The 72,089-nt window shown below is 46.5% G+C and overlaps 1 protein-coding gene across 1 annotated transcript; it reads left to right on the top strand.

The window, feature by feature from the left end:
- Positions 1-51,916: 51,916 nt before the first annotated feature.
- Positions 51,917-53,533, top strand: LOC123160168 (myricetin 3-O-rhamnoside 1,2-glucosyltransferase UGT709G2-like). The gene has a single exon (XM_044577978.1). The coding sequence runs from the start codon at positions 51,930-51,932 to the stop codon at positions 53,352-53,354; it is 1,425 nt and encodes a 474-aa protein (XP_044433913.1). The 5' UTR covers positions 51,917-51,929; the 3' UTR covers positions 53,355-53,533.
- The last annotated feature ends 18,556 nt before the right edge of the window (positions 53,534-72,089 follow it).

Genomic DNA, 72,089 nt, shown 5'->3' with positions numbered 1-72,089 from the left:
CACAAGGGCGCGCCTGGGCTCCCTGGCACGCCCAGGTGGGTTGTGCCCACCTGGTGAGGCCCCTCTGTTAGTTATTTCCTCTAGTAATTCTTATGTATTCCTTCAAAAATCTCCGTGAAGTTTCAGCTCATTTGGAGTTGTGCAGAATAGGTGGCCTGACGTAGCTTTTTTAGGTCCAGAATTCCAGCTGTCGGTATTCTCCCTCTTTGTGTGAACCTTGCATATTATGAGAGAAAAGGCATTAGAATTACTCGAAAAAGCATTATTATGCATAAAAACATTATGAATAACAGTAGGAAAACATGATACAAAATGGACGTATCAACTCCCCCTAGCTTAGACCTCGCTTGTCCTCAAGTGAAAACTGAAATCAAAAAACATGTCCACATGTTTAGAGAGGGAGAGGTGTCGATAAAAACAAAATACGTACATAGAAGCATCATGTATATTATTATAGGGTGCTGCTATGCATCGGCAGGCATATCTTTTTAAAAGATCCTATGCCTCGCAAGTGGTCGGTTGTGAGAAAATTAAGTGGCTAAACTAATTCCTCTTCTTTGCCACAAAGCTCTTGTTGCAGAAACATTTGTAACAAAGATTCTCTTGTGGATTTTTTTGCAGCACAAGTTGTGTTGCATGATCTTTTTGCAACATAGGTTGTTGCAGATTTTTTTCTCTTCATCTTTTTCCAATAGAGGTATTGTTGCAAAACTTTTTTGCAACTGAGGTGATGTTGCAGAATTATCTCTCTTTGTTTTCACCTCTATATGGTGTTACGGAAGAAACTTTTGCAACATGACTGATGTTGCAGGAAAATTTCTTGCAATAGATTGAATGTTGCAAAATAAAACACCACCATCATTCATTGCGAGCCCATTGGATGGTGGTTACGGAGGAGCGGCGCCCGGCGAGCATCGGACCTCCGACCAGGTCACGTCACGCGAAGGCGCACGACTCAACGGGAGCTCGGGGCAGTCGGAATAGTGCATGAAGGCGGCGACTCGACGGGAGCTCAAGTGATACGTCTCCAACGTATCTACTTTTTCTCACGCTTTTCCCCTTGTTTTGGACTCTAATTTGCATGATTTGAATGAAACTAACCCCGGACTGACGCTGTTTTCAGCAGAACTACCATGGTGTTGTTTTTGTGCAGAAATAGAAGTTCTCGGAATGGAACGAAACTTTGCAAGGATTTTTTATATCAATAATAAGAATTTCTGGAGTCAAGACCTACTGGAGAGGGGCACCTGGGTGGGCACAACCAACCAGGGTGCGCCCCCGTCTCCTGGCGTGCCCAGGTGGGTTGTACCCACCTAGTGGCCGTGCTGACGACCCCCTGATACTACAAAATCACATATTTCCAGAAAAAATCAGGGAGAAAGAATTATTACGATCCACGAGACGGAGCCGACGCCAAGCCTTGTTCTTCCTCGGGAGGGGAGATCTAGAGTCCGTTTGGGGCTCCCGAGAGGGGGTTCTTCATTCTTCGTCATCACCAACCCATCTCCATCACCAATTCCATGATGCTCCCCACTGGGAGTGAGTAATTCCTTCACAGGCTCGCTGGTCAGTGAGGAGTTGGATGAGATTCATCATGTAATTGAGTTAGTTTTGTTAGGGCCTGATCCCTAGTATCCACTATGTTCTTAGATTGATTTTGCTATGACTTCGCTATGCTTAATGCTTGTCACTTTGGGCCTGGGTGCCATGAACTTAGATCTGAACCGTTTATGAATTCATCATTATATCCATGTTTTAGATCCGATCCTGCAAGTTATAGTCACCTACTACGGTTATGATCCGACAACCCCGGAGTGACAACAATCGGGCCCACTCTCGATGATGACCGTAGTTTGAGGAGTTCATGTATTCACTATGTGTTAATGCATTGTTCCGATTCTCTATTAAAAGGAGGCCTTAATATCCCTTAGTTTCCAATATGGACCCCGCTGCCACAGGAGGGTAGGACAAAAGATGGCATGCAAGTTCGTTTAATAAAGCACGTATGACTATTTACGGAATACATGCCTACATTATATCGAGGAACTGGAGCTAGTGCCGTATCGCCCTAGGTTATAACTATCACATGATGAATATCATCCAACAGGTCACCGATCCAATGCCTACGCATTTATCTCATATTGTTCCTGCTAAGTTACAACTGTTGCTACTGCTATCGTTACTGCTACAAATCACGCTACCACTATTACTGTTACCGTTAGTACCGCTGCTATCATCAAAACTATCATACTAATGTGCTACTAATCACTTTGCTGTAGATAATTAATCTCCAGGTGTGGTTGAATTCACTCAGTTGTTAATACCTTCAAATATTCTTTGGCTCCCCTTGTGCCGAATCTATAAATTTGGGTTAAATACTTACCCTCGAAAACTATTGCGATCCCCTATACTTGTGGGTTATCATCGGGGCAGTCGGAGCAGCGCGGGGAGGCGGCGACTCAACGGGAGCTCGGGAGGAGCACAAGTGGCGACTTCGCTCAAGATCCAGATCCTGCAACAAAGTCATTGTTGCGATGAGAGAGATTGCAACAATGGGCTAGTTGTAAAAACTAGTGGTGATGGCCATGGGGCACGTGGTGTGTAGACAAGGTGACAGATGCGAGGCTATGATCCGCCGGATGATCTATAGAGTTTCCCATTATTATAATAGTAACAAACTTTATTATAGAACTTTTATCACAAAACTTTTATCATAAACTTCTCATGAACAAGTAACAATTTATCACAACATTGAAGTATAAATCATAAACTCTATTGAAAATCAACAAACTATGTTCTCAGTCAACTTTGCAACTACAATTCATCATCTTTTCAGGAAGGGTCACGTATCGGAGCCTTTTTTGGCAAGTCCACATACTCAACCATCATATAGTCTTCTATGATCGCTAACACTCACCGCATACACATGAGCAAAAAGTTTCAACCGGACACATAGAAAGATAGGGGCCTATAGTTTCGCCTCCCAATGTATTCACCTCAAGGGTGATGTCAACAATAATAACTCATGCCCACCCATATCCAACTGGATATATGTTCCTAGATCTTTCTTCACCACATGGAGCTTGCCAAAAGAGAAAATAAAAAGGAATAGAGAGATACTTTGACTCTTGCATAAAAGTAAAATATAGGCCCTTTGCAGAGGGAAGCAGAGGTTGCCATGCGCTTTTTTGGTTGTATGCTTAATCTCTTAGTGCAAAATAACGTCACGTTATATGGCCCCTTATGATAGCAACCTTTGTTATGCATATCACAAGTTCGTACAACGCTCAATTTTCTCTTACACTAAATGATCTAACACATTTAGAAGCAATTTTTATTGCCTTATTGCACCGATGACAACTTACTTGAAGGATCTTACTCAATCCATAGGTAGGTATAGTGGACTCTTAAAACAAGCTTTGGGTTTAAGGGTTTTGGATGCACAAGTAGTATCTCTACTTAGTGTGGAATTTTTGGCTATCAAAGATGGGAGCAAGCACCACATGTTAAAGGATCTATGACAATATAACTTCTATGTGAATATGAACAAACATAAATCATTACATTGTCTTCCTTGTCCAACTTAAACAATTTTGGCATATAATATTTTGATGGGGACTCCCAATCATAAAAGATGTCTAAGATAGTGTATTTGCATGTGAATCTTCTCTTCCCTTATTAATTCTTTCATGAATTGCATCATTGACCAATGTTATGTTTGTAAATCTCCAATAAAATTTTCTACTCATACTCTTCCTTATGTGATGTCATTACTTACCATAAGATTAGCATATGATATTTTTCATTTATTTCCTTTATTTTTATTGAACATGAAAGTAAATAAAACAAAAGTCAAACTAAACTTTATTATATATCTCGCACACGATTACAGGGATAGATCACTAAGCAAGCACTTGAAAAGAAAGAATCAAACTAAACTTTTATTCAACTAAATCGAAAGATAACTAAGGATCGAACTAAGATAAGTAAAGGAAAAAGATAATGGAGGTGATACGATACCGGGGCACCTCCCCCAGCAAGCTTGGCACAAGCAAAGGGGAGAGCCTATACCCGATACGCAAGTCTCCTTTGGTGATGCAGAAGGAGGTGGTGATGATGAGGTAGTAGCAATCTTATCATTTAGGCTCAAAAGGTACTCCAATCAATGGATGGCGCTCCGGAGGGCGATGATGTTCTCTTGCAATAGAATATTTTCACGACTAAGATATTTATTTTGCACACGAACCGTTTCGATGATCCGGAAAGCTTCAATCTCAGTGGGGGTATGATGATCATAGTAAGGTTTAAGGATATCTTCTTCTTCTTCCTCAGCAGGAAAGGCTTGCTCGACCAGCGCTTGATCTCCATGAGCTTCCTTGCTCTTGTACCCCTTGAATACTTCTTTGTGTTCTTCTCTCTTCAATTCAATCTTCATCAACCAAGCATCTTCTTCTACGTTGTTGGAGGAGGGAGAAGACATGATGCCTGGCTTAACAGATCTGATAGAAAACAACAATAAAGAAGAACAGAAGATTTCTCCATGATATGGTGGTCAATAGTTTAAGGTGTATATAAAGATTTTTTATCTTGGGAAACAAGCAAATGAGAGAAAAGCGGAGTCCGGAAGGTACCCGAGGTGGGCACAACCCACCTAGACGCGCCAGGCTGCCAGGCGCGCCCTGGTGTCTTGTGCCCACCAGGGGTATCTTCCTGGTTGTTTCTTATTTTCCTAATTTTTAATATATTCCAAAACTGACAGAAAATATTTTTCCGGATTTTTGGAGTCTGTTTACTTACGTATCACATACCTACTTTTTTTCACGATTCTGGAGTGTTCCGAAAGGTTTCATTTATGTGTTCTTCTAGTGTCATAGTTTGGATAATATTGCTTTCAACACTAATGGGCGTATTTGATATATATGTTTTATTCTTTGCATGTTGACAATCTTCGGGTTAGTGCCTTTGGCATTATTTATTTTTGTAGCTCCAGATCGATAAACCTCCTCGATAACATGAGGTCCTTCCCATTTGGAGAGAAGTTTTCCTACAAAAAATCTGAAGCGAGAGTTGTACAAAAGAACATATTCTCCAAATTTGAAGTCACGCTTTTGGATTCTTTTATCAAGTCATCTTTTGACTTTTTATTTAAGTAACTTGCCATTTTCATAAGCTTGGGTTCTCCATTCATCTAGTGAGCTAATATCAAATAACCTCTTTTCACCATCAAGTTTGAAATCATAATTGAGTTCTTTAATTGCCCATTATGCTTTATGCTCTAACTCAAGAGGCAAATGATAAGCTTTTCCATAAACCATTTTGTAAGGAGACATACCCATGGGATTTTTATATGTTGTTCGGTAAGCCCAAAGTGCATCATCTAATTTCTTAGACCAATTTTTTCGGGACCTATTGACAGTTTTTTGTAAAATTAATTTTATTTCTCTATTTCTAAGTTCAATTTGACCACTAGACTAAGGATGATAGGGGCATGCAATTCTATGGTTAACATCATACTTAGCAAGCATTTTACGGAAAAGCACCATGAATAAAATGTGGACCACCATCAGTCATTAAATATCTAGGGACTCCAAACCTTGGGAAAACAACTTCCTTAAGAATTTTAATAGAGGTGTTGTGATCAGCACTACTAGTTAGAATAGCTTCTACCCACTTAGTAACATAATCAACAACAACCAAAATATGTGTATACCCATTAGAGGATGGAAAAGGTCCCATGTAATCAAAACCCCAAACATCAAATGGTTCAACAACAAGAGAATAATTCATAGGCATTTCCCGACGCTTACCAATATCACCAATTCTTTGACATTCATCACAAGATAAAACAAACTTATGGGCATCCTTGAAGAGAGTAGGCCAATAAAAACCAGATTGCAATACCTTGTGAGCAATTATGTCTCCCGCATGATGCCTTCTGTAAGCTTCGGAGTGACATTTTCGTTGGATTTGTCCCTGTTCATGCTCAGGTACACAACGTCTAATAATACGATCTACTCCTTCTTTGTAAAGATGGGTCATCCCAAAAGTAACATCTTAAATCACAGAAGAATTTTTTCTTTTGTTGGTAAGTGATACATCTCCAACGTATCTATAATTTTGGATTGTTCCATGCTATTATATTATCTGTTTTGGATGTTTTATATGCATTAATATGCTATTTTATATTATTTTGGGGACTAACCTATTAACCTAGAGCCTAGTGACAGTTTCTGTTTTTCCTTGTTTTTGAGCTTCGTAGAAAAGGAATACTAAACGGAGTCCAAACAGAATAAAACTTCACAATGATTTTTCTTGGACCAGAAGACGCCCAGGAGACTTAGAGTGCAAGTCAGAAGAGCCACGAGGCAGCGACAAGGGTGGAGGGCGCGCCCAGGGGGGTAGGGAATGCCCCCTACCTTGTTGGCCCCTCGATGATCCCCTGACCTATATCTTCCTCCTATATATTCACATATATTCCCAAATCACCAGAAGCATCCACGAAAACACTTCTCCACCGCCGCAACCTTCTATTGCCGTGAGATCCCATCTTGGGGCCTTTTCCGGCATCCTGTCGGAGGGGGATTCAATCACGGAGGGCATCTACATCAACTCTATTGCCCTTCCGACGAAGCGTGAGTAGTCCACTACAAACCTACGGGTCCATAGCTAGTAGCTAGATGTCTTCTTCTCTCTCTTTGACAATCCAATATTTTACTTTCCTATTTCTCAATTAATAATTCATATAGCCTCTGGTTAGATGTGTTTTTGTGTTTTAATAGTGTTTGTGCCAGGTAATACCTTTGGGATGGCTTACGGTGATAGTTGATTTGATCTTGCTGAAAAACAGAAACTTTTGCGCCTAGAAAAATAATTTTCATAATTCATGGAAGCGTGCTTTTGATCTGAATTTTTTACACAAGATTGATATATAAATTTCCCAGGTTGTCCTAGTTTTTCAGAATTTTTAAAGTTACAGAGGTTTTCGAAGTTCTCTGATTGCTCCAGACTATTCTATTTTTGACAGATTCTGTTTTCTTTCTGTTGTTTGCTTATTTTGATGAATCTATGGGTAGTATCAGGGGGTATGAACCATGAAAAAGTTGGAATACAGTAGATATTACACCAATATATAAATAATGAGTTCACAACAGTACCATAAAGTGGTGATTTATTTTCTTATACTAATGGTCTCATAAGATTTTCTGTTGAGTTTTGTGTTGTGAAGTTTTCAAGTTTTGGGTAAGGCTTTGATGGATTATGGAATAACGAGTGGCAAGAGCCCAAGCATGGGGATGCCCAAGGCACCCCAAGGTAATATTCAAGGAAAACCAAGAGCCTAAGCTTGAAGATTCCCCAGAAGGCATCCCCACTTTCGTCTTCGTCTATCGGTATTTTTACTCACCACATGATATGTGTTTTGCTTGGAGCGTCTAGTATGATTTGAGCCTTTGATTTTTACTTTGCCACAATCATCCTGGCTGTACACACCTTTTAATAGGGACACACATGAATTGTGATTTATTGGAATACTCTATGTTCTTCACTTATATCTTTTGAGCTAGGCAATTTTGCTCTAGTACTTCACTTATATCTTTTTAGGGCACGGCGGTGGTTTTATTTTATATAAATTGCCGAACTCTCATGCTTCACTTATATTATTTTGAGAGTCTCTCTAAACAGCATGGTAACTTGCTTACGTTATGAATTTAGTCCTAATATGATGGGCATCCAAGAGGGATATAATAAAAACTTTCATATAAAGTGCATTGAATACTATGAGAAGTTTGATTCCTTATGATTGTTTTGAGCTATGAGGATGGTAATATTAGAGTCATGCTAGTGAGTTATTGTGGATTATAGAAATACTTGTGTTGAAGTTTGTGATTCCTGTAGCATGCACGTACGGTGAACCGTTATGTGATGAAGTTGGAGCATGATTAATTTATTGATTGTCTTCCTTATGAGTGGCGGTCGGGGATGTCGGGGAAACTGATCCACCAACACCTATGGGGACCGGGCCCCTTTCGACTCGGAGGGGGGCGGAGGCCGCGCAAAGAGCGGATCGAGGCAGTACACGCGAGTAGTTTTACCCAGCTTCGGGTCGCACGGATGCATAAAACCCTACTGCTGCTTGTTTGTGTGTATTGAATTCTTGCTCAGGAGCGATGGACGCTGCCAGACCGAGCGTGAGAGTGTTCCTGATGTTTCGAATGAGCCGAACCCCCTCTACGTTGCGCTTGGGCCTCCTTTTATACTTTCAAGGGGTCACCGACAGGTGGCAACGTAGACTAGAAGGGTAAAAATGGAAAAGGATGCGGTAGGTGCAGCTACCGCTACTGTGGACACAGTGCACCCTACCTAACTCTGACGGCAGGGGACAAGGTCATTGAATGCCCATCTGAGTTGCCTAAACAGTGCAAAAAGTGACCGTTAGGAGCGCCATCGTTTGCCACGATGGCCTTCTCTTCATCTCTGCTTGCCACCGCGTACCCCTGGCTGCACAGGCTCCCGCCATGCGCCCTTGAGGAAGCCTCATGGCGACGCGCGGGTGGGTGCACTGGAGCATGGGTACAGAGTGGCAGCGGGCCCCCGGCGAGTACCTTGTCGGGGTCGTCGTCTTGTCGAGTCCAGAAGCTTGTCGATCACCGGACCTTGCCGGGACGTGCGGTGCATCGCGGCAAGTTTCTTCAAGTGCCGTGGTTGGCCTTCCCGGCAAGCTCCTCTTGTCGGGGCCTTGTCTCATCTCGGCAAGATCCTCTTGCCGGGGCCTTGTCTCTTCATCTTTAATGCTTTGTTCTTGAATGGCTCCAAAGGAACCCACAGAGGACTCTGGCGGTTGTCCGGCAAGCCTTGCCGTGCGGCGCTGCAACTGCCCGTGCACAAGTTCGGGATACTAGGGTACCCCTACTCTAGTACACCGATAGGAGCCCCGGGCCTGGGCCACACACGGTGCCGAGCGCTATTGGGCCAGGCCCAAAACAGGGCACGGGCACGCGTGGAGCCTGGGTTATGCCGAATCTAACTCCGTATCCACCGCGCCCCCCGTAACGGCACGCGTCAATCGCGGAGTCGTGGGAGAGATCGTGGGAGAGATCGTGGATTTTGGAAGGCCGAAATGTCCGCCCCGTCCCTCTTTATAAGCAGGGGAAACAGGGGCATTTCCCCCACCTTCGCCCTTCGCTGCTGCAATCTCAGAAATCTCTGCCGCCCTCCTCCGCTTGCAGAGTTGAAAGAGGGCAGCGCTCCGCCCCCGTCACTGCCGCCACCACCAGCGCCGTCGATCTCCCCCACCGCCTCCGCCATGCCTCCGAAGCCCGGGAAGGGGAAGGCCACGAAGGCCGCGTCCGTGAAAGCTGTGAAGTCGACCGAAGCGCAGCGGCTTGAGGCGCTGCGGAAGGAGCAGGCCACTCCCCCCCCCTCGAGCTCTCCGTGAAGGAGCTGAGGGAGTGGTACTATCTCTTCTAGTCGACGGAGACGCGGGCGCATCCGCGCATGAAGGTACTCTCCGCCGTCGCCTCGCAAGCAGCTCCAGTTGGCGGATATCCTTTCTTCGCCGTGTTCTTCTACTGCGGGCTCTGCCCGCCATTCTCTGATTTCTTTTGCGATGTCATGAACACCTATGGACTCCACCTCCTTGACTTCACCCCCAACACTGTTCTGACCATGGCAGTTTTCGCCCATCTATGCGAAAACTTTGTCGGAGTCCACCCCAACGTAGCTCTCTTCCGCCATTTCTTTATGCCTCGTGTCGAGAGAGGGGAACCTCTTGCCGGCGGGATCGCCTGGATCTCGCGGGCCGGCAAGAAGGAGACCTATCTGGAGGGGGAGCTCCGCAGCAAGTGGGACGAGTGGAGAGCAAATTGGTGTTGGGTTGTAGAAGAGAGCCCATAGCCGTTCACCGCCCTGCGCCAAGCCCCAGCAGTGCGTGGCAATGACTGGAGCGCTCTGTCCGTGGACGACGACAAGCTGAAGATCGCCACCACTCGGATCTTGCGTCTCAGGCTTGCCGGGCTGACTGTAGGAGCTATCGGCGCAGATTTCCTTCGCCGGCGCATCGCCCCTCTGCAGGCGAGGGGGAGACCCGCCTGGGAATTTGGAGGCCCGGCAAATATCATGAGGTTGCGCCCAGGCCTCAACTTCAATTTCACCGTCATAGAGTTGGACGGGATACTCAAGGAGATATTCAAGCATGACCCACAGCATCCCGAGTGGTTCAGGTTGCCGGCAGGCGTCGTTCCTCTGTGCAACAACTCCTCGCGCGACCGCATCTGCGCCATGATGCCGTTGTGTGATTCGCACGGGATCGCTCCAACTTGGCAAGAGCCTGCCGGAGACGTTGTGCAGCAGTTCTTCGACATCCTAGTGGAAGTAGCGGTCAATGCTGATGACAAGAAGCTCCTCACCCGCGACACCACCGATCAAGAGATGGAACGCATCGCCACCAGGGCGGAAGAGGTGGCGGCAGCCGCAGCCGCGGGTGAATTTGGGTTCACGGTGGAGGAAGCGGATGCGGCATCAGCGATGAGTCTTGCTGAGCGGGAGTGGCCCGAAGACGAAGAAGAGCTTGCCGCGCCCGACGCCGAGTTGAGCGAGCCCACCGAGGGTACGAGCGGCCCGCCATCTCCGGGGAGCTTGCCGGGAACAGGGCCCGGAACGCAGCCCCCAGTGCAGCCAAGAAGGCGCCTCCGCAGGATCGGGGACGCAGCAGGGCGACAAGCTGGTCAACAGCCGCAGCGCCGCGCGACGCGCTCCGCCGCGGCAAGTACGGTTTCCGCGGGTGCGCCTACCGCCGCAGTGGCAACTGGGGCGGGGTCATCTCAGGCTGGCGCCGCAGTCCCCACCAAGCGGCCAAGGGATCCCACCCCTCCACCTCGTCGCGCCGGAGGTGGGCCGAACTTCGACCTCTCCGCGCTCAGCTCCGACGAGGAAGAGAAAGAAGAGTAAGATTCCCTTGTTGTTCTTGTAGTTCTTCAACTTGCCATTCCTGTCTTGCATCTGATCTAACCCACCCTGGACTCTCCCTTTTCAGGACTCTGGCCCAGAGGGCGGCAAAGAGGGCCAAGGCTCAGGTGTGATCATCGAGGACGAGCCCACTGCGACGATAGGAGGCGCGCCCGAGACCACCTTGCCGGATTCGGCCATCACTTCGCAGAGCAGCCCCCAACGCAGCCCCCAGCGTAAGCATATGGTTTACTTTCTGCTTCTGGGTGCGCGTGGTTGCTCTTTTCCTTTGTTGACATCTGATCACTGGTTTGTTTGTGCAGGAGCAGAACAGCTTCATCAGGAGGGCGTGGTGATCACCTCTGACTCGTCGTCTGCTTCGACTACGCCGCCAAGGGCGGACTCCCTGGCAAGGGAGCGTTCTCCGGTAAGGGAGGAGCCTCCGGCAAGGGAGGAGTCTCCGGCAAGGGACAACGCTAACGATCCGCCGGTGGTGGAGCTTATGACAGCGGATCCCAGCACAGGTAATCCTTCCTGCCCGAAACTTTCTTTGTATTCTTCTGCTGATTTTTCTTCTTGAGTGCTTATTTGACTTCTCATTCTTCTTCGGTCGTTAGGTCCACCCTCTGTGGATCCGATGGAGACCGAGGCGGTCGGCGGAGAAGACGCGCGCGGCAACACTGATGATGCCGCGGCCTCCGAAGACGGAGCTGGTGCCGATGTGCCTGCCGGTGAAGAGGCCGCCAGGGCTGCCGCCAAGGAAGCCGGCGGGGGATCTGGCGATCGCACTGACGGCCCTGAGGCCGCAGGAGCGTCAGGCGCTGCACCGACCGCCGATTCCTCCGCCGCTGCCGCAGCGTCAGGCTCCGAGGAGCCCCAGCCCGGCGCCTATCTGAAGGCTGGCGAGGGCATCTTTATCAAGCTACCTTGGGCGTCAAGCTCCAAGGCGCCGGTGGAAGGAGAAGTTTTGGATGGGGAGGTGCTCGCCTCCGCCGGGTTGTCGATCATTGACGTGCCGGGAAGCAGCAGTGACGAGCCCGAGGAGGAGCGGCTGCTGCGGAGGCTGCTGGCGCTCTATCGCGCCCGTCAAGTCAAGTTGGAGTCCCGGGAAGCGCTCGTCGCGAAAGCGAGCGTGGATATAGAGAAGCGCGCGGAGGAGCTCCGGGGTTTGCGCCAGGAAGCTCTCCGGGCCTTGGCGGAGGAGCGGGAGCAGCTTGCTGAAGAGCGGAAGGCCTTCCTCCTCGAGAAGGCCGAAGCTGAAGAGCAGCAGCGGCTCACCGGCGAGAAGCTGTACGCGCGAGAAAGCGAGCTGGCTCAGCGGAAAGTGTACCTCGACAGCCACGAGGAGGAGCTTGTCGCGCGCGAACGGGCACTTGGCGGGTTGCTCCAAGAGGCAAAGGATGCGGCTGCGGCTGCCTAGACCGCCAAGAAGGAATTGGAAGTAAAGGTGGCGCAGCTGGAGGCTGATCTGAAGGTGGGTGGCGAAGAGCTTGCAGCGCTCAAGCTGGAGCGCGAGAAGGACGCCCTTGCCCACGGTGAGCTGCAGGGACAACTCTCCGAGAAGGGCACAGAGCTGCGCGCCACCAAGAATTCCAATGCTGATCTGGAGCTGAAGCTGGCCACCCTGACGGAGACATTGGACGGCGCCAACAAACAGGAGGCGGACTTGAAGAAGGACATCAAGGCCAACGAGGCGCTGCTAGCGAGGGCCGCCGAAACCCAGAATCTTCTCAGAGATACTGTGGCGCTCTGGACGGAGGGCCTCGTGAACATTGCTGCAGTCATCGAAGAGGAGCTGGTGCAATTGGGGGTGGAAGGCTTCGGGTACTCCTCCGACGAGAACCTCCAACCCAGCGCCAAGCTCACTCTGTTCTTCAAAGGCGTGGCGGCGGCGCTCCAGCAACTCCGGGAACGGATCCCAAAGCAGTTGGCCGACGAGTCACGCTCGATTTGTGCCGGAGTTCTGGAGAAGGTGCTGGTGAAGGTGGCCTTCCGCAATCCGGGCCTCAACCTCACCAACGTCCTCAAGAGGCTGCCGGCGGACGCTGATCTTGACGCACTTAAGGCCCTCGTCGCACCCATTGTGGACAGGGTGAACGAGGTTAAAAGGGTTGACGGCGGTCACGTAGATTAGGCCGTCCGTTTTCTTCTTTTCTTGTCGCTGCCAGTCATGTCATGGGAACACTTTATTAGAGGCGCGACAAGTTATTTTTGTAATATAACTCTATCTTAAGCAAAAAATTGCTGTGTTACTTCCTTTACTCGACTCTTGGCTTTGTACGGTTCTGCCCTACGCTTTCTAGGGAAACTTGCTGGTGCAGGCACCCTTGCCGCGAGCGCCGAGTGCGGACCTTCAGCAGCCTGCTGGCGGGGTCGCTACCGACAAGCAACCTTGTCGCAACTAGTTGCATCTCACTTAAGTTGTTGAGCGGACTCGAGACAAAGTAAGGGCGCAGCTAGCTACGAGTTGGTTCCTCCGCGCACAGGTTTTCCATACAAAGCACGGTCGTTCAAGGAAAATAACTCAAAAACTTAAAAACCTGATTGCTCAAACTTTAGCAACTTAGCTTTTCTGTCGTCTGCTTCCCGGCAAGGAGAAACTTTCTTGAATGGCCTGGTCCACATGCCTACTGGCGGGGTCGCTACCGACAAGCAACCTTGTCGCAACTAGTTGCAGCTCACTTAAGTTGTTGAGCGGACTCGAAACAAAGTAAGGGCGCAGCTAGCTACGAGTTGGTTCCTCCGCACACAGGTTTTCCATACAAAGCACGGTCGTTCAAGGAAAATAACTCAAAAACTTAAAAAACTGATTGCTCAAACTTTAGCAACTTAGCTTTTCTGTCATCTGCTTCCCGGCAAGGAGAAACTTTCTTGAACGGCCTGGTCCACACCATTATCTTCTCCTCCCCCCCCCGGGTAAACCTTGTGGGCGAGGGAACCTTCCTTCTTTTGAGAAAGAAACAGAGAAATAAAGTAATGATATGGAGCCTTGGGCTCGTTATCGCTTACCGGGGTCTGGTGCTACACAAAGTGTCAGATAACATATGCGAAAAAGGATTATAGCATAAAAAAAACTGACAAGATGTGCGGGGCACATGAACTTTACTGGTGCACGGGGTCTGCGCCCGGCTTTGTACAAAGGATTACATGCAACAGCGGCAAGACTTGTACAAAAGGTGGTTGCCGGAAAAGCTTCCGGCAACCGCGCCCTACGGGTAAAACTTACGAAGATGTTCAATGTTCCAGGAATTGCTCACCGGAATGCCATCTTCGGTCTCAAGGCGGACAACGCCGGGCCTAGTGACTCGTTTCACCCAATAAGGGCCTTCCCTCTTCGGCGTCAACTTGTTGGAATTCTTGGCGGACTGAACACGCCGAAGAACAAGGTCACCTTCCTCAAAGCTCCTGGCTTTAACTTTGCGGCTATGGTAGCGATGCAAAGCTTGCTGGTAGCGAGCGACTCGCACAGCAGCCTGAAGACGGTCTTCCTAAAGGAGCAGCGCGTCATCTTGGCGCAACTGCTCTTGCTCGAGCTCATCATAAGCGAGCACTCGAGGTGACCCGTAAACAAGTTCCGTGGGGAGAACTGCCTCTGCTCTGTAGACTAGAGCGAAGGGTGTCTGGCCAGTGGCTCGATTTGGCGTCGTCCTGATCGACCAAAGAACCACCGGCAGCTCCTCGATCCAGTTTCTTCCGCACTTGTGCAGCCTGTCGAAAGTTCTGGTCTTGAGGCCTCGCAGCACTTCAGCATTTTCCCTCTCCGCTTGACCGTTGCTTCTCGGATGAGCAACAGAAGCGAAGCAGACCTTGGCGCCAAGATCTTGGACGTACTGCATGAAGGTGTGGCTCGTAAATTGCGTGCCGTTGTCGGTGATGATCCTGTTAGGGATCCCGAAACGGCAAACAATCGACCTGAAGAACTTGGCTGCTGACTATGCTGTCACCTTCCTCACTGGTTCCACTTCCGACCTTTTTGTGAACTTGTCGATGGCGACGTACAAGAACTCAAAGCCCCCGACAGCTCGGGGAAAGGGGCCGAGGATATCGAGCCCCCAGACCGAAAATGGCCAGGATAAAGGGATCGTCTGGAGAGCTTGAGCTGGCTGGTGTATCTGTTTGGAATGGAACTGGCACGCTTCACACTTGGTTACTTGTGCAGTTGCATCCTGGAGGGCTGTCGGCCAGAAGAAACCTTGTCGGAATGCTTTGCCGGCAAGTGCTCTTGCGCCAATGTGGTGACCACATATGCCTCCATGTATCTCTGCCAACAGCTGTTGTCCATCTTCCCGGCGAATGCACTTCAATTTCACACCGTTGAGTCTTATTCTGTACAGTGTATTGTCGACAAACTTGTACATACTTGACTGCCGGGCTACTCTTTCCGCTTCTTCTTGCTCTTCGGGAAGCTCTCCTGTCTGAAGGAAACGGACGATCTGCTGCGCCCATGCTGGAGCTTGCGGCTCGACAACAAGGGCTAAAGGCATATCTGTTGCTGTGGGAACATCCGCTTCTACGGCAAGAACCTGCGGTTCGGCCGGAGCGTGATATTCCCCGGCAAGCTTGCCGGAGCAAAACTTGTCGGGAGCATCTGCTTCAACGGAACAAACCAAGAGGTTCACCGGAGCAGACTGCTCCTCAGCACTCTTGGCGTCGATCTTGGGGACCTTCTTGGCGGCGGGTTCGGGGAGCTCTGCCGGAAAGTAGTCACCAGAAACCAACTTCCTCTTCTTTCTCTGTCCAGTCGACGGTGTTACGGATGGTTGAGTCAGCTTGAGCACAAAAATCCCTGGTTCCACAGGTAACTTTAGTGCTGCGCACTTTGACAGGCCGTCAGCAATATCGTTCTGAGCTCGTGGAACGTGTTCCATTTGCAGGCCGTCAAAGTGTGCTTCTAGCTTCCTTACTTCATCAACATATGCTTCCATCAACGGACTCTGATAGCTTTTGTTTACTTGGCGGACGACCAACTGCGAGTCACCCCTGACAATGAGCTTGTTGATCCCAAGGTCTGCCGCGATTCTGAGTCCAGCAAGCAAACCTTCATACTCTGCGGTATTGTTCGTTGCTTGCTCCTTGGGAAAATGCATCTGAACTACGTACTTGAGGTGCTCTCCGGTGGGTGCGATAAGCAGCACGCCTGCGCCGGCGCCTTGCAGCGAGAAGGCACCATCAAAGTACATCAGCCACTCTTTGCTTGCCTCTTTGACGGGGATGCTTGTTTCTGGAGTTTCTTCGTCTGGTGTAGGCGTCCATTCCGCTATGAATTCTGCCAATGCTCTGCTCTGTATAGTGGAAGTACTCTCAAACTTGAGGCCAAAGCTTGACAGTTCCAGTGCCCACTCGACAATCCTGCCGGTTGCTTCTGGATTTTGCAGTATCCTCTTCAACGGAAAGCGAGTGACAACTGTTATCTCATGTGCCTGGAAGTAATGGCGCAGCTTTCTCGAGGCCATGAGAAGGCCGAAAAGCAATTTCTGTACGCCAGAATACCTTGATCTAGCCCCCTGTAGAAGGGAACTGACAAAGTAAACTGGGCGCTGCACCATTTTCCTCTGCACCTCCTTGCATGCCTGCGCAGACTCAACTTTGTCGGGGCCAGAGCTTGTCGGAGAAGCCCCCTGCTTGTCACTGGATTCACTTGCCGCGGTTGCTGGCTCATCGTCCGCCTCCCTCTCCGCTACTAACGCAGCACTAACCACTTGATTGGTTGCTGCCAGATATAGCAGCAACTTCTCTTGTGGCTTAGGTGCGACAAGTATTGGAGTGGAGGACAGGTACCTCTTCAAGTCCTGTAGCGCGGCCTCTGCTTCTGGAGTCCATTTCATCGGACCTGCCTTTTTCAATATTTTGAAAAACGGCAAGGCGCGCTCTGCGGACTTAGAGATAAATCTACTGAGAGCAGCCACGCAACCGGCAAGCTTTCGTACATCCTTGACGCGCTTTGGTGCTTCAATCTGCTCGATGGCTTTGATCTTGTCGGGATTGGCTTCAATCCCCCGCTGTGACACAAAGAACCCGAGAAGCTTGCCGGAAGGGACTCCGAACACTCACTTCTCGGGATTGAGCTTGAGGTTGATCCTGCGCAGATTTGCAAAAGTTTCATCTAGATCTTGAATCAGAGTAGCCTTGTTTTTGCTCTTGACCACTATATCATCCATGTAGGCTTCCACATTTCTGTGCATTTGCGGCTCAAAAGCATGGTGGACTACCCTTGCGAATGTTGATCCAGCATTCTTCAAACCGAAAGGCATCCGTACGAAGCAATACGTGCCACATGGGGTGATAAATGCGGTTTTCTCTTCATCCTCTTCTGCCATGAAGATCTGATGGTATCCTGAGTATGCATCAAGAAATGAAAGCAAATCACATCCGGCTGTGGAGTCAACAATCTGGTCAATACACGGCAAGGGAAATGGGTCTTTGGGACAAGCTTTATTAACATCAGTGAAGTCAATACAAAGTCTCCATTTTCCGTTAGCCTTGCGCACAACAACAGGATTGGCCAACCACGTGCGATGGAGCACTCCTCTGACAAGGCCTGCTGCTTCCAACTTCTTGATTTCTTCTGCGATGAATTCTTGGCGCTCCACTGCCTGCTTCCTGACTCTCTGCTTGACAGGCCGTGCATTAGGACAGACGGCAAGGTGGTGCTCGATTACTTTCCTGGGAACACTGGGGATATCATATGGTTGCCATGCAAACACGTCGACATTCACCCGCAGGAAAGCAACGAGCGCGCTTTCCTATTTGGGGTCAAGAGTGGCGCTGATGGTGAAGGTACCACCAGTGCCATCCTCCTTGGCGGACACCTTCTTAGTCTCAGGTGGAGCTGCCATTGCCTTCTTACACTTGCCGGTGGAGCTCGATGGTGCGTCCTCGACGGTAGCGCAGCACTCCGAAGAGGTGCGCTTGCCGGAGTAGGCATCAGAGCTCTTGCCGGACTTGGTCTTCTTCTTCCCTCCGGAAGCTTCAGCGGCAAGTGTCTTGCGCTCTGCTGTGGCTGCCGCTTCCCGGTAGATCTTGTTGGCACAGATAAGAGCATCCTTCTTGTCGCCAGGGACAGAGATGACACTTATTGGGCCTGGCATTTTCAGTATGTTGTATGCATAGTGAGATGCTGCCATGAACTTGGCGAGTGCCGGACGGCCAAGGATTCCATTATAAGGTAATGGAAAGTCGGCAACGTCAAACATGACCCTCTCAGTCCTGAAGTTCAGCTCGCTGCCAAATGTGACCGGCTGCGTGATCTTTCCCTGCGGCTTGCTTCTTCCCGGGCTGATTCCTTGGAATGTGCCGGTCTCCTCGAGCTCGCTGTCAGGGATCTGAAGTTTCTGGAGGACCGCGGAGGATATCAGGTTCAGGCCAGCCCCGCCGTCAACTAGCATCTTCGTGACCTTGAGATTGCGCATAGTTGGAGAAACCAACATCGGCAAACACCCGACCGCAGTTACGCGATCAGGGTGGTCCTCAATGTCGAAGATGATAGGTGCGCTGGACCATTTCAGGGGTTTGCGTGACTCTATGGATGGCTCTGCTGCATTCACTTCTCGCATCCACTGCTTGAGTTGGCGGTGCGAAGTATGCAGAGAGGCACCACCATCAACGCACAGGACCTCTGTGGCTTTATGAAATTCCTGCTCGTCGGCCTCGTCATCATCCATGTCTTCGTCGTCGTCGTCATCTTCATCCTTGTCGCGGCCGCGGGGAGGTCTGTCTCCTTGCCGCTGCTTGGCCTTGCTGCGGCGTCCTCCTCGGCCGGGACGTTTCTTACCGGATCCACCAGTTCCTTCCTGGGCCTTCTCCTTGTCGCGCCGCTCGTACTCAGCTTTCTTTTGCTCAACAAGCTGTTCGACTTTCTTGCAGTTCTGGAGATCGTGACCCTTGGCGCGGTGAATCTTACAATACTGCTTGCCGGAGCTGTCCTGCTTGTCGGCGGCCGCCACAGGCTGGGCCTCCTTGTCGGAGCCACCAGCTTTAGCTTCCTTGGCGCCACCTCCGTTGCCGGTCTGCTCGACAGCTAGCACTTCCTTGCCCTTTTTCTTTCTGTTGTTTCGCCGCCGGCCTTTCCTTGTCAGGGCGGCATCCTCACTGTCGGATCCTCCTGCTCCTGTACTCTCTCCGGGAAGCCTCCTCCCCTCTTCAGCGCGTGCACACTTGTCGGCCAGGGCGTAAAGCTCGCTGACGTCTTTGATCTTACACATTGCCATCTCCTCCCTCATCCTTCGGTTTCGCACGTTCTGATGGAACGCGCTGATGATCGCGGCGGGGTGGACGTCTGGGATGTTGTGATGTACACGGCTGAATCTCTGAATGTACTTGCGCAGTGGCTCTCCTTCCTTCTGGGTGAGCAGACGAAGATCGCTCTCTTGGCCATGTGGCTTGTGGCCGCCTGTAAAGGCGCCGACAAACTGATGGCATAAATCTGCCCAAGAGGAGATGGAATTGTCTGGCAAGCGCATGAGCCAGGACCTGACGTTGGGCTTGAGTACCAGCGGGAAGTAGTTGGCAAGCATCTTGTCGTCCCATCCCCCGGCAGCCTGCACTGCGATGGTGTAGATGCTGAGAAACTCCGACGGATGCGTCTTGCCGTCGTACTTCTCTGGTACGTCTGGTTTGAAATTCTTTGTGCTGGGCCACTGGACTTGCCGCAGCTCACGGGTGAACGCAGAACAACCTACCGCGTACGGCAGATCGCCTGGTTCCCCTGGCGCATGCATGTCAACAGAGGGCCCAGCGCGCTTGTCGGATTGACGTCGCGCTTCTCTTCGGCGCTCGATGCGGGTTCGAGTGTCTTCTTGTTGTCGTTCATGGAGAACTTGGCGCTGGTCGCGACGAGCTCGTGGGTCCGACGACGCGGTGGAGCCGCTGTCGGGGTGGACCCGGCGAGTCGGCGATTTTGGCCTTCGTAGTGGAGAGTGCATGGAAGTCGCACCTCCCCCGGTCTTGTTGCCATCGGCTCGCGTCCGGCTGTCCTGCCGCGGCAGCGAGGTGCTTGGTTGCCGCGCAGTGTCGCCGTTGGCGAAGCCGATGAGGCTCTGGATAGTGGCCCTCCATTCGTCGGTCTTGTCCGCCGTCGGAGGATAGTCTAGGAGCAGTTGAGCTCGCGCCAAGGCTTCTGCTGGAGTGGTGGGCGGCGCAGGTGAACGGTGCGAGGAGTGGGGCGTGCTCGGACTCCTAACCACGTTAGAAGGAGCAGTGCCCCGTCCAGGCGACCGTACTTCGCTCGAGCCAGCATGTTGACGTGCATGTTGGTCTTGAGCGCCACGAGAATCACCAGCTTGATCTTGGCCCAGCGGACGTATGGCGCTGCGAACGCCATGATGCTGCTGGTCCCGCGCCTCCTGAGAGGGGCGCGGTGCGCGCATGGACGCCGAGGTCTGTGCCGCCTTGTCCTTGGACTTGGCCGCACTGAGAGCTCCCTCGTCGACGCCCACTCTTCCGCCGGCGTCCACTCCACCAATCATTTGCTCCGGAGGCGGTGAAAGCGACACAGACGGAACAGCTGCCTCCGAATCCTTCTTCTTCGGTGGCATGTCGATGAAGACGATGAAGATTTAGCTCGCGTGCATGCCGGATCAGGTTCGCACAATCTCGACGCCCCCTACCTGGCGCACCAAAGATGTCGGGGAAACTGATCCACCAACACCTATGGGGACCGGGCCCCTTTCGATTCGGAGGAGGGCGGAGGCCGCGCAAAGAGCGGATCGAGGCAGTACACGCGAGCAGTTTTACCTAGCTTCGGGCCGCACGGATTCGTAAAATCCTACTGCTGCTTGTTTGTGTGTATTGAATTCTTCCTCAGGAGCGATGGACGCTGCCAGACCGAGCGTGAGAGTGTTCCTGATGTTTCGAATGAGCCGAACCCCCTCTATCTTGCGCTTGAGCCTCCTTTTATACTTTCAAGGGGTCACCGACAGGTGGCAACGTAGACTAGAAGGGTAAAAATGGAAAAGGATGCGGTAGGTGCAGCTACCGCTACTGTGGACACAGTGCACCCTACCTAACTCTGATGGCAGGGGACAAGGTCATTGAATGCCCGTATGAGTTGCCTAAACAGTGCAAAAAGTGACAGTTAGGAGCGCCACCGTTTGCCACGATGGCCTTCTCTTCATCTCCGCTTGCCACCGCGTACCCCTGGCTGCACAGGCTCCCGCCACGCGCCCCTGAGGATGCCTCATGGCGACGCGCGGGTGGGTGCGTTGGAGCGTGGGTACAGAGTGGCAGTGGTCCCCCGGCGAGTACCTTGTCGGGGTCATCATCTTGTCGAGTCCAGAAGCTTGTCGCTCACCGGACCTTGCCGGGACGTGCGGTGCATCGCGGCAAGTTTCTTGAAGTGCCGTGGTTGGCCTTCCCGGCAAGCTCCTCTTGCCGGGGCCTTGTCTCTTCTCGGCAAGATCCTCTTGTCGGGGCCTTGTCTCTTCATCTTGAATGCTTTGTTCTTGAATGGCTCCAAAGGAACCCACGGAGGACTCTGGCGGTCGTCCGGCAAGCCTTGCCGCGCGGCACTGCAACTGCCCGTGCACAAGTTCGGGATACTAGGGTACCCCTACTCTAGTGCACCGACAGGGGATGAGTGATGGTCTTTTCCTACCAGTCTATCCCCTTATGAGCATGCACATAGTACTTTGTTTTGATGACTAATAGATTTTTTCAACAAGTATGTGAGTTCTTTATGACTAATGTTAAGTCCATGGATTATACACTCTCTCGCACTTCCACCATTGCTAGCCTCTCTAGTATGACGCAACATTCACTGGTACCATACACCCACCATATACCTTCCCCAAAACAGCCACCATACCTACCTATTATGGCATTTCCATAGCCATTATGAGATATATTACCATGCAACTTTCCACCATTCCGTTTATTATGACACGATTCATCATTGTCATATTGCTTTGCATGATCATGTAGTTGACATAGTATTTGTGGCAAATCCACCATTCATAATTTTCATACATGTCACTCCTGAGTCATTGGACATCCCGGTACACTGCCGGAGGCATTCATATATAGTCATATTTTGTTCTAAGTATCAAGTTGTAATTCTTGAGTTGTAAGTAAATAAAAGTGTGATGATCATCACTATTAGAGCATTGTCCCATGTGAGGAAAGGATGATGGAGACTATGATTCCCCCACAAGTCGGGATGAGACTCCGGACGAAAAAGAAAAAAAAAGAAAAAAAGAGGCCAAAGAAGCCACACAAAAAAATGAGAGAAAAAGAGAGATGGGGCAATATTACTATCTTTTTTCCACACTTGTGCTTCAAAGTAGCACCATGATCTTCATGATAGAGAGTCTCCTATTTTTTCACTTTCATATACTAGTGGGAATTTTTCATTATAGAACTAGGCTTGTATATTCCAATGATGGGCTTCCTCAAAATGCCATAGGTCTTCGTGAGCAAGCGAGTTGGATGCACACCCACTTAGTTTCTTTTCGAGCTTTCATAAACTTATAGCTCTACTGCATTCGTTGCATGGAAATCCCTACTCACTCACATTGATATCTATTGATGGGCATCTCCATAGCCTATTGATACGCCTAGTTGATGTGAGACTATCTCCTTCTTTTTTTCTTCTCCACAACCACCATATTCTATTCCACCTATAGTGTTATGTCCATGGCTCACGCTCTTGTATTGCGTGAAAGTTGAAAAAGTTTGAGAACACCAAAAGTATGAAACAACTGCTTGGCTTGTCATCGGGGTTGTGCATGATTTGTATATTTTGTGTGATGAAGATGGTACATAGCCAGACTATATGATTTTGTAGGGATAGCTTTCTTTGGCCATGTTATTTTGAGAAGACATGATTGCTTTATTAGTATGCTTGAAGCATTACCGTTTTTATGTCAATATTAAACTTTTGTTTTGAATCTTATTGATCTGAACATTCATGACACAATGAAGAAAATTACGTGGATAAATATATTACGTAGCATTCAACATAAAAAATACTATTTTTATCATTTACCTACTCGGGGCCGAGCAGGAATTAAGCTTGGAGATGCTTGATACATCTCCAACGTATCTATAATTTTTGGTTGTTCCATGCTATTGTATTATCTGTTTTGGATGTTTATATGCATTAATATGCTATTTCATACTCCCTCCGTTCCATAATGTAGTGCCTATAGATTTTTACAAAAGTCAAACATTACAAACTTTGACCATGTTTGTAGAGAAAAGTAGGTACATCTAAAATATCAAATGTACATCTTTGAATACATCGTGAATTATATTTTCAGAATGTACATGTTTGGTATTGTAGATGTAGACAATTTTTTCTATACACTTGGTCAAAGTTGGCAAAGTTTGACTTTCATAAGAATCTATAGGCACTACATTGTGGAATGGAGGGAGTATTATTTTTGGGACTAACCTATTAACCTAGAGCCCAGTGCCAGTTTCTGTTTTTTTCTTAATTTTTGAGCTTCGCAGAAAAGGAATACTAAACGGAGTCCAAACGGAATAAAACTTCATGATCATTTTTCTTGGACCAAAAGAAACCCAAGAGACTTGGAGTGCAATTCAGAAGAGCCACGAGGCAGTGACAAGGGTGGGTGGCACGCCCAGGGGTAGGGCGCGCCCCTACATTATGGGCCCCTTAGTGACCCCCTGACCTAGATCTTCCTCCTATATATTCACATATATTCCCAAACCACCAGAAGCATCCATGAAAACACTTTTCCACCGCCGCAACCTTCTGTTCCCGTGAGATCCCATCTTGGGGCCTTTTTCGGCATCCTGTTGGAGGGGGATTCGATCATGGAGGGCATCTACATCAACTCTATTCCCCTTCCGATGAAGCGTGAGTAGTCCACTACAGACCTACAGGTCCATAGCTAGTGGCTAGATGGCTTCTTCTCTCTCTTTGATTCTCAATACCATGTTATCCTCGATGTTCTTGGAGATCTATCCGATGTAATCTTCTTTTGCGGTGTGTTTCTTGAGATCCGATGAATTGTGGATTTATGATCAGTTTATCTATGAATATTATTTGAATCTCCTCTGAATTCTTATATGTATGATTTGGTATCTTTGTATTTCTCTTCGAATTATCGGTTTGGCTTGGCCAACTAGATTGATTTTTCTTGCAATGGGAGAGGTGCTTAGCTTTGGGTTCAATCTTGTGATGTCCTCACCAAGTGACAAAGTAGGGGTAGCGAGGCATGTATTGTATTTTTTCCATCGAGGATAAAAAGATGGGGTTTACATCATATTGCTTGAGTTTATTCCTCTACATCATGTCATCTTACTTAACGCGTTAGTCTGTTCTTTATGAACTTAATACTCTAGATGCAGGTAGGATTTGGTCAATGTGTGGAGTAATAGTAGTAGATGCAGCCAGGAGTCAGTCTACTTGATACGGACGTGATGCCTATATTGCATAATCATTGCCTTGGATATCGTCATAACTTTGCGCTTTTCTATCAATTGCTCGACAGTAATTTGTTCATCCACCGTATTATTTGCCTTCATGAGAGAAGCCTCTAGTGAAACCTATGGCCCCCGAGTCTATTTTCCATCATATTAGTTTCCGATCTACTATTTTGCAATCTTTTACTTTCAGATCTATAAACCAAAAAACCCAAAAATATTTTATCTTTTGTCTATCTATCTCTATCATATCTCACTTTTGCAAGTGACCATGAAGGGATTGGCAACCCCTTTATCGCGTTGGGTACAAGTGTTTGATTGTTTGTGCAGGTATTGGTGATTTGTGCGTTCTTCTCCTACTGGATTGATACCCTGGTTCTCAAACTGAGGGAAATACTTATCTCTACTTTGCTGCATCACCCTTTCCTCTTCAAGGGAAAAACCGACACAAGCTGAAGAAGTAGCAGTAAGTGAAGCTAGGTGGTATAGATTTAGCAACAATATAATTAGCATAGTCAGCATACCAAGGAGTGTTATGAGAGACATTTATTCCAGCTAATTGCTCATCAAGAAAACTATCATTAATAGGTTGTGGGAGATCAAGAATATTTTCTAACCTAGACAAGTTATCTGCTACGGGATTCTCCGCTCCTTTTCTATTAGTGATATGCAAGTAAAATTCTTGTAGCAAGAGAACCCACCTAATGAGTCTAGGTTTAGCATCTTTCTTTTCCATAAGATGTTTAATAGCAGCATGATCAGTGTGAACAATCACTTTAGAATCAACAATGTAAGATCTAAATTTATCACAAGCAAACACAACTGCTAAAATTTCCTTTTCAATAGTAGCATAATTACGTTGGGCACTGTCTAGAGTTTTACTAGCATAATGAATAACATTTAATTTCTTATCAACTCTTTGTCCTAGAACAACACCAACAGCAAAATCACTAACATCACACATAATTTCAAAAGGCAAGTTCCAATCAGGTGGTTGAACAATAGGTGCAGAAATTAAGGCTTTCTTAAGTGTTTCAAAGGCTTCTACACAATCATCATCAAAAAATGGAACATCCTTTTGTAAAAGATTTGTGAGAGGACTAGAAATTTTAGAGAAGTCTTTAATAAATCTCCTATAAAAACCAGCATGATCGAGGAAACTACGAATACCTTTGATATCTTTAGGACATGACATTTTCTCAATTGCGTCAACTTTAGCTTTATCCACCTCAATACCTCGTTCAGAAATTTTATGTCCCAAGATAATACCTTCATTAACCATAAAGTGGCACTTCTCCCAACTCAAGAAAATATTAGTTTGCTCGCATCTCTGCAAAACTCGATCAAGGTTGCTTAAGCAATCATCAAAGGAAGTTCTATAAACGGAAAAATCATCCATGAAAACCTCAACAATCTTTTCACAAAAATCAAAGAATATAGTAGTCATACATCTTTGAAAGGTAGCAGGTGCATTGCATAAACCAAAAGGCATACATCTATAAGCATAAGTTCCAAAAGGACAAGTCAAGGTGGTTTTCTCTTGATTAGGTTGTGAAATAGGTATTTGAGAAAAACCGGAATATCCATCGAGAAAAGAAAGTGTGTGTGCTTAGATACTCTTTCTAGCATTTGATCAATAAAAGGAAGAGGGTAATGATCTTTTATAGTTTTTTTATTTAATTTTTTAAAATCAATTACCATTCTATAGCTAGTGACAATTCTTTGTGAAATAAGTTCATTTTTATCAATAGGAACAATAGTAATACCTCCCTTCTTAGGGGCACAATGAACAAGACTTACCCATCTACTATCAGCTATGGGATAAATTATACCTGCTTCCAGAAGCTTCAGTATTTCAGTTCTTACCACTTCTTTCATTTTAGGATTTAAACGTCGTTGGTGATCAACAACGGGTTTAGCATCAGGTTCCATATTAATCTTCTGCTCACAGAGAGTGGGACTAATGCCCTTAAGATCATCAATAGTACATCCAATAGCAGCTCGGTGGTTCTTTAGAATTTTCAATAATCTTTCTTCTTCATGTTCTAAAAGGTTAGCACTAATAATAACAGGATATATCTTTTTCTCATCAAGATAAGCATATTTCAAAGTGTCTGTCAATTGTTTTAGTTCAAACACAAGATCACCTTTAGGTGGAGGAGGACCTCCTAGAGTTTCAATAGGCAAATTGTGTTTAAGGAGCGGTCGTTGTTCAAAGAAAATTTTATCTATCTCATTTCTTTCATGGATATTCATATCATTTTCATGGTCTAGGAAATATTGTTCTAGTGGATCAATAGGAGGCATGATAATAGAAGCAATACCAACTATTTCATCTTACTAAGCAATTCTTTCTTATGATGTTTTCTACTAAACTTAGAAAAATTAAACTCATGAGACACATCACCAAAACTAACACCGACGGTTTGTTTCTCACAATCTATTTTAGCATTAAGAAAGGTCTACCAAAGATAATGGGACAAAAGTCATCTTTTGGGGAACCAAGAACAAGAAAATTAGTAGGGTATTTTATTTTCCCACACAAGACTTCAACATCTCTAGCAATCCCAAGCGGTGTGATGGTGTCTCTATTAGCAAGCTTAATAGTAACATCTATGTCTTCTATATTAGCGGGTGCTATATCATTCATAATTTCTTGATATAAGGTAAAAGGAATAGCACTCACGCTAGCACCTAAGTCACATAAACCATGATAACAATGATCTCCTATTTCGATTGAGACAACAGGCATGCCAACAATAGGTCTATGTTTATCCTTTTAATCAGGTTTAGCAATTCTAGCAGCTTCATCACAAAAGTAAATAACATGCCCATCTATATTTTCTACCAAGAGATCTTTAACCATAGCAACACTAGGTTCTACCTTGATTTGTCTGCAGGTTTAGGTGCTCTAATATAGCTTTTATTGACCATGGTTGAGACCATAGCACATTCCTTTATCCTAATAGGGAAATGTGGTTTTTCAATGTAAGCGGTAGGAACAACAGGGTTAACATTATAAATGATAGTTTCATATTTAACCACAAGTGGTTCTTTAATTTCTTCTTTAATAGGTGGGTGATATTTAAACCACTTCTCTTTAGGGAGATCAACATGAGTAGCAAATGATTCACAAAAAGAGGCTAATATCTCAGAGTCAAGTCCATATTTAGTGCTAAACTTTTGAAAAGCATCGGTATTCATAAAAGATTTAACATGATCAAACTTAAGCTTAATACCTGACTCTTTACCTTCGTCGAGTTCCCAATCTTCAGAGTTGCATTTAATTCTTTCTAAAAGATCCTACCTGAATTCAATAATCTTCTTCATAAAAGAACCAGTACAAGAAGTATCGAGCATGGATTGATCATCACGAGAAAGCCGAGCATAAAAATTCTGAATAATAATTTCTCTTGAGAGATCATTAGTGGCGCGTGAATATAGCATTGACTTAAGCCTCCCCCGAGCTAGAGCGATACTTTCTCCTTCACGAGGCCAAAATTATATATATAATTCCGATCACGATGAACAAGATGCATAGGATAAGTTTTTTTGGTGAAATTCCAATTTCAATCGATTCCAATTCCAAGATCCAATATCATTGCATAGCCTATACCATGCCAATGATTTTACCTTCAAAGATAAAGGGAAAACCTTCTTCTTAGCTTCATCTCCGGGTAAATCTGCAAGCTTAAATGATCAACAAATTTCATCCACATATATCAAGTGCATACCAGGATGTTCGGTTACATCTCCTGCATAAGGATTAGCTAGAATTTGTTCTATCATACACGAAGGAATTATGTAACCAATAGTTTAAGTTGGTGCAGTAGATTAAGGGGCAACTAATTGTGGTTCCGGTCGAGGTGAAGATACCCCAAACAAACCCCTCAAAGGATTGTTCTCCATAGTAACAAGTGACAATAAATTTCAGCATGTAGTAATAATTTTTCCTTACCGATTTCTTCTTACCAGGAGCGCTTCACTCCACGGCAACAGTGACAGAATAGAGCCTTGATGACCCACAAGTATAGGGGGTTAATCGCAGTCCTTTCGATAAGTAAGAGTGTCGAACCCAACGAGGAGCAGAAGGAAATGACAAGTAGTTTTCAGCAAGGTATTCTCCGCAAGCACTGAAATTATACGTAACGAGTAGTTTGATAGCAAGATAATTTGTAACAAGCAAGTAACGGTAATGGTAACAAAAGTGCAGGAAGGTAGCCCAATCCTTTTGAGGCAAAGGACAGGCCAAAACGTCTCTTATGATAAGCAAAACATTCTTGAGGGTACACGGGAATTTCATCTAGTCACTTTCATCATGTTGGTTTGGTTCGTGTTCGCTACTTTGATAATTTGATCTGTGGGTGGACCGGTGCTTAGGTGTTGTTCTTAATTGAACAAACCTCCTACTTATGATTAACCCCCTCGCAAGCATCCGCAACTACGAGAAAAGTATTAAGATAAAATCTAATCATAGCATTAAACTTTTGGATCCAAACAGTCCCTTACGAAGTAGCGTATAAACTAGAGTTTAAGCTTCTGTCACTCTCGCAACCCATCATCTAATAACTACTCCACAATGCATTCCTTTAGGCCCTAATATGGTGAAGTGCCATGAAGTCGACGTTCACATGACACCACTAACGGAATCACAACATACATATCATCAAAATATCGAACACATATCAAATTCACATGATTACTTGCAACAAGATTTCTCCCGCGACCTCAAGAACAAAAGTAACTACTCATAAATGATAATCATGCTCAAGATCAGAGGGGTATTAAATATCATAATGGATCTGAACATATAATCTTCCACTAAATTAACCATATAGTAATCAACTACAAGATGTAATCAGTACTACTAGTCATCCACAAGCACCAATCTAAGGTTCTGGTACAAAGATTGAACACAAGAGATAAACTAGGGTTTGAGAGGAGATTGTGCTGTTGAAGAAGTTGATGGAGATTACCCACCCCCCCCCCCCTGACGGTGTCCTGGACTAGGGGGTACTCACCAAGTCGTCCCTCGATCAGTTAGATTGGGCCGAGGACCCCCATGGTCGTATACTCATGGTCCAGTTTGGACAGTTGCCGCATACAAGGAAGATTCCATAAGACTTGGTGATCAAGACAAGGGCTCCCCCCCACCGGCGTATTCAACTAGGACTCTTGTTATCCTAGGCCTCTGGTACATTATATAAATCGAGGCTAGGCTAGTCGATAGATGATTATGACATTACTCATCATACCTCTAGGGTTTAGACCACAACATATGATCTCGAGGTAGATCAACTCTTGTAACCCCTATATTCATTATAGTCAATCAAGAAGCATGTAGGGTATTATCTCATCAAGAGAGCCCGAAGCTGGGTAAAATCCCATGTTCATGTTACCATTGATCCTAAGACGCATAGCTTGGGACCCCCTACCCGAGATCCGCCGGTTTTGACACCGACATTGGTGCTTTAATTGAGAGTTCCGCTATGTGATTGGCGAAAGGATCAATGGCTCGACTGCAGGTTAACTGCAACGTCAGTTTCTTCGTCACCAGCTCGACTGGTCACCTTGGCTTGACCAAGGACTACGCCCTATCTCCGATCGTCATGTTCGGATGAGGGCCTTCATCAACATCAACTCCGACCTCTATCAAGATCGTGGAGGAGTTATCCATGGAGCTCGGGGGCTCAACATCAACATGGCCCTCGAGCGACCATGCTGTTTTTCTGGACAGCAAACTCGTATCCGCTGCCACCGCCTCCTCGAGTGTCGCTTAAACGATCGCTTCAGTGGAATTATGCGGAATTAAATCTACAACAACCCTGCAAAAGTTTCGTCGAGTTCCGATGGAGGAATCTCCAACAATCTCCGATATACCGGAGCCCTGTTGAATCTAGACGAGAATCCGGACGAGTTTAGAGCGTGGTGTCCGGCATCTAGCTTGGATGTCCTTTGGAAGATCCAACCGTTGATTTGCTGCGGAATTACCATATCTATCACCTGCCAACAATTCAGCTCGATCCGACCGTCCAAACTCCGGGAAACTTCCGATTAGTGCATCACTTTTTGGATCTGTTTTCTGTGCGAGAACGAATCCAACCCGAATTCATCTTCTTTATGAACGGGATCTCGGATATCCTTTTTGAAGGAAGTTTTCGTATCGGGTGTTGTGTTTTATTCTCAAACACATCCTAGTAGTATTAAAAGTATTCTTGCAATACGAACTTCACCGTCGTGCCGGTGTCAAACCAGCCCGACAACATCACTCCACGACGGCCGACCTGCGTTAGACACGTCGTCGCTTTGTTGAGCCGAGCTCAATTTCTTCGGATCATCATCTCGGCCAGCCGAACAATAGTTCGGCATCGCGAAGGATAAATCATCACCAACATCGCCGCCCCACGGATTACATGGAGCGGGCACACAGGCATCGCCGCACGGTCACTTCATCAAGCCAGCATTGATCATGTCACAAGCTACGACCCGTATTGGCATGGCCGAACTGTTGCTTCATCGAACCGATGTCCATCACGCCGAACTACTTCAACACCTCGGCTGACACATCTCCTCACTGACCCGCTCCGTCTCCTCGCCTGGACTGGGGGCTTCGTCATCCCTTCATCAACTTACCTCGGAGACTCCGACATCACCGGCCAACCAGCTTCATCACATTAGCTGGACCACGGGCTTTGCCTCAGCGAGCCAGCCTTTGCCAGCATCGTCATGCCTTTGCTTCATCACCCGTCAGGCAATGGGTGTGCGGATCGAGTCCCAATTTTGGGAGTAACATTTCTTCAAACCGCTACAACAAATAAACCAGGTGTTACTAATTCTAGCAATTTTTGCTTGTTTGGGTTTATTTTTCCCAAGGAATTATTACTCTGCTTTGTTCCGTCATCTATACACAGGTCTATCAAATGGTGGCCGCCTTAAATGACGATTGCGTGCTGGTTTGGTCAGTTTCTGCGCATAGCTCGGTGAACACATTATCCGGAACTCAGACCGACCTATGAATTCGGGCTTTGTCACGCCTTCACCGCGTCACGCCGACGCCCTACATCAAGATTGACCTCGACGCTCAGGACATATCTCTTTCATTATTTACTTCACTTAAATTAAATAAGTAGAAGAATTTTTTTAATATACATTATTATCTTTATTTGTCATTACTTTTTGGTTTGCACTATTTTTTCTGTGCAGCCAATTGACTCAAACTGAGCCGCGTCCTCGCCTCCTTCGACCGAATTATGTTGTCGCCTTGGCGTGCCAACCTGCTCCATTACCGCGGCCGGGGGCTTCATCTTTTAGGGGTGCCGAACTCTCTCCTCGGCCACCTCGGGACCAGCCTAGAGGCTGTAACCTTGTCCCGCATCAAGCTCGGACCGCGTCATCAGTGCTGAACACATTAACTAAGCTAAGTCGCTCTCATGCTCAAATAATTTCAGTTTTAAATTTTGTTCGGTTCGACCAAGCATTATACTTTTTTGGCAAAAAGTTGCTTGTGAAAAACTTCCATGTCCAAACTTTGTTTGTGACACACAAATTCAAATACCCCATTTAATTGGGGGCTCCCTTGCTGGAGCTTTTCCTCTTGCATATGATTATACTTGTACGGCTTCGTTCCTTGTTCGTGTATTACGCCAGAATATGCACCATATTGACCTAAGTGATTTGCAAGCTGGATTGCCTGGCTCCTGTGCTTACCCCTACATTCCCGATTGTTCGGCTAGGGAGTAAAGGGAGCTCCTCTGCAATTGTCATGACCGGTTCTTCCGAGCTCTAACCTCAGACTGGGTGAAGCCAAAAGCTAGCGCTCTTATTGTTATTCAATTATGGTAGGCACACAACGGAACTCATGAGTACAAAAAATCTATTGCACAAGTCTCATATTAACAATGAGCACCGAAGAAAGGTATCGGTGGGGGTACTATTTTCTTCGAAGATGCTTCTTACACTTTGTGAGTAATATAGCATAAGTTCCCTGAGAGCGCTTTGTCTGTTACATCCTTATGACCCGATTGCCTGGATATCGGAAATACCGTCGATATTCTCGACAGGTGGAGTACATAACACTTTTTGGTCCTTGACCGAAGAGGGAGAAGTCAACGGTCGGTTAAGACGCGTTTAAAGTTCGGGTGAACATAGATATGATATAAGTACTTTGGTACATACAGTCATTCTTTTACCCAAGTCACTTGGGGGCTCTTAAATTTATATGAGATGTTTTATAAAGTGTTCTTCTTCCTAGTCGTTGCAAAGTTTTTTTTCTATCACTCCTTTTTTGACGCAAGTGTGTGGTCAATAGCCCGATTTCCCTCTCATCCACCTTCGAGATAGGAGGTTGAAGCCGTAGGCTGATCTGCTTGAAGTCTTGAGATAGGATGTGTCATGTTAAGGCACGACAGAAGCACAATTTTTTCTCTAAAGACCAATTTTCGGATTGGCACCGAACACTTGATCTTGTTCGGACATCAAGTTTTTACTAACATTTCTTGGTTTTCCAAGTTTATGGCACTTTTAAACTATTTGTGTGTTTTCCGCATAAGTATCGCAGTGCAACGCCGGACACCTTTAGAGATTCGGCAAAAATTCCCGGATATTGCAATATATGCATCGGTTTCAAATTGTGTCTTCGGTCGATAGTTGGGTTGCCCGGCTCCTGTGCTTGCCTCCTACATTCCGCTTTGTTAGGTTAGGTGTGCAAAAGGAGAACCACTGCGATTGTGCTTCCAGCTCACATGGTTAAGCACCTCGGTGGAGAAAGCCGAAAACTGGCTGTCACAATAAGCATAAACTGGTCAGTGATCTGATGACTATGTTAAATGACGGGCCGTTCATAACATTGGCCGAAGTGTTTACGGCTTGACTTCGGTTGTCGCCGAACACTAAGCGGGGGCTACTTGCTGGCCTCCCAACTTTAAGCTTCTATGACTATGTGAAAGTTATAAAGCCCGCATATCTGATTACCTCGTTTCCGCCAACACAATCGCCTTCGGGCACCGAGACGTCGGCTAAGGGTTGTTTTTTTATTCCGAAACACCCTGCGTAGCATCTACAAGGGGGTAGAAGCCGACGATGGGCTACTTTCAGATTATAAACGGTCGCAACGGCAGTGAAACTTTGGGTTCATCTAGACCACATAGTTTGGAAGCTTTCCCCGAACTAAATCCTCAGTATTTTCCTCCCACATTGAATGGAGCTGAGGTTTCATGATCATGCTTAGCATGACAACCCAAAGAAAGGAACCAATAGCGGGACTATTTTCTTTGGACGGTGTTTATAAAATAATATAAAACTTTGTCTCTCTACGTACCTTTGTTTATAAAACCATATGGCCGGATTGCCTTGTTTGCCGTAAATCTTTGCCCGCATAAAGGCTTTATAAAGTGGGACAAACACTCCCCGGCTACTGGCCGAGGAGGTTGAAGCCGATGGCCGGTCAACAAAGTTTTGTACAATGCAGATTCGAGCATTGATGATGTAAAGTACTTGGATACATAGAATCATTACACATAATTTGTGATTTTACTTTGGACATCGATCCTTAATTCGGCCACCCGTGCCCACATTAAGGCTCGGGGGCTACTGGGCTTCATGCTTATTATTTACAAATATTAAAGGGGTACATCGATCCCCTGATATGATGTTGCCACCCAACCAGTGTCTCGGGGGCTACTGCATTGGCAATCCAATGCAGAAAATTTAAAGTGCAGTATAGTTTTCGAGGAGATTATTATCCTCAGGATGGTCGGCCGCACCCAACCAGAGTGTCGAAGACTTTGCACACCGTGTTTCTATTCCTATGTATGTTGCCGAGCTAGGAATTGATGTTGAGGCCAATTTCGCGCATCGACCTGAGTCTCAGGGGCAACTAGGATCAGTGGTTTCATGTTTTCCTTTAGGTGCATCTTGGGTTTTAGACCGACGCACATACCTTGAGGGCTACTGGCTATATATCTCAGCAGAGAATAAATTGTACCAATCAAAAAATCAGCCCACAGTCAAGGGTGGTGCACCACCTCGGAAGCAATCTGGCATAAAGCTCGGGCGTCAGTGGCTCGCTCCATAGAGGGCATTTCCGGCATTAAGCTCGGCTAAACTCCTTCAACTTTTTGAACCCAGATGATCTATGACATCTCGGATATAGTCCGGCGTTGGAGCTCGTATACAGTCCGGCGTTGGAGCTTGGAAACAGTCCGGCGTTAGAGCTTGGATACATTCCGACGTTGGAGCTCGGAAGCAGTCCGGCGTTGGCGCTCGGCTGCAAAAGATACCTCGAATGCAATCTGGCGTTGGAGCTCAGATGCAAGAGGACACTGCTGCCCAGGAATAACTTCAAACCTGAGGTGTGGCGTAGAAATAACAAGGCATTGATAAAGGCTAGAAACTTAAAGGGGCTCCTCGGATACCCGACATGTAAACTCTTAGGATCTACTTCGCGATCCTCAAGATCGAAGATGAGAAGATTTGTTGAACCAGTTTTCAAGACCGACGACCGAAGATGAAGAACAGTTCGGAAGAATTGAGGAGCGTCCCCAACTTGAAGACCGGTTCAGGGGGATACTGATGGTGTCCTGGACTAGGGGTACTCACCACGTCGTCCCCCGATTAGTTAGACTGGGCCGAGGACCCCCATGGCCGTATACTCATGGGCCAGTTCAGACAGTTGCCTCATACAAGGAAGATTCCACAAGACTTGGTGATCAAGACAAGGGCTCCTCCCCCACCGGCGTATTCGGCTAGGACTCTTGTTATCCTAAGCCTCTGGTACATTATATAAACCGAGGCTAGGCTAGTCGATAGATGATTATGACATTACTCATCATACCTCTAGGGTTTAGACCACAACATATGATCTCGAGGTAGATTAACTCTTGTAACCCCTATACTCATTATAGTCAATCAAGCAGCATGTAGGGTATTATCTCATCAAGAGAGTCCGAAGCTGGGTAAAATCCCGTGCTCATGTTACCATTGATCCTAAGACGCATAGCTTGGGACCCCCTACCCGAGATCCACCGGTTTTGACACTGACACCCCCCCCCCCAAGATGTGAGAGTTGTTGGTAATGATGATGACGATGATTTCCCCCTCCGGGAGGGAAATTCCCCCGGCAGAATCGCTCCACCGAAGGGCAAAAGTGCTCCTACCCAAGTTCTGCGTCAAGACGGCGGCGCTTCATCCCGAAAGTCCTCTCCTTATTTTTTTCTAGGTCAAAAATGACTTATATACCAGAAGAGGGGCAACAGAGGTGGGCCAAGGAGGGCACAACCCACCATGGCGCACATCCTTCTTCTTGTAGACTCGTGTTGGGCCTCCAAGCGCAGAGTTCTGTAGGACAGTAGCAAATTTCCCTCAAGTGGATGACCTAAGGTTTATCAATCCGTGGGAGGCGTAGGATGAAGATGGTCTCTCTCAAACAACCCTGCAACCAAATAACAAAGAGTCTCTTGTGTCCCCAACACACTCAATACGATGGTAAATAATATAGGTGTACTAATTCGGCGAAGAGATGGTGATCCAAGCATAATATGGATGGCAGATATAGGTTTTTGTAATCTGAAAATATAAAAATAGCAAGGTAGCAAGTAACAAAAGTGGGCGGAAACGGTATTGCAATGCTTAGAAACAAGGCCTAGGGTTCATACTTTCACTAGTGCAAGTTCTCTCAACAATGATAACATAATTAGATCATATGGCAATCCCTCAACGTGCGACAAAAGTCACTCCAAAGTTCCTACCGTGGAGAACATAAGATGAAATTGCTTGTAAGGTACGAAACCACCTCAAAGTTATTCTTTTCGATCAATCCATTGAGCTATTCCCATAAGTGTCACAAACAGCCCTGAAGTTTGTAGTAAAATAACACAATATGACAAACATCAATCAACCCTAATGTCACCTAGATACTCCAATATCAGCACAAGTATCCGTGGGTCAATTATACGATATGCATCAAACAACTTCAGATTCATAATATTCAATACAACACAAAGAACCTCAAAGAGTGCCCCAAGATTTCTACCAGAGAAACAAGGACAAAAACGGGCATCAACCCCTATGCATAGATTACCCCAATGTCACCTCAGGAATCCGTGAGTTGAGTGCCAAAACATACATCAAGTGAATCAACAGAATACCCCATTGTCACCACAGGTATCCCACGCAACACATACATCATGTGTTCTCAAATCCATAGTAGTATTCAATCCGATAATAGTGAAACCTCAAAGGTAAAACTCAATTCATCACAAGAAACTAGAGAGGGAAGAAACACCATATGATCCAACTACAATAACAAAGCTCACGGTACATCAAGATCGTGCCAAGTCAAGAACACAAGAGAGAGAGAGAGAGAGAGAGAGAGAGATCAAACGCATAGCTACCGGTACATACCCTCAGCCCTGAGGGTGAACTACTCCCTCCTCATCATGGAGACCACCGAGATGATGAACATGGCCGCCGGTGATGGTTTGCCCCTCCGACAGGATGCCGGAACGGGCTCCCGATTGGTTTTTCATGTCTACAGAGGCTTTCGGTGGCAGAACTCCCGATTTAGGTTTCTTTCTGGGGGTTTCTGGATTTATAGGAATTTTTGGTGTCGATTTCACGTCAGGAGGGGGTCCACGAGTCAGAGACAAGGCAGGGGGCACGCCCTAGGGGGGTGGGCGCGTCCTCCACCCTTGTCGTTGACTCAGGACTCTTCTGGCCCAACTCTTGTGCTTTGGGGGCTTCTTCTGGTCCATAAACAATCACCATAAACTTTCAGCTCATTTTGACTCCGTTTGATATTCCTTTTCTGCAAAACTCAAAAACGAAGAAAAACAAAAAATGACACTGGCTCTAGGTTAATAGGTCAGTCCCAAAAATAATATAAAATAGCATATAAATGCATATAAAACATCCAAGATGGATAATATAATAGCATAGAACAATCAAAAATTATAGATACGTTGGAGACGTATCAGTTGTGCCCACCTGGTGGGCCCCTTTGGTAGTTGTTTGCTCTAGTAATTCTTATATATTCCGTAAAAATATCCGTGAAGTTTCAGCTCATTTGGAGTTATACAGAAAAGGTGGCCTAACGTAGCTTTTTCAGTTCCAGAAGTCCAGCTACCGGTATTCTCCCTCTTTGTGTGAACCTTGAATATTATAAGAGAAAAGGCATTAGAATTACTCCAAAAAGCATTATTATGCATAAAAACATTATGAATAACAGTAGGAAAACATGATGCAAAATGGACATATCAGTCGCTACAATGGGTAGACACCATAAACAAGCAGTGTGAGAGCGTTAGTACAGAATCTACCGTCTGACGACTCATATCATCCGCGTCCATCCGAGCCGCGCCGTTCGTGACTAACGGAGTGACATTGGCCACAACACATGATAATGAATAGAATACAGAGACAGTACATGTGCCTATACTTCCGTGAGTGTGCATCTCGGGACATACTTTTTTTGTTTGTTTTCAGCTGTTGGCTGGCATATATTGATTGCAAGCAGAGAGCAGGCGGGAATGCAAAAGTGGTGTTCCGGGAGTGTGCATCTCAGGACAGACTAGCGGCATAGATAACGAGCTCATTAGTGCTCGCGCTCACATGAGCACTTCGTGACTTCTCTACTTCTCTGATTCATATGTCCTCCACAATCTTACGGGATGGGGCGAGCATCGTGGATCTACAAGCGCATGTGTTGCGATGGACGACAAGGATCAACACCTAGCCGACATGGAGATACAAGAGGACTAGAAGCACTTATGTGGTCTCGATCCTCCACTACTATAAAAAGGGCTATAGATGGAATGTCCACTAATGGCGCACCTGTGATGTGGTGCGCCATTACTATATTCTAATGGTGCACCATGTCTCGGTGCGCCATTAGTAATATATTACTAATGGCGCACCTGGTGTGTGGTGCGCCATTAGTAGTTTTGAAAAAAAACACAAAAAAAAATTTGTTACTAATGGCGCACCGTTGCATAGTGCGCCATTACTAATTGACATAGTAATGGCGCACCACATCCGTCGTGCGCCATTAGTAGTTTTGAAAAAAAAAGTAAAAAAAAATAAAAATTTGTTACTAATGGCGCACCATGTCTCGGTGCGCCATTACTAGTTTTAACTAGTAATGGCGCACTTTCCACTGGTGCACCATTACTAAGTTTTTTTCAAAAAAAAATTTAAAAAAATATCATTTTTTTATTTTTTTTCAAAACTAGTAATGGCGCACCACCCAACGGTGCGCCATTACTAACTTGCCCCAACACCGAATGCACCCCCCCCCCCTGGATCGCCTTTTCAGTTTTAAAAAAATAAAATAAAATGATGGAAATGTCAAAAAAATAAAAGATAATATGTTTCCCATGTGATATGTGCTCTAGTTTTTGGGAAAATTTACAAATATGAATTTCGACTTTATTTGCAAAATCTCTCTGGAAATTTGTAAAATGGGCATAACTTTTGCATACGAACTCGGATGAAAAAGTTTTTTATATGAAAAATCATCTACTCGAAAAGTTACATCCAAATTTAACGGGGGGAACCCCGTTAAACATTTTCAAAATCCCCAAAAACCTAACAGAAAAAAAGTTAGGGGGCTTTCAAGATCTAGCGGCAAAAAAATTCAAAAAAATTCAAACTTACTAGTGGCGCATCGTGGATGTGGTGCACCACTAGTAACAGAAAAAAAATTGGTTATGAATTTTTTTTTGAATTTTTTTTCAAAAAATGATACGTAATATGATCGGGAAGTTTGAAATATTTTTCAAAATTTCATCATAGTCATGAACATGAACAAAGTCCTAGACATCAACAAGGTATAACAGGATTGATATGCTAGATATATCAACAAGTGCCTGTGAAGTGAGCTGTTGCTGGGGTTGGATAGAACTCTGAAGTTAAGCATTCTTGGGCTGGAGTAGTGTGAGGATGGGTGACCTTTCGGGAAGTTTGACCAAGGAGTGCGATTTGACCTAAGATTAAGCATACTGACCCGAGATTAAGCCATAGTGAACTGAGATTAAAAAAAATTCTGAAAAAAAATTGAAAAAAAATTGAAAAAAAAAATGTTACTAATGGCGCACTTCTATGTGGTGCACCATTAGTATGCCAGATACTAATGGCGCACTTCTATGTGGTGCGCCATTAGTATACCAGATACTAATGGCGCACCGTGGGCTATACTAATGGCGCACTACATGGTGCGCCATTAGTATACCAGATACTAATGGCGCACCAGTGATGCGCCATTAGTAAAAAATACTAGTGGCGTGCTAGTAATGGCGCACCGGTAGTGCGCCATTAGTAGGAAAAACCGGTGCACCATTAGTAGGCCTTTTGCTAGTAGTGCTCCCACTAGTACAATAACCCCTTATTAGTAGTGTTCGATAGTACCTAGGTGACGCGCCGCTAGTAAGAGGCCGCTGGTAAGTATTTACTAGCAGGGTGTCAAGTGAACGCTACTAGTCATAATATATCGGCAGCATGTAGTCGGCATGCTGCTAGTGGCTAAACTAACAGCCGCGTGCGACTCACACGCTGCTGAGTTGAGCCAAACTGATGGCGTCTATTTCACTATTGCACTCTCCTAACTTTGTGTAACACCCCCACTGTCATGCTATAGTAATCCCCTGTTAATGGTGCCATGTCATCATGTTACTGTTGCTAATCTTCACTTGATCCAAATCACAATTCAAATTCAAATCCAATATAAAGTCAAAATTTCAAAATTGCTCAAACATGAAAACTAAAATGTTCATCATGTGCCAAATAATCCACATCCAATATTGGTGGTGAACCAACATTTTTGCAAAGGGCTTAAGTGGCCTAAACTACTTAAAACAGTGACCTAAGCAAAAAATTAAATGTCTTTTTAATTTATAAAATTGGCAAACTATTTCAAAAGTCTCACAATATTTTTGTGGCAGTGCACTTTAATTCTTTGAAATTGTTTTGGTCAGTGGCATAATTTTGCAAAGTCATTATTGGCTAAAAAGAAAATGCAAAAGCTGCTAAAAATAAAAAGAAAAACTAAAAGAAAAGGAAAAGGGAGAGAGAGAGCAACCCCCCCTCCCTGGACTACACCCACCTCGGTCGGCCCACTCCAGCTGGCAGCACGTTCCCCCTCGCACTGTTCCATGACCCGAGTCGCTACAAGCGCCGTCCCCGCCGGACCCGCCTCGTCGGCGACGCCCGGGCGAGGGGATAAGGCCTGCGCCTCCTCGCCTCCTCGATCCCCGCCTTCACTTGCACCACCCCACTCCCCCTGGCGTCCTCATCCATTTCTCCCCCTCTCCCTCTCCGCGGATTTGGAGAAGGGCCGACGACGCCGTCGCCTAGTCCTCGCCATAGGGGCGTCCGCCGGCCACCCCATGCCGTTTGCGCATGTCCAGTAGCGCCGGTGCCTTCACCTACGTCGCCTACGCCCTTGGATCGAAGCGGGGGAGCTCCACTGTCGCCACACGCATCGTCTTCTTCCTCGCCAGCCGCCGGCGATCCCCTTCCTTCCCGGCGAGCTCTGCTGCTCCTAAGCCACCAAGGGTCTTTCTTGACCGCTCGGTGAGCTCCACTCCGTCCTCTCCGTTCTCCTTCCTTGCCTCACCGCGCCCCTAGCCGTAGCTACCGTCCTGGCCGTAGCGCACCTCCGCCGCCGTACTCGTCGTCGTGTCCACACTGTCCGTCCAGCTCGGACGAGCACGACATCGTGCTCAGCACGCTCCCGGCAGTCCAACGCCACCTTCCATGGTCCTTGTCGTGCCCTGCAGCGACGAGCGCGAGCACGCCCGAAAGCCACCGCCGCCAAGCTCGACGCCGGCGATGTTTCCAGCCTCCCCGGCGTAGTCTAGCAGCACCACTCGACGCGGCTCCCTCCTAGCTTTCGAACACAAGTCGTGGCACGCGAAATGGTGAACCGTAGGCGATTTCCGACCTCGTCGGTGTTCGACCGCCGCGCACGAGCTCGCCGGAGCCACTCCGGCAGCTCCGCTGAGCTGGCGCCATGTGGGCCACCCCCGGGCCACCACCTAGGTCACTGACCGTGGGCCCCAGGGGCCCGGCCGGCCTGTTGACCGGTCAGCTCTACTGACTGGACTAGCCCAGCTGCTGACAAATGGGCCCCACCACCACTAATTAGCTAAAGGAATTTATAATAAATTAATTAGCTTAACTAGACGCTGACAGGTGGGCCCAGTAGCTTTACTAACTAAATTTAGATTAGTTTGAACTCTGTTTAACCCACTGTCTATGACAGGTGGGTCCCCCATGTCGGTTTTGACTAGTCAACCGGATTGTTGACTGCTGACATCACACATATGTCATGCTGATGTCATATTCCTTTTCTGTTAATTTAAGTAATTCCAGAAAATTGTTTAATCTTTGGAAATTCATAGAAAATAAACCGTAACTCCGATGAAAATGTTTTCTACACGAAAGTTGCTTAGAAAAATCCAACGAATTCGGATACGGGGTTCGTTTACCTGTCAGATGCCTCTAACTATCTGAACATGGAACATTTCCCCTCCAGTCATCTGTCTGACACAGGTCCGGAACCGGGAAAACATTCCCGGTTGACTTCCCCCTTCACCGGCATCATGTAGCACCGCGTAAGAACACATCTAGCTCTTCCTGTTGTCCTGTTATGCACTTGCTTGCTATGTATTTACTGTTTCTCCCCCTTCTTCTCTTCGATAGACCCCGTGACGATGCTGATGCCCCTGTGATCGACTACGTCACTGATGACCCCTCTTTCTTGCCAGAACAACCAGGCAAGCCCCCCCTTTGATCATCCCGATATCGCCCATTCCTTTATCTCATGCTTGCATTAGATTTTGCTATTGTTATTGTTTGCTCCTATTCTGATGCATAGCCTACTTTTGTAACCTGCTTATTGTTACCTTACCTGCTTATCCTAAACTGCTTAGTATAGGTTGGTTAGTGATCCATCAGTGACCCCCACCTTGTCCTTGTTGCCCCTGCTTCATCATTGAAGACCCGATCAACGGGATCGAAGACCAAGCCCCGGCACCGCACCTCACTTTCCCCTTAGTTGCTCGACACTGCTGGGTTACTATCGAGTGACAAGGGTGAGACCTCTACAGCACTTCTGATGTTAACCCTGTAGTGTAGTTATTCAGTTGTGATCATTGAGGGTGATTCCATCTTAACCACTTCTGATACGACTCTGTCGTGCAACCCCTCAAGTGTGAACTGCGAGGGTGATTCCTCTTACGTTCACCTTGATGATTACATCGAGTGGAATTCACCGGGGGTGATTCCTCGGGTTTTCCCCTTGATGTTTAGACACATAGTTACTATGATTACTATGACTTTACACTGAATCATGTTACTAAAGATGGGTCGACCCTGAGGGGTACCAGCGCGAGCATAATTGCGAGTGATGTGGAGACGGGTTGACCTGGAGGGTACCCGAGAGTTGAATACGAGGCGTGGCTGGGCATTCTTAGCCTTGCCGCAAGTCCTCGAGACGGGGCGACGGGGTCACATCTTTCGTGAGTCTCTACTCGTGACCGCACTACCAACACACTAACGGTTTGGATATTTGATCCGAGGGGCCTCTGGCCTGATAGCACTAACCATCACGTGGGCATAGTATGGGCGTTCTGCATCGTATGCATCAGCCGAAGCTTAATAGACGTCACCGACTGAGCGGCGCACGCCGGGTTGGACTGGTTACGCCTTCACTTGTATAAGGGAGACTAGGTCTGCTCACCGGCCGCGTACGCAACGTGCAGGAGTTCCCGGGGAGATGGCTGATGACCCCTTGGGGGCATAGGTTTAGTCCGGCGTGCTTGACCTCTCTATTAAGTCTAGGTCGGGTTGTGGCATATTGTTTGGCTGAGGCCGGGCATGACCCAGGAAAGTGTGTCCGGCCGGAGTTAATCGAGCATGCTGGGTAAGTTGGTGCACCCCTGAAGGGAAGAAAACATCTATCGATAGCATGTCCTATGGTAACGGACACTCGGAGTTGTATCCCGATCGATACAACTAGAACTGGATACTTGTGATGAGAATTGGATGGTGATGAGAATTGGATTGTGATGACAATTGGATAGTATGGCTCTGGGATTGCTTTCTCGCAGGGAGTCGAGAAAGGATCTCTGGCCGAGGTTGATAACACTACTACTACTTTATTTATGCTACTCTACTCCCTCTTGTTTGCTGCAAGATGGTGGTTTCCAGAAGATGCTAGTCTTCGATAGGACTAGGCCTTCTCTCTATTCTGGCATTTCTGCAGCCTAGTCCACAGATACATCCCATTTCATTGATAATGTTGCATATGTAGTGTAGATCTTTGCTTGCGAGTACTTTGTATGAGTACTCACGGTTGCTTTGCTACCCCTTTTCCCCCTTCTTTCTTCCTTCTGGTTGTTGCAACCAGATGGTGGATTCCAGGAGCCAGATGCCACCTTTGACGACTTCTACTACCCCGAGGGTGCCTACTACCACGTGACGGAGACCGTCGATGATCAGGAGTAGTTAGGAGGCTCCCAGGCAGGAGGCCTTGCCTTTTCGATCATGTTGCTTTTGTGCTAGCCTTCTTAAGGCAAATTTATTTAACTCATGTCTGTACTCAGATAATGTTGTTTCCGCTAACTCTTGTGCATTCGAGCTTATGTATTCGAGCCCTCGAGGCCCCTGGCTTGTAATATAAAGCTTGTATTATTTTAATTTGTGTCTAGAGTTGTGTTGTGATATCTTCCCGTGAGTCCTTGATCTTGATCGTACACATTTGCGTGTATGATTAGTGTACGATTGAATCGAGGGTGTCACACTTTGATTCATGCTTGTGGCATTTGCATTTTTTATGTTAGGCAATATTTCGTGGCATTTGCATCCTAAAATGCTAGGGACATGAATTGGCAAAAGCTTCAAGACTCTATATTTTTTGTTAAGTGATCCAAGATCGCATTGAGTCCATATGAAAGCCAATACTATTAAAAGAGGATGAGGTTTTGATCATGACTCAGTTGCTCAAGTGCTTGAAGATATTGCTCCAAAAACCTCAGACACCTTCTTCAAATCCTATTTGTCTGAACCCTAAAAGAAAAACTTGTCCCACCGAAATCTCTATACCAGGACCCACCGAGTTGATCCCAGATAGAGCCACTGCCAAACCCTAACAAATCGGTTGTACCTAGATGTTGATTGGTCTCGTCGCGGAACAAAAGATGCGGGTTCATATTTATAACGAGTTACCATTTCTTCATTTGGAATCTGGTCATGAAAATTCAGAAACTTTGTGTATTTGGACATTAGGGCCTCTCCAATATAAATTTAATATATATTTTATCTATGTATATTAATTGGAAATATCTAAAACAATACCTTACCTCTCAGCATCATAGCTTGTTCTTCTATCCTACCCACAATATTGTTCCTCTTTTTATTATATAACATAAGTGAAACAACTTTAATACATACTCGACATCTATGTTTTATAATTCACCATCATGTACTATCATATCTACAACAACATTTTACTTCTTTCATATGATACCTAGCACATGTAGCGCATTGAAACCAATATTTATATTCATCTTACGTACCCGATATAATGAATGTACTGGACATTTTCATTCTTCCAAATTTGACATTTCCTTGTTAGAGCAACTCTAGCAGACCCCGCAAAAATCCCCGACCAGCAAAATAACTGCCAAAATGTGGGTCGGCGTGGAAAACCCCGCCCAAACAGACCCTGCATACGCGTCCGACCCAGAATTTTTTTGCGGGCGCGGCAAAAGATCTCCCCTGGCCTCTAGATTCACGGGATGGGAGGATGACCCGAGCTCGGCCCCTATCCACGGCGAGATTTGGCGGGAGGGACATTTCCGCGCGGCCGTTCCCGCTCCCCCACCCTCCACCACCATTGCCCCCGCCACCTCCCTCTCCGGTGCATCTTCCCCAGCAGTCCTTCGCCGCCATGGATGACACCTTGCTGTCCCCCAACCGTCAAGGTCACGCACGCTCAATCCCCTTGGGCGGATCTCGTCGCCGGCCATGTTGGCCCCGTCGTTGCCCAAGGCACCACTGCACCTGTCCGCAAGCGGCAAGGCAACATGGTCGTGCAGGGCAGGAATCCGGCTGCCCCCACTGAGAAGGCCCGCGCTCTGATAACCCACAAGTGTAGGGGATAATTGTAGCCTCTTTCGATAAGTAAGAGTGTCGAACCCAACGAGGAGCTAAAGGTAGAACAAATATTCTCTCAAGTCCTATCTGCCACTGATACGACTCTACGCACACTTAGTGTTCACTTTACCTAGAACAAGTATGAAACTAGAAGTACTTTGTAGGTGTTGTTGGATAGGTTTACAAGATAATAAAGATCACGTAAATATAAACTAGGGGATGTTTAGATAAAGAAGCAATAAAGTAAATATAGCGAGTGTGGAAAGGTGGTGGTAGGAGTTGTGAAATTGTCCCTAAGCAATTGACTACCTTACTAGACCGATAGCAAGTTTTATGTGGGAGAGGCATAAGCTAACATATTTTCTCTTCTTGGATCATATGCACTTATTATTGGAACTCTAGCAAGCATCTGCAACTACTAAAGATCATTAAGGTAAAACCCAACCATAACATTAAAGCATCAAGTCCCCTTTATCCCATACGCCACAACCCCCTTACTCGGGTTTATGCTTCTGTCACTCATGCAACCCACTATAAGTGAACCATGAACGTATTGCAACACCCTACAGCGGGAATCCCTCACGCTTGCGCGACACGGAGGGCACAATAGGACAACAACATAACCACAAGCAAATTAAACCAATCATAGCAATTCATCAATCACCGATAGGACAACGTAAATCTACTCAGACATCATTGGATAATAATATGAAGCATAAAGCACCATGTTCAAGTAGAGGGTACAATGGGTTGCGGGAGAGGGGACCGCCGAATATAGATGGGGGAAGCTGAAGGAGATGTTGGTGAAGATGGCGGAGGTGTTGGTGTAGATCGCAGTGATGATGATGGCTCCCGGCGGTGTTCTGGCGCCACCGGGAGCAAGGGGAAGAGAGCCCCCCCCCTTCTTCTTATTCTTCCTTGACCTTCTCCCTAGATGGGAGAAGGGTTTCCCATCTAGTCCTTGGCTCCCATGGCGTGGGAGGGGTGAGAGCCCCTCCGAGATTGGACCTGTCTATCTGTCTCTCTCTGTTTCTGCGTTCTCAGATTCTGCCCTGGCACCGTTTCTTTTATATCCGAAGATCTGTAACTTCGATTGGATTGAAACCTTCGCCCAGATATTTTTCCAAAAAATAGCTTTCTTGCGGCCAAAGAAGAGTAGCAACCGCCTTACAAGGGGCCCATAAGGGTCAGGGGCGCGCTAAGTGTAGGCAGGCGCGCCCCCTGCCTCGTGGCCACCTCGGGCACCGTCTCGCGTTGATTTTACTTCCCAAAAATCTTAAATATTCCAAAATAATTCTCCGTCCGTTTTTATCCCGTTTGGACTCCGTTTAATATGGGGTTTATGTGAAACATAAAACATGCAACAAACAGGAACTGGCACTGGGCACTGGATCAATATGTTAGTCCAAAAATAATATAAAAAGTTGCCAAAAGTATATAAAAGTTGCAGAATTGTGGCATGGAACAATCAAAAATTATAGATACGACAGAGACGTATCACGCTCTAGGCGCCAACGCCGCTACGCGATCCCGGCCGGTGTCGGAGAAGGTCGGCAAGGCCTCCGGCGTAAAGCAGAAGAGGATTCCGGCTACAAAGAAGTCGACTCCTTCACCCACTCCCTCCGCCCCAGAAAGAGGTTCGCCGGCGATGCCGCTCAACGGTGCTGCTCCCACCACAAGCGACGTGTTCGACGAAATGGCCGGAAGGTATGCCTCTTTGGTCATGGAAATTTTCTTTGCTTTGGCGATAGCTTGTGACTTGTTGTCGTTCACTATACCAATGGTTCAAACAATGCAACTGCCGAGTTCGTGAACTTGTTGGACACCAACACCGTTGACATCGATCAAGCCCCGTTCGCCGCATTTGATTACAATGAAAGGAAGGGCGTCATGGATGATCATGAGGGTGAAGAAGAAGTGGAGGAGATCAATGAGGGGGCGTATGATCAATCGCAAGCAAGAAGTGGAAAAAGCCAGAGATTGAAGAACTACACGATCTTGGAAGATGAAATCTTGATCAAGGCATGGAGTGCGGTGTCTCTTGATGTATGCATGGGTACTTCTCAAACCACCAAGAGGTATTGGCAAAGGACCGAAGATCAATACTTCCGCATGATGGCAAAGTATCCCAATAGGACCATGCACCTTTCGGTCGCTCCAAGGGCATTGGGACGTGATCAAGCCTATTTGCAGCCGTTGGGCAGCTTGCTTGGAGCAAGTATGCAATGCACCTCCAAGTGGAACCGTGGAATCCGACTATGTGAGTTCATTTTGACTTTGTTCAAGTTGTGCGCATAATATTGCATCATATGAAAATGATTGCATCATATGAAATGATTGCATCGTTCAAATTGTGTAGGAAAAAATTGCCCAATAAAGATACAAAGACATGAAAGCTTCGGAAGGCAAATTCTTCAAACTAGAGCATTGTTGGGTTGCTCAAAAAGTGCGAGAAGTGGAAGTTGATTGACAAAGAATCCCCATCGAAGAAAGGTTCACTTACAAACATGGATGAGGATGAGGATGATGATGGCCCAAGAAACTTGAACAAGCCCGATGGCGACAAGAAGACTAAGGAGAAAATGAAGAGAGAGCACGAAGCGTCGAGCTTGAGGGAGAAGATTGATGCCATGATGCAATCAAATGAGTTGATGTTAGTGAAGACGTAGGAGATCAAGAAAGAGTTGGCCGAGAAGAAGGCACGAGAGAAGCAAGAGAAATGACAATTGCTCAAGGAAGAGGGGTTGCGCAAAGCGGACATTGAGGAGAGAAGAGCACGTGATGCTGAGAACAAAGCCATGTCCAAGTTGCTCGCCGAAGAGAACAAGATCATGACAATGAACCACAATGACATGGACGACCTCACCAAAGAATGGCATGATATGGCAAGAAGAGAAATCTTGAAGAGGAGAATGGTTGCGTCGGCCAATGTGTGTTACAGTGCCGGAGATGTTTTTTCAACGGGGTTTGGAACCAATGTCACCGATGCGTTCAGTGCACCAACCGATGATTTCGGTGCGGGAGTTGTAACAAGCGCCGGAGGTGGATTCGGTGGTTTCGATGAACTCCATGGACTCGATGGCACAGAGTGAAGATCGACCAAGATGATGCCGGCCGTGGTCGTCACTTTTGCAAGACCCTCTTTTGTGTTTGTCCTACAAAACTTTAAGCTTTTATTTGCACGTGAACTGTGTTCTATTGTTTGAATTTGAACTTATTTGTCGGAACCGATGTCGAATTCGATAATTGGGCGTCTTTGGTTTGCGGGTCGACGCGGCGGTGCCCGATCAGACCCCGCGCAGCCGACCCGTAAAAACGAGGTCTGAGTCTAACCTCGCCCGCACCGGCCTGCATATACAATTTTTCTAAACTGCAAAAGACTTATGCGGATTGGGATTTTGCGGGGTCTGCTAGAGATGCTCTTAGTACTGGCAGATTTGAAATACATCAATGGTTGGAAATTCGTTCTATCTAAGCTTGTCTTCGTCCCAGTCAAAATTCCATTTAAAAAAACTCTAAAATTTCGCTATTTATAGAATTTGTGAAGTATTTATGAATATATTCTTATTTGTAATCTTGGAACATAATTATATATAGTTATCGAATAGAAAATGATTATATCTCGTATCTAGTACTAGTACCTGCCTAACTGTTAAAAAGCCAAGTAGCCAAATCAATAATTGACTGATGAAATCAGCAGTGATGTCATCAGTTGCAATTTAGAATGCCAATAAGAACAGGGTTTCACCACTATTGCCTACCAACACGTGCGGACACGCTTGCTCCGATTTGGTCTTCGTTTGATCTGCAGGCTGAACTATTTTTACGCGACGTGTCGAGGTGTTCTGCATGTAACCATATTTGTATGTAACATCATATTTAAATCTCAACGTGGCTTGTAGCACCACTTGGACTTAGGCAGCATCTCGATCTCTTCTCCACTCCATTGTCAAACTGATTGAGTGAGCACGTATTCTAAACTAGGAGGAGCATCGATAGCTTCGCCCAACATCTGTAGACGCGTCCGATCAATGACCAGACAAGAGACATTAAAAAAGTGACCCAACTAGATCCACAAGTGACTCAACCAGATTCTTTATATCATGCATATACTTTGGACTGTCCATACACCTTTGTTTGAGACTAAATATAGGATGAATATAAAGACTCGTAGACACGTCTGATCGGTCCACCACGTAGGACGTGTCTCACTAAGAACAACCTTTTTCTTTCTTTCTTTTCATCTCGAACAATCACATGCAAGTGACTGGACATGTAAGGGGAAAGTGTGGAGCATGGCTACATGCACGGATAAATGGCGGCTCAAAACAAACACGTCGGGACACTAACCGAGCGCATTCAGATGTTTAGGGGGGTGTATTTGCTAAGTCTAGCTATAGATGCTCTAACATGAAGCGGTTAGAGCGAAGATTCAATTCAATCCAATGTAGTATGGTACCAAAATATGGGAGAGAAGATTCTTTGGCATGAAGGACAGGTTGTACCAACTCTTGGGCTATGCAAGTACAGGGGCACCGAGTCTCTCACGCGTGTTTCTTTTTTACTTTTGATTTTTAAACTTTCAAATATTTTGAAAATAATGTGGGATCCAACTACTTCGTGAAGCGTGAGGCGATCGAGTGGCTGGGCAGGGCTTAGCAAGTGTGTGCCCTCCGAATTCCCGAGCATTAGAGCATCTCCAACAAGTGATGTAAAAATACATAACTTGGTGTAGAAACGGTTTATACATCACCGTGCACAAAAATCTAGCTTCAACGTGTGATGTATATGTAAAATCATGTGGTACAATTTTAGGGCTTGATGTAAAATCACCATGCATCATGTAGTCAGTTGCCCAAACGTAAAAATGGCTGAAACCCCATGTACTGCGCGCAGCGCGAAACTTCCTCCACCTGCCGACCGGCCCCACCTGCATGTTGTTGCCGCGCCTCGCCGGCTTAGATTTGTCCTCCCACGCCTCTCTCCGCCCCTCTCTGTCCCTCTTCATCCGTCGGAGCCGCCGCCATATCCGTCGTGGAGCCACCACCGAATCCCCCGAATCCTCCACCGCCACCGAGCCCCTTCGCCGCGGAATCAACCTCCCCCTCCACCTTCCTTGGCCTCTCTTCGCCCGTTTCGGTCATCCCCGCATCGTCACCTGCGAAGCTCCACCAGCTTCCACATCGTGCATGGCCATGAATCCGACCATTACTCGGCCAAGATCACGCAGGACGGCATGCGCTAATGGCTTGGCTCATGGGATGAGCCAGACAACGCTGCCCGCGCCTTCGACAAGGCTTGTTGGCGGCTAAGCCGACCAAAGTCCCACTTTAACTTCCCGAAGATCGACAACTAGGCCGACGTGGAGTTCATCGGTCCTGACATCGAGTTGACTACCGTCAAGGAGAAGAATTAGCCACAGACCGTTATTGGTTAGTGTGACTCTAGTCGGCAGGATGAGGCCTTGATGGCGAGGTTTGCGGCGGAAAATTCGTACCTCGTGTAGGCGGAATACGAGTTCTATGCGTCGCGGAACAAGGCGAACAAGGAGATGGAGGAGGATGACAAGGCTGGACCCTCGACGGTGGTCGTGCTCGATAGTTTGGACTCGGTGAAGAACGAGGACGACGAGTCAGGCTCCGACATCGACTGGGACGACCTCTTCGATGAGTATTCGGCAGTAGTTTTTGTTTTTGTTTCGTAGTCGAAGTATCATTCTATCGGAACTACTCTTAAGTTTCTATCAGACCATGTTTTAGTTTGTATCAAGACCATGTTTGAAATTTGCAATGTTCCTACGCTTTCGTGTCCAATACACATCACCTGCGGGAGCAAAATGATGCCCTATTTTACATCATGTGTTGGGGCAAACATGTTTGAGGTGATGCAAAATTAAGTTTTTGACGATGTAAAACTATTTTGTGTGTGCCCAAAATACATCACCTGGTGGAGATGCTCTTATGGTGATAAACCAGATTATGATAACCATAATGATGATGGACCAGAAAATGACCTCGTAAAAATCATGGTTTTCTCGATGTGATTCACTGAATTTTCATAATTTCAGGAGGCAATGCAATATTTACCTTTGAATCAAATATTCTAGCCATTTCAATAGTACACAAATTGAAAAAATCAAAATGTTTTGGAATTTACAAAATATTTGGATAAATTTCAAGTAAATGTTTCGGTTTTGGCTGAAATAAAATCAGAGATTCAGTGGATTTCAGTATTTTGGTACAGGGTGGGAAAAAAAAGATTGAACTTTCTTTTCCATGGTAAAAATACAGATAACATTCTTGCCGTGCCTTTCCCTAAAAAAACATTCTTGCCGTGCCGATACAACTAAGGAACAGCGACATGTCCGGACGCATGCTATTAGAGATCACCTACACGCCGGACCGAGTTGCCCTTAAATTTGCGAGTTGGACTACCTGCCACTTCCCGCATAGATGGATGCCGCGGTGCACGTTCTCGTGTTCCCTTGGCCACGGCAGGGACACATCAATCCCATGCTCCAGTTCGCCACCGCCCTCGTCGACGTTGGCGTCCAAGTCACGTTCCTCCACACCGAGCACAACCTCCGCCGTCTCGCCCAGGCGCATCCGCCGGGCCTACGCTTGCTATCCATCCCCGACGGCCTCCCCGACGAGCACCCCCGCGGCTTCTTGGCGTTCATGGAGTCCATGTGCACGGCGGGCAGCGCCGCATACCGTGCCCTGCTCTTGTCGCTTGTCTGTGCTGCTGATGCGCCAGTGACATGCGTTGTCGCTGATGGCACCATGCCGTTCGCCATCGAAATCCCCGAGGAGCTCGGCATCCCCGCGCTCTCCTTCGTCACGCACAGCGCGTGCAGCTACCTAGCGTTCCTGTGTATGCCCAAGCTCGTCGAGCTCGGCGAGACTCCCTTCACTGCGGACGACCTGGTTTCTAGCGTTCCGGGGATGGAGCGCTTCCTCCGGCGACGAGATCTTCCTCGTGGGCTCTACTGCACCGAGCAAGGCGACGGTGATCCCTTGGTGCTCAAGTTCGCCGAGGCCGTCGGTCGTACCAGCAAGGCATGTGCGCTCATATTCAACACCGCCACGTCCATGGAGCGGCCAGCGCTCGCCCACGTCGCGTCGGGCACAAGCGACGTCTTCGCTATAGGCCCACTGCACGCCAGGTCGAGTTCCGCCGCAAGCCCAAGCCTGTGGCGGGAGGACGACGGATGCATGGCGTGGCTGGACGGCCACGAGGACCGGTCCGTCGTATACGTGAGCCTGGGGAGCCTCGCCGTGATCACGCACGCGCAGTTCACCGAGTTCCTCTCCGGCCTGGCCGCCACGGGGTACGCCTTCCTCTGGGCTCTCCGGCCGGGCATGGTCCAGACGACCAGCCCCGCTCTCCTCCGAGAAGCAGTCGGGGCAGCGGGAGGCAAGGGGCGCGTCGTCGAGTGGGCTCCTCAGCGGGACGTGTTGCGGCACCGGGCGGTGGGTTGCTTTCTGACACACGCCGGATGGAACTCGACGCTGGAGTGCGCCGTCGAGGGCATGCCGATGGTGTGCTGGCCCTTCTTCGTCGACCAGCAGACCAACAGCCGCTTCGTGGGCGCCGTCTGGAGGACGGGGCTGGACATGAAGGACGTCTGCCAGAGAGGGGTCGTGGAGAGGACGGTGAGAGAGGCCATGGCATCCGACGAGATCAGGGCAGCGGCCCAAGCCATGGCGCAGCAGTTGAGGCTGGATGTTGCGGAGACGGGGTCGTCGTCGTCGGAGTTGGAGCGTCTCGTCCGCTTCATCAGGGAGCTCAGCGTCAGATCCTCCTCAAGCCCAGAATTATTGGAAACTAGCACAAGCTGCAGAGGTCTCTCATTTACATCTCACTACTACTACTAATTTACGAGACACGTGGTCCTGTAAAACGAACACATTGTTTAGTGGTATCTCCAAATCTTGAGTTGTGTAGACCGATCATGTTTTTGTTATTTGCCATCCATGCTTCCTCATGGCAGTGGTCTGGTGGACATGGTGTTGGACTTGGATCATCACAATTATTATTATTTCTCTCCCCATCACCACCCACTGGCTCTTATTCTTTCCATGAACCTTCTCATGGATCTGAAAGCAATGATCAAGAATAAAATATTGCCCCTTTGATTTTCAACCCGCTGGGGAATCATGGCAAAACAGAGTTGCAAACAGGTAACATGATTTCCTTCAAGTTGCTTTCATACATCACAGCCAAAGTGAAAAAATTGCAAAAGCTAAAGCATAAGCCCAAATAAACATGGCATCAAAGGAAGGGATTTTGTACTGCCTGATCACTTTTGAATCACTGTAGGAGCGAACATGCAGAATCCGACGGAGTACCTGATTCTAGATATTTCGAAGTAGAAAATTTTCTCTAGATGATCATCTATCTATAAGGCACGTCTAGTTATTCTACGTCCAAGTGACTCAATCAAACAAGAAACAAAAAGACAAAAGAATATGCTTGCACAAATCTATGCATAAAATTAATGACATACAACTTGGATGTGCAATACTTAGAGCACATCTAGATGTGCTTTAGCAAAACTGATGATTATATCAAGGGTCCGAATAACTGCCACACGTGTGGCATGGACGGGAACCCGCCCGCCCGCCTCGTGTGGCATGGACGGGAACTGGCCCGCACGACCACGTCCGCGCGCACAAAACCACGGCCCGCACGTCCGGTGCGTGGCAACCCCGCCCGCACTACCCCGTCAGGGCCACACGACCCGCTGCCCGCACGACCCAGCCGTTCCCGTCCTCCGCTCGATCGCCTCTCTCGACTGCCGCCATCGTCCCCCACCTCTCAAACCCCTACCTCCGTTGCCGGCCTTCTCTGGTTGCCATGGCAACCAGAGCAGATCCATAGGGTAAACCCACCGCAAACCACACCCCAACCCTCCCCACCCCCAGCCCCCCACTCCAACCCAGCCCTTCAGAGACGATCAGCTAAAATCAGGTGAAAATCTCCCTATCTCATCCTTCTCATCCTTCAGGCTGAAAATCTCCCCGATCTTGTACTGGATCCATGCTATAGGGGGGGGGGGCAACACCAGTAGTTCTAAGATCCAGTAGTTTTGTGATCTACGTGTTGAGCTTAACTTAAGTTTCTAGTATAGTTGACGCAGGTAGTTGCGTATGAAATGGATGAGTAGGAATCCCTAAAAAGGACAGGAAGGACAATTTTTGGAATGAAGGGGTTGGGAAAAATTAATTGCCACTTGTGTATAACGACAGTTGCCACCTTTCGTTGTCAGTAGCTGCCACCTATTTTGACCTGTTGCCTGCCATACCTATCTTCTATGTGCAAGCAGCAGAAGAATACAATTCTTGTGGATTGTTGATGCCTTCTTGTTCATGCAGTGATTGAAAGCACATCGGAAAGAAGCGGGACACGGAAAGAATGAATCACGAAGATGGCTCTGATGCTTGGGGTTCTCAAAGGCCAGAAACGCCCCCTTGGGATGCATCAGAGTACAGTCAACTCATCTCTGCAGGGCCGTTGCTGCCACTACTAGAACAGTATGTAGGCGTAGGTATGATGCGTGATAACAAAAGAAGAGAACAGTTGCCATCTTCACAACGATGAAGATGACATTCTACTTATGTCGTACACTCTCATTTTTTCGCAGGTTCTTATGACCAAAACACTCTTAGGGGGCCCCCGTGGCAAGTTCAGTCACAAGGCACTAACACTGACAAATGTGCGGGCAGCCAACTTCAACTAGCTAGTATGGCTAATCAAGGTAATGCAAAACGAAAAAAGAGCACATGCTGCTGTGGACGTGAAAAATAAACATGCAAAAAAACTGGCAAAAGGACTCACGAGTTATCACGGGTGAAAATGCAGAGCGTTCATGCAGCACGTGGCATCAGGCAGCACCCATGTACCTGCCATCGACGTCATACACAGGTGAGTCCATAAAAAAAGTGAAGTTGCGGATGCTCAATTAGCAGAAGGAGCATAGTTGACATCTACAATTGCCATGACTGGACATCTACAATTGCCATGAATTAAAAACTACACTTGTCATCCCTGGACAACTATTGTTGCCATCCATAGACACCTGCAGTTGCCATCCATAGACACCTGCAGTTGCTATGGAGGAACAATTGCAGTTGCCATGCCAGTGCAACTACATTTGACATGCCATGGCAACTGCAGTTGCCATGAAGGAACAACTGCGGTTGCCATACCGATGCAAGTACAGTTGCCATGCCAGTAAAACTACAGTTGCCACATCAGGGGCAACTGCAGATGCCGTGCTAGCACAAACTGCATTTGCCATGAATTGACCAACCACTACTATGCTTACAGGTTATTACGCTGGTGGTAACCCGACAAACATCTCGTAGCAAGCTTCATAAACTGCAGGTGGAGCACGTCATTTTGGTGTCACGGACCACACAAGATGGTCAAATGCAGCACAACAAGGTAAGGAGAAAAACTAAACCACAAAAACAGCACTACATTTGTTATTTGTAGTTATTGGTAGGCAAAACAGTAGTTGCCATGTTTGTTGAACAGTAGCTGCCATGACTGGACAGCTACAGCTGCCATACATGTCCACGCGCAGCCTCACGGCTTGTTGTTTGAAATGATGTCATGCCAAATCACTCGAAGATGGTGTGATCCGTTGCGATACACATGTTATTCAAACAAAAATCTTAATCTCGTACCTGTTTTTTCTATTACAAGGCCTACAACTACAGTGAACAGCGGCGCGGGGACATCTACTGCGGGGAGCTCTGAGCGCACGGAAGACGCGTTCCACCAGCCAGCAGACAATCATGCCGCAAACAATTTCGAGTCAGAGTCGGGAATGGCAATCATTCCAGCAATGCCGACAAGCACCCCTTTGAACACAAGCACTGCCAACACTCAAGTAGATGGAACTGCCGCCGATACTAAAGTGAATGATGAAACTGACGACGATGCACAAGGGGATGAAGATGGTGGGCAATCAAAGATCATGGTACCTCAGCCACCGTACATTGGGCAGAGATTTGAATCGTTCGAAGAAGCAAAGGAATACTACCGGACATATGCAAAGTTCCATGGATTTGCGGTCAACACCGAGTACCATAGAAAAATTAAGAAAACTAACGAGTACAACAGAGGTGAGATGAGGTGCCACAAGGCACGGAGGAACAAGAAGGGGAAAGGTGTTGCGCCTGTCGTTCTGGAACGAAGGAGAGGTATCATTCTCAAGACAGAGTGTCCCGTCCGGTGTAAGCTAAACGTAGATGGAGAACAGTGGGTGGTCAATGAGTATTTTGACGAGCACAACCACCAACTCATAAAGAAGTTCGACCTGGTAAAATTTCTGATCGCCCACAGAGGGTTCACCCCCGTCGAAAGGCAATTCGTAAAGCTGCTACATGATTGTAATGTTGGTCCATCAAGAATGGTACAGATACTATCTCTCATCCACAGCAAAAAGGGGAAACTGAGTAGCATGCCGTACATACCAGCTGACGTCACAAACCTAAAGGCCAAGTACCGTAGAGAGAGCCAGTTGACAGACATAGAGGCCACAATTGCCTACTTCGATGAGAAAGCGAAGGAAGATCCAGATTTCTTCTACAGGATAAGGTTGGACGATGAGGACCGTGTCAGGAACATGTATTGGGTGGATGGTGCTGCAGGGAGAGCCTACAAACATTTCCGAGATTGCATTTCATTCGACGCGACGTACCTCACCAATATGTACAAGATGCCATGCGCTCCGTTCATAGGAATAAATAACCATAAATAGTCGTTGCAGTTCGGTTGCGGGCTCGTCCGGAACGAAGACACGGATGGGTACGTTTGGCTGTTCAAGACCTTCTTGGAGTGCATGGATGGACTTGCACCGATGAACATAATAACAGACCAAGATTTCAGCATGCGTGCAGGCATAGAGGAGGTCTTTCCGTTGGCAGTGCACAGGCACTGCAGGTGGCACATTATAAAGAAGGCTGAGGAGACGCTAGGACCGTTCTTTGCTGACCGTCCAGAGCTGCACAAGGCATTCGAGCTGTGCGTGGACCACAGCTTGACGATGGAGGAGTTTGAAAGGAGCTGGATGGCCATGATTGAAACACATCAAGTACAAGACAACGAGACACTTGCTAACCTGTGGGAGAAGCGAATGTATTGGGTGCCGGCCTACTTCTTCCCATTTCTGCAGACTACGCAGCGCAGCGAGGGGTTCAATGCTGTTTTGAAGCGGTACGTCAGCCCTGGCAACTCATTGCTACAATTTGCCAAGCAGTACACAGCTTTGCAACAAAAAATTCTGGGATCTGAGCTACAGCAAGAAGCGACCACAACACTAAAGCAGCCAAAATTGCTAACGTATTTACCGATGGAGAGGCAAATGAGCAAGATATACACCAACAAGATCTTTAACAAGTAAGTCAGTTGCGTTACAGTCTTATTTGCAGAAAAAGCACATAGGCAGTAGGTGCCTTATAGAGTGCAATGCAGTTGCCATGTTTAATGAAATACTGTTTTGCCATGCTTACTCAGCTGCAGTTGCCATGTTCAATAAAAATTCTATTTTGCCATGCTTACTCGGGTGCAATTTCCATGTTGAATGAAGTGCAGTTGCCATGTTTAATGCACTGTGCTTCCATTGGGGCATGTTGGCATGCAAGTGCCAATGTCAACTGGAAAAATGTTATATTGGCGACACATATGCTGAAATGAAGTTGTCATGTTTAATAAAGTGAACCTGCCATGTTTGTTGAAATGCAATTGCCATGTTTAGCCAACTGTAGATGCCATGTTTAAATAAAAGGGCAGTTGCCATGTTTTATGCAATGTGCTTCCATTGGGGAATGTTGGTGTGAAAAATGACGATGTCCAGTTGAAAATGTACTACAATTGCCATGTCTAGTGTGCTGCATTTGCCATGTCTAGTGTGCTGTATTTGCCATGTCTGGTGTACTGTATTTGCCATGTCTAGTGTACTGCATTTGCCATGTTCAACGTACTATATTTGCCATGTTCAATGAACTATGTTTGCCATGTTCAATCAAAAATGTATTTCTATTTACATGACAACATAAGGTGGTACAAGAAAAAAGCACGATAGTTTAACAGAAAACACACAAAACTTGCAGATTCCAAGAAGAAATAAAGCGTGCCAGCATGTTCACGGCTTTCCAGGTGGACGAACATACGTTCAAGGTGTGTTCTATTTTGGGCATGTCAGATTCAGAACCTGAAGACCCGGACAAAGGAAGGAACTACTTCGTCAAAGCCTCGATAGGCGAAGGCGAGTACTACTGCCAATGTTGCAAGTTCGAACGGGACGGCATTGTGTGCTGTCACATACTAAAAGTAATAGACATGGACGCTGTGACACGGATGCCCCGCCATTTCATAAGGCGGCGATGTACTTGGGACGCTGACGACGCGTTGGCGCCACAGACAACACACGCAGTTCTGGCTGTGCATGACGAGAGACCTGAGTCAACCATGGAAGCCGTGAGGCACGTTGTGCTGACAAAGAACTATGCTGAGCTAATTGATGAAGCATGCAAGAGTGATGAGACAGCGAGAGTCGCGGAAAAACACAGGAAGGCACTGAAAAGAGATCTTGATGAGATCAAGAAGAGAAAAGCTGAGGAAGCCTTACACCGGTTCCCCCGCACATCAAGTGTGCCTTCATCCACGGGGCCATCATCCACGGGGCCACGCAGACCCAGGTCAGGGACCCACCCCGTTCCATCACAAAGGGTCGTCCAAGAGAGATAAGGTACAAGTTAGGATTGGAGATTCAAGCAAAACACAAGAAGACGAAGAAAGGGGCGGGCAATCCATGAGCAAAAATTGGGGCGATGTGACATGGTCCTTGTGGACATTTTGTTTTGTACCCTAGATGATGAGAATTTTTTTTAATATTGCAAGAATGACTCTTGAGGGGCATCGGAAGTGGAAGGAAAATTCATTGAGTGAATAAATGTAGTTGCCATGTTATGGGTACTTAATCTGTCATGTTATGTGTAGTTAATCTGCCATGTTATGTGTAGTTAGTCTGCCATGCTATTTTATACTAAATATGCCATGCTATTTTATACTAAACTAGCAGTGTGACCCGCCCATTTGCGCGGCTAGATTATAAGTAATGTCACAGTTGTCCTTTCGTATTTAGACATGTTGTCATGTGCATAACTTTGCTCATTATTATTGTATAGATATGCACTTTTGTAGATTACCAAATGGTTGTATCATTTCTAAAATATTGACAGACCAATTATATTATTTACATATATGGACAGATATATTGTTTGCACCTTGTAACATGTATTATTGGACTAAGTCAACTATCTAATAATGGAGAGAGTTGTAGACTTTTTTTTTCTTATTTTAATGACATGTGTGTTTGCTTGGCTTATATACTGTCATACGCATCGTCTTAGATTTTGAGTTTTTCTGGTACATAATTCTGGCCATTATTTTATCTATGAATGTTCGTACAGAAATATTAATATCAATAAGGCTACGGAAATAATCCATGAAAAATGAAACTATTTTTTTGTTGATTAATCTAAACTTTTTCTATTTACTAAATAAAACTATATTTTTTTTGGACGAATCTAATTTTTTATTTACTCAAATTGACAATGTTAGTAAAGTTTGAGCACACACATATCAAATTGGATACTGAAGGCAGATTGTTAGAATACTTCCAAAGTATCTTTCTAGGATTAGATAACAAAGAACATAATCTAAACATATGTTTTCTTCCTCACAGGCTCGTGAGCAGTGAAATATTTTGTTTATATTATGCGTTCATCTGAAATATGTGTTATGGCCTGGAAATCTAACATAGTGTTTCACTGGGGCACGCTCATCGAAATTTTCGGAATCATTAAAGCTCCATAAGTCTCGAAACAACTCGAATATTTAATTATGGTGTCCATCCATGGTATTAAATGTTAGTTAAAGTTTGTTTTCACCTGCAGCTTATGGAGCGGGTCGAACAAACAAACTCAATGGTTCTCTAATTTTTGGTTTCCACTCCCTCCGTTCCAAAATAGATGACTCAACTTTATACTAAAGTCATCTATTTTAGAACGGAGAGAGTACTATCGTAGACTGGACCCAATGAAAGAAGAAACATAATAGATGTTCCATTTAGTGAGGTGTCCATGATGTCGCCATTAGATCAGCACATGTAATGTCGTCCGACCTGCAAATCCTTCTTGCCGTGAGTTTCAGAATCCTATCTTTTTCACACGAATATTTTATGATATGTTGTCTTTAGGTCGGACCATTATATTTATTGTCTAGGATATACCTGATGAATGAGATGATTCTAACTAACTGACTACGTAGGCCACTGTTGATATTTCCATTTTATTCTTGTTGGACTTGTGAAAAAGAAACACATCCTTTTTTTCAGGATCATGCAAAATAAATACATTGAAATGTATTTTTACGTGAGACTTTTTTTTACGTATCATCCATGTATTAAGAGCATGATATTGCCTCTTTTGGGTTAAGATCCGACATGACTTTTTTTGATAAACTGATCCGGAGTGGCTTTGGTCTAGAAAACTTTTAATTTAATTACTGGGTTTTATTAAGAGAGATGAAAAATTGAATATACTGATGGGATTTTTAATAAAATACAAAGAAAATGGATCTTATCCATCTGTGCGTGTTCAATTGCAGGAAAAAAAACATAGTTAATACATGTCAATGTATTCGATTTGAAGAGAAAGGTGATGTAGCAGTGCTTTTTTTTAGGGGTGTAGCAGTGCTTCTAACATATATTCTTTCCAACTTTTATCTCAGCAATAATTGCTTTTTTGGTTGCTTGCACCACGTATACATGGCAACACTTCTTTTTATTAGAACTGGCAGCACTTTTTCTCTCTCTTCTTTTCTGTCCGATTAGGACAATCAACGCTGTCACCCGTATATGCGTAGGACTCTAAGATGTGTATATGTGTCTCTCGGGCTACCTTTTTTTAGAAAAACATAGTTGTAGTTTTCTTTACGTATGTGGCAACACTTTTTTCTCCCTTCTTTTCTTTCCTATTAGGACATGCAATGCTCCCACCCCATACATGTGCTTGACTCTAACACGTGCATAGCGTGTTTCCGGGAACCTTTTATAGAAAAACATAGTTGTAGTTTTCTTTTTTTTCCTTTGTTTACAAATTTCTTATTCCTACACGTTGTACGTGTCGGTTCAACCTATATAACTTTTGGGCGTAACGTAATATCTTTAAATCTCAGCCGTAAATATTACTAATCAACGATGTATATTGTTTTAGCTTATGTGGAAGAACGTGGTGTCTTATTTGTCTTCTGTATTATGTATATAATAGATATGCCATGCTAGTTGTACTGCATCTGCCATTTCAGTTGTGCTGGATCTGTCATGTTAGTTGTACTGTATCTGCCATGTTAATTATGCTGGATCTGCAATGTTGTTTGTACTGTATCTGCCATGTTAGCTGTACTGAAAATATGACATGGTATTTGTAATGACTCTGCATGGCATATATTTCCATGACAATACGACACGGTTTAGAGACACATAGTGAATTGTGTGCAATGTATAGGAAACAAGTTGGAAAAGGCGTAACGTGCATAAACCGCAGCAAAGATTGTGGCTACATGATCAAACCTACCATGCTAGCCGGTGAAGTTACTGATGAAATAGAAGAAGCAAGACGTCTAAATGAACAACGACAATGACGTTCGCTAACCATGTCTGATGAACTACATTTGCCATGTTTTAAAACATCGTGACGCATTCGAAACAACAAACGGATGATGCAAACGATGAAACCATAGTAATAATGATAAACATAAAAAACATATCTGTTGTCATGCCTAAGTAGGTTCACATCCACACATATATTACAGAAACTATTCAAATGTCACTCACACACCACCACTACATAGTAGCCTACGCGGGGTTGCAGTCATAACATAGCACACGAACATAATTTTTGACGAGAACAAAAGAGATAGTACCTTACATTCCTTGGCAACAGAATGTAAGGTGTGCGTCCAGTGTGTATCGCCGCGTGATCACTTGTACCTCTTGATGACTTTCTTGACAGCTTCCTCCACAAACTCGCGTGCTCCGGACCGCTTGTTGAAATCTTCATTCGTGAACTAGTTCCATGTGTGGATTTTCCGGAGCTCAACGACCGTTGCAGCTGTGATAGCGGGGACAATTCTGCCTTCCCACTTTGCAAAGTATTCCAGCGTGTGAAAGCCACAGTCCGTCCTGCACGAGAAAAAGAGTCAGGTGAACACGCAAAAAGGACAGACGTAGCAAAAGATAGACTTCAATTCAGATGTGGCAACAAAAGAGGGGTTGGATTGATGTAAATGGCACATGAAGGAGGGGGTTAAGAAATTACGTGTTCCCTTGCTTCGCAGTCGCCACATACTCAGTCGGGAAATGCCTGATCTGGACCTTTGAATGTTTGTAGTGACGGTTCCATGTCTCTTTGAGGTTGTTGATGAAGAATTCGGCATGCGTAGTAAGGTTTGCATCAGCTTCTGAATGGATTGAATCAAGCACCTCAAAACGTTGGTTCTTCAGGTCAAGACAGATTGCATAGTGGTGACCACACTTATCTTGCTGGTCATGTGGTGCAAGCTCCTGAAACATGGGGAACATGACCTACATTTAAAAGTGAAGAAATGAGAAGCAGGGTTCACATAAAGAACAAGAGAGGGACAAAAAAATTAGAATCATGTAGAATGTTTTGCTTATGGGTGGGGGTAGTTGAAAGAAAGTTGCCGTCCATGTATGAACAAAATGAGCCGTGTATTTTACTATCAAGTTGCCACATAGTTTGCACGGGATGCAAAAATCAAGATGACAGTGTGCACGACAGCTGTTGCCACATGAAAACATCTGCCACATAAACACAAGTGCAGATGATGGCAAAAAACCACACCATGTGAAAAAACAGTGCAGAAAGGGGAGGAGTACTCACATATTTCTTCAGTGTGAGCTTGAATTCACCGTGTTGAGCAAAATTCTTCCTCAAGATTTTGTGGTGGAAGTCACCATCCCATATTTTGCAGGTCACACTATAATGCATGATTATCTTGTCGGCACACACATCCATATGATTGTTGATGTAGTCGATCCCGCATGCAACTACATTCGTCGACATTTTACCATTTGGCCTCACGGACTCGGCAAGATCACCCAGGTCGACGTACGTCGCTCCGCTTTGAATGACTTTGGTTCTGTCCAAACATGAGCTGTATGAAAACGATATAACATGGAAGGATCATGCCTACTAAGTAAAAAATATATGAAAGAACTAAAACGTAAGCGGATCGTGCATAGGAAGTACGAAGAAGATGAATGGTAAAAAAGGAGCAAAGCAAAATGAGAGATTATGGGGTGTGGTCATTTACGCTTTCAGCTCCTTCATGTGCTTGCTGCTGGCCCTCAAATTTCCAAACCGCTTGACGATATCGTACAGCTGGGTCTGTTCCTTAGTGGCCCTGAATTCGGGCTCGTAGTCTTCCGAGGGAGGTGGGTGAACTACCCTCTGCTGCCTCACAGAACCAGGAGTGGCACTCCTAGTGGTATCCTCAGATATCGTATCTGCAGGCACGTTGGAACTTGATTGCCCTTGCCCTCGTGAGGACCTCCTATGCAATGCTGCCTCCTCGATCATGCGGTAAGCTTCGTCAAGTGACGGTGAAATCTCCTCAGGGGTGGCTGCAATGATAAAAAAATAAAAAGTGTGTTAGGATACCTAGAAAATCAAAAACAGATGGATTGTGAGGAGATAGGGTGCATGATGTGAGATTATGGGCAGAAAAAGTGGGGCAGTTGCCATGCGTGGTCCAACTATAGTGGCCATGTCATAGCAACTACAGTTGCCATGTAGTTGCACTGTAGTTACCATCTAGTTGGATTGTAGTTGCCATATCACAACAACTACAGTTGCCATGTTGTGTCAGCTACACTTGCCATGTGATTGCCGTATGAAAAAATGCAGCATAAAAACAAAAAATGCAGTTGGCATGGTGTGGCAAATCCAGTTGCCATGTGTAATGCACTGTATTTGCCATGTGACAGCAACTACAATTGCCATGTTGAATCAACTTCAGTTGCCACGTGGTTGCCCAAATGTTAAATGTAGCATGGCAGCAAAAAAATGTATGTGACATGGTGCATCAAATCCAGTTGCCATGTCATCACATGTCAGTTGCCATCACAAGTGAGAACCCCCCCAAAAAAATATGATTGGGACAAAAGTCAAACTACAAAGATGTATGCAAGAAAATCATAAGGACATGACAAGTGTACCTTGCACAATTGGCTCTGCGAACTTGACAGCCTTCCTGCCCTCGACCATTGGTTGCGCCATCATTGCGGGCATGCCTCCTGGGAAAGCAAAGGCAACTGGCATAGGATCTTGCACCACCGGTTGATCTTGACTGATGCCAAGGCTGAAGCTCGGTGGGGTAAAGGCCATTGGGTGCCTCTCATTCCTACTGGACGGACCACGAACAACTTGCGGGGCAGAATCCAAGGGTGAAAGATCGAAAAACATATCTGAATCGGCCGCTACAAAATGATCGGGCTTATTTGCAGGGCGGGGCGTGTTGTCAGTGGTATCAGCCGCAGCTTTCTTGACAATCTTCTTGTTTGGGCTGTAGGGGACACCGACATTGACTGGGAGCCTGGAAGTGCGCAGATTTATGCTGGGGATTTCCAATGGGGGTAAAGGCGCAGTCTACTCCGGGCGTTCACCTGCGTCACTCGTGCCCGGCTTGACACCTGCATCAGTTGTGCTCCGGTCTTGTTTCTCCATCACATTGCTTTTGGCAGGTGGCGGGAACAGTGTGGACGCAGGAACATAACCAGGCTCGTCTCTCCTGCTCCTAGCTGCAGCCGATGCGTTGGGTATGTCTGTTGGTTGCTTGCGGGGGCTACGGCGCCTAGGTGGAAGACCAGCACGCGAAATAGTCGCCTTAGCAGTATCTGCACCGACAGGAGCTGGAGCTGTTGTGCCAGGGCTCTCACCTGTAGATGGCATATCCTTGTGAACTGCCGCCTCAGCCACTTCTGTCGTTGACACAGGAGTGCCACCACGCACGCGCTTGGAATCAGTGTCAGATGAGCGGGAATCTTCCTTGCTTAGGTTCGTCTCGGGAGCGTCCACTTCAATGCTTGCTGATGGGGTAGCATGGCTCACAGCAGCATCCTTCATTGCCAGTAGAGTTGGCAATATTTTAGCTGTCCTGGCAGATACCGACTCGTCACTCCCCGATGTACGGATGCCTGTTGTTCTAGCCTGCACATCTGCAGCCGGCGGAGATGGTCGGCCACTTGCATTAGAGTTGGTGGGAGCGATCAATGGTGCAGCAGCAGTATTGTCGCCTAGTGCCTCATGTACATTTGAGTTGCCCCCTGTTGACAACTTTGAATGTAGGCGTTCGAGCGGGTCCTTACTGATATGCTTGGCCCCGTGCATAGTGGTCTTCTTCACCCTGCAAAAAAAGCACATGGAAAAGGTATTGAAAAATGAACAAAAATATGTTTGCCATGGTAGAAATCTTTAAAAAATGATAAACAAGTGGAAAAGCTGGTAGTTGCCATGTAAGGGGGACGTGAGTGGCCATGTGTCATAATTAGCAGTTGCCATCCAGCAACAGTTGGGATGTTAGCCAACTTGAAGAATGATAAGAATGTCTGATCTGCCATGAATGCAATTTCAAACTTGGGTGTGGGATGAGCTCACAAGCCAACGGAAAAAATGGCAGTTGCCATTAGGTACAGTAAGAGTTGCCATTTGGCTTAGATGCCAGTTGCCATGTAAAAACCAATATGAGTTGCCATACACTTTAAAATGAAGGAAGAAATCATTTGGAAAAACAGCAGTTGCCACGTGGGGGACGATGACAGAAGACCATGTGACAAGCTAAACGGATGCATTGGAAAATCAAGAAAATATAGCGCTATGTCAATGAAAGCACATGGAGAAACCTACTTCTTGACTGGCTTCCTCAGGTCTGGCAACACGACAGGATCCCCGGTGTTGGCCGTCGTCGTACGAGGAGAAGACCTGGTGGAAGGGGTGTCACCGGCAATGGGGGCACCTTTGTTCAAGCGAGCAGAAACACGGTTTGGCGTTGGCGCCTGTTTCTTCGTAACTGCTCGTCCACCAGCGGTCGGCTCACTGCACGTATGAGTTGGAGGGAAAAAAGGTGGCAATTGTCAGACAACAAACTCATTACCGCGCTTGACAAAAAACAAGTGCAAGAAATGGATGAGACTGTTCCAAGAAAATAGACACAGCAAAAAATTAAAATTTAAGTCGAACCTCCTCCTGGCAGATCGGTCCTAGACCTCTTGCCACGAGAACCCTGCCCAACATCTCCTGGAGCCATCCCCCTCCTTGATGGCAACACCCCCTCGCCTCTCGCAGCCGTATGTTCTTTGACTTTCTCCAGTGGGGGGACATCTGTTGCATCCTTGTCCTTGTTACCACCTGCGCGAACTTCAGCATGTTCATCATCATCGGTGTCCTGTTACACATTCTCCATGTCATCGTCGTCATCCTTTCTGAGGCCAGTGTCTCCATCTAGATCATCTTGTGTGTCATCGGGCTCTTGTGAATTGTTGTAGTCATACTGGCCACGGCAACCGGTTGGCCGATGTGTACGTTATGGGACAAATGAAGTGAACTGCCTCGCAACCGCGTCACTGTCAGAGCCACTGAGAGACATCCACCCCTCAACCAACTTCCCGAGCAAGCCGGTCATTCCGGATGCAAACTGCCCAATTAGATGCTCAACAGGTGCCCTCGCCTGTGCACGAAACAAGAAGCATCAACAACCACCCATATTGCAGTCACTTGCGCGACATCAACAAATAATCCACGGCAAACCATAGATGTACATATTTTGATTACCTCAGTAGGGCAAGACGGAGCTGAGTGCATGTCCATCCACTTTCCAAAGTTTTGAGGCCCCCCAAACACGCTGTAGTCTATAGCATGCTTGGCCATCAGCTAGAAAAAACAAAAAAAATAGCAAGGATGTAAGAGATAGAAGGTAAGTTTCAGCACGAATGAAAAGAGTTCCCTTGTGGGGTGAAACATGGATACAATACGCAGACAGCCATGGATAACAAAAGGTGGTCATCCCTTATGAACCACGGACGGTTCCCTCATGTCAAATTTGTAAGCATGCCGTGTGGAGAGAGAAACCAAAACTAACCTGCAGTTTTCCATATTTGGTATCAGTTGCCCTGTCTGCGGCAAGCACAACCTTGACAGCGTTGATAGTCCACGCAGAAACAGCAAACTTGTGCGTAGGCGGCGGGCCTCCTACCCCAGTGAAATCCACGGTGGACAGATCAAGACAGTCGACATACATGAGCTGATTTAAAACAATTTTACAAAGAAAGAAATATCAGTTGCCGTCATGGGTACTTTGTAGTTAAAAAACAAGATAATGTATGTTCCCATGATAATCAAGTTGATGTGCATGGAAAAGAATGGAATAAAAAAAGAAGTTGCCTTCTGTATGTGCTAGTTGCCATCATGGTGTGATGGCAATTGCCATATTGCTAAGATGGCAGTTGCCATCATAGTCTGATAACAGTTGCCATACTAATATGATGGCAGTTGCCATATTGTCATTATAACAGTTGCCATATTGTCATTATGGCAGTTGCCATCTTGTTATGATCAGGTTGACATGCATGAATAAAAGTGTGTTATAAAACAGTGTTCACAAAAAGAACTGGTAAAAAAATACCATTAAATGCAGTCGACAACCCTTTTGGTACATCTTGCTTGAGAATGCATCGTGGAGGAAGTCGGCAATAAACTTGCACCAATTCATGTTCTTCACATTTTTCAGATCCGCCTGCACCACACAAAATTTCAGGGCAAAAAGGTTGCCGCATCAGAAATCTAAAAATGGAAAAAAACATCGAAAACACTGGCAGTCACTAACTTTACACATGACATCGGAGCCGAATGATTGAAGGAAAATAAAGTAGTAAAGATGGATCATTCACCAGGATGGGGAAGCATTTGTTGCTTGGGCGAAGAGAGGTGGTCGGCGCGAAAACAGCTGAGATGAGGTACATGAGTAGCTTCATCTTGAAAACATCTCCATGCGTCGTCATGGCCTGCAGCGAATCTGCCACTGCAGACGTGTTCGGCATGGATTCCGACCCAGGAAACAAACGGGGGAACAGCGCTTCCTCGATCTCATTGTTGACCTCGTACGGGACTTTGATATGTCCACGAGGCACGCCCAGAGTGCAGAACACGGATTCCTCGTTCAACGGAAGTCTTCCACGTCCCGGAATCACGAACTCCCTGGAGGCGGGCTCGTAGATCTCAGCAAGCCAGTCGCATACAGGGTTGACAAGGTTCGTGCACCGGACAGCCATCATAGACTGCATACCCATCTCAGCAGCAGCCCCCTTCTGATCGTCGGTGAATTTGTCAGTCAACGCAGTCAGACGTTCTTGGGAGGCTCTGTTGCGAATACGTTTCTTCTTCTGCAAAAAACAGACTATAAATGATCAGTTGTTGCCATGTTTTGCAATGTCATGAAATTTTAGTCCGTGTCAGACGACTGCAAGCTCGAGGTGTCAACCAGTAACATAAAGCAGGATTGAGGGGGGGATGTGTGAACATTTACCTCATCACCCTCTTTTATCCGTCCAGTTGCCCGATTACGCTGTGGTGGATCCATGAAATCATCATCATCGTTTTGATGATCGCCACGAGCCATTCTGCTGAGATAGGGACAGACCAAATTGTCATGGTGGAAATGTAAATGCAAGAGGTAAGCAGTTGCCACCTTACAGAAAATGTCAACTAGTGAATGCAGAAAAAATAACATATGTATGACATCTGACAGAATTGATATGCAAATTTGGTTGCCACATTATGCAGCCAATTTGCCACACTGTCGTATCTGCAGAATGGCAACAGACAGTGTGTTCACATTCTATTTGCCACATGAATATACTATCCAAGTGGCAACAGGCACACTTGAAGTGCACATTAGTTGCCGTCCAGTGCAGTTGGCTGCTGAAACTGCATTGACTACAGATTGTGGCGACTATCACAATGTGGTAACTACCACAAATCATTCAGAAAAATTTGATGCCACAATGAAAAAGCATGTTAGTGGCTACTATCACAGTAATTCAGCAAATTCAGTTGCCACATGGAAGAGCGTGTGTGTGGCAACTATCACAGTCATTCAATAAAAAAAGTTGCCCCATGCGAAAGCTTATATGTGGCAACTATCACAGTCATTTCAGTAATTTGTTGCCGCAAAGGAAAACACGTTTGTGGCAACTATCACATTTGTTCAGGGAGTTAGTTGCCACACAATCATGATAGTTAATCAAACCACCAAGTTCGCCTCATACTACAGTTTCAAAACCCAACTAACTAGATCTAGGGTTCAATGGCAACTACCGCGACCTCAAATTCACCCTCAAAGTTCACCCCCGAACTGACTGCAAACACAAATTCCAACCAATGTGCATCAAACAACCCGGGAGACACCTGCCCAATCCATAGGCAAGACTAGTGCGTGCCTCCGAACAAGCATAACCACACCGACGATGCCGCCGCCGCAGCGGCGACGAAACTGCCCAGTGCCACCAAAAACGGCTAGCAGACGACTTCGGCGCCGGCGGGAACGCCGACGCATCGCAGAATCGCCTGAATCTCTACGAATCTCGATCGAGGAATCAAACAGGGAGGGAAGGGGGGAAAATGCAGGAAGGGGTTGCGAGAGTTGTAGCGAGCATTACCTTCAACCCGCAGGCGCTCCGGCGCAGCCGCTCCGTTCCGGCGAGCACCACGGACGGCCGTGAACACCGTCGATTCTTCCGCCTCCGCCGTCGCCTTCTCCCCTCGCCTTCTCCTCCAGTGGATTGAAATGCGAGTGGGTTGTGCCAGTAACTGCGTGCGGCTGGGTAAATGGAACCGTGAGGGAGAGGGGGCAGAGGTGTGCGACGTGTTTGACGTCAACCGCGGTCGGAGCGTGGCGTGCGGGCACATAGCGGTTCCACCGCACGCCTCCGAGTGGCACCCGCTGACCGCAGGATGGCAACCAACGTGCGGGCGACCCAACTCGCACACCGCACACGCGCCTCGTCCTACGTGGCGCAGAAAACTGGCCGGTTTGTTCCAAGATTCATGCACAAAGTTGCCAACGGAGATGCTTGCGTGTGGTCGGGATGGTGAACGCCCACACGTGTGGGTGTTAACATTTCCGTATATCAATTGATGCTGTCTTAGAATGTTGGATTTGGTTAAGTCTATCTATTCAGCAACCAGTGTGCCGATTCGGCGTGTTAGGAAGATGCTATGGTCTAGAGCAATAGTAAGGAATAGACGGCTAGGATCAGTCCTGAAGTTATTGCTTCGTCTTATTTTCAGCTAGTTACTGTTTATATTCTTGTAACTTAGTTTAACTCAGCTCTTGTGCAAGTGTAACCCTTATAACTGCTATATAAGTTGCTTTGATGGTTGAAGAGGTATGCCGTGAAATAAATATACCGTTTCGCTACTTGTAAGTCGCCTGAATTTAGCAGCAGTCGGGGATCTATCTTAGGGTGGCAGGTGTTGGAAATATGCACTAGAGGTAATAATATTTATATTATTATATTTTCCTATTCATAATTAAGAGTATATATTTCATGCTATAACTGCTATTATCCTAGAATATGCGATTCAGTGGAAAACTCATATGCACGTGTGAAATGATAAGTGATACATCTCTAACGTATCTATAATTTTTGATGTATTCATGCCATGTTTACAATATTTTTACATGATTTTGGTATGATTTGATTAGAACTAACCCGAACTGACGTTGTTTTCAGCTGAACTACCATGGTGTTATTTTTGTGCAGAAATAAAAGTTCTCGGAATGCGCTGAAAATCAACGAAGATTTTTCTGGAAAATATAAAAAAATACTAGAATGAAGAGTTACCAGAGGGGAGTCCCGTGGGTCTCACGAGGGTGGAAGGCGCTACCCTAGGGCGCCCCCCTGCCTCGTGGACTCCCTGTGGGGCCCCCTGACTTGTTCTCGACGCCAACCTCTCCTATAAATCCCCAAACCTCCAGAACATAACCTAGATCGTGAAATCCGCCGCCACAAGCCTCTGTAGCCACCAAAAACCAATCGGGACCCAGTTCCGGCACCCTGCCGGAGGGGGGATCCATCACCGGTGGCCATCTTCATCATCCCGGTGCTCTCCATGACAAGGAGGGAGTAGTTCACCCTCGGGGTTGAGGGTATGTACCAGTAGCTATCTGTTTGATCTCTCTCTCTCTCTCTCTCTCTCTCTCTCTCTCTTGTGTTCTTGATGTGGCACTTGATGTACCACGAGCTTTGCTACTATAGTTGGATTTTGTGATGTTTCTCCCCCTCTACTCTCTTGTAATGGATTGAGTTTTCCCTTTGAAGTTATCTTATCGGATTGAGTCTTTAAGGATTTGAGAACACTTGATGTATGTCTTGCATGTGCTTATCTGTGGTGACAATGGAATATTCACGTGATCTACTTGATGTATGTTTTGGTGATCAACTTGCGGGTTCAGTG

This window comes from Triticum aestivum, chromosome 7B (assembly GCF_018294505.1).
Source record: "Triticum aestivum cultivar Chinese Spring chromosome 7B, IWGSC CS RefSeq v2.1, whole genome shotgun sequence".
NCBI classification, from domain to species: domain Eukaryota; kingdom Viridiplantae; phylum Streptophyta; class Magnoliopsida; order Poales; family Poaceae; genus Triticum; species Triticum aestivum.
The sequence above is the reverse complement of the archived record's forward strand: the minus strand, read 5'-3'. Positions and strand labels throughout refer to the sequence as shown.

What these genes read in the sequence shown, in the direction of transcription:
- LOC123160168 (XM_044577978.1), top strand. Translation starts at nt 51,930, where the DNA reads ATGGATGCCGCGGTGCACGTTCTCGTGTTCCCTTGGCCACGGCAGGGA.